This window comes from Trichomycterus rosablanca, chromosome 12 (assembly GCF_030014385.1).
Source record: "Trichomycterus rosablanca isolate fTriRos1 chromosome 12, fTriRos1.hap1, whole genome shotgun sequence".
Taxonomy (NCBI): domain Eukaryota; kingdom Metazoa; phylum Chordata; class Actinopteri; order Siluriformes; family Trichomycteridae; genus Trichomycterus; species Trichomycterus rosablanca.
The window spans coordinates 33872287-33933234 of NC_085999.1; the positions used below are offsets into that span (position 1 = coordinate 33872287).

General features: G+C 39.6%; 2 protein-coding genes across 3 annotated transcripts in view; both read right to left on the reverse strand.

Annotated features, from left to right (window-relative positions):
• Positions 1–1098, reverse strand: part of calcrla (calcitonin receptor-like a) — a 15013-nt gene extending 13915 nt beyond the window's left edge. The window contains exon 1 of the mRNA XM_063005700.1: positions 1033–1098. Coding sequence (XP_062861770.1) covers positions 1033–1098 — 66 coding nt within the window. The remainder of the gene's footprint in view (positions 1–1032) is intronic.
• Positions 1099–31601: 30503 nt separating this feature from the next.
• tfpia (tissue factor pathway inhibitor a) lies at positions 31602–60307 on the reverse strand. 2 transcript variants are annotated; one of them, XM_063005752.1, is made up of 7 exons: positions 59985–60307; positions 43829–44029; positions 34817–34987; positions 34532–34615; positions 33752–33817; positions 32897–33076; positions 31602–32374 (listed from the first exon to the last, which is right to left on the reverse strand). In XM_063005752.1, exons 1-7 carry the CDS (start codon positions 60061–60063, stop codon positions 32307–32309), a joined length of 849 nt encoding a protein of 282 aa, XP_062861822.1. In that variant the 5' UTR covers positions 60064–60307; the 3' UTR covers positions 31602–32306. The 2 variants fall into 2 exon arrangements, with proteins under 2 accessions (XP_062861822.1, XP_062861821.1); XM_063005751.1 differs by having other exon boundaries at positions 34532–34618; positions 59985–60305.
• Between the last annotated feature and the right edge of the window lie 641 nt (positions 60308–60948).

Here is a 60948-nt window from a genome sequence, read left to right on the forward strand (position 1 = left end):
CAAAATAATAAATAATATTAATAATATAAATGTAAATCTACAATGTGTTGTAATTCATGCTAATAAGTCATGTTAATAAACTTGAACCAAACTAATCCACCAAAAACCTGACAAGAGTAAAGCAGTCAAAATGAAAGAATAAAAAAATAAATAAAAGAATTCACTTGTAAAACACTAATAAAATGACATAGCCTTGTGTTAGTCTCATGTAGCTGTTCATTCATTCGGTCATTTTCTGTTGTATCACTGCTTCAACCTGGTCAGGGTCGCGATGGGTCGTATTTATTAGCTGAAAGGTAGGAAGCACCACTGACAGGTTGCCTGTCTATCATAGGACACACACACACTTTGGACAATTTTTAGTATCTCCAGTTGGCTTGAGTGCAGTCTTTGGAGCACCCTGTGTGCTGGTATGAGTGGATCAGACACAGCAATGCTGCTGGAGTTTTTAAACACCTCACTGTCACGGCTGAACTGAGAATAGTCCACCAACCAAAAATATCCAGCCAACAGCGCCTGGTGAGCAGCGTCCTGTGACCACTAATGAAGGTCTAGAAGATGACCAACTTAAACAGCAGCAATAGATGAGCGATCGTCTCTGACTTTACATCTACAAGGTGGACCAACTAGGTAGGAGTGTCTAATAGAGTGGACAGTGAGTAGACACGGCATTTAAAAACTCCACAACACACACTAACACACCACCATCATGTCAGTGTCACTGCAGGGCTGAGAATAATCCACCACCTAAATAATACCTGCTCTGTGGTGGTCCTGTGTTGGTCCTGATCATTAAAGAACAGGGTGAAAGCAGGCTAAAAAAAGCATGTAGAGAAACAGATGGACTACAGTCAGTAATTGTAGAACTACAAAGTGCTTCTATATGGTAAGTGGAGCTGATAAAAAGGACAGTGAGTGTAGACACAAGGAGGTGGTTTTAATGTTATGGCAATTTTATATTACAAAATAAACTAGAACTATTACCGTCACTACGGTTCACATTCTTTGTATGAAGTCATGTGGAACACTTACCTCAGTCATAGTTCCTATCAGCAACAGAGGAACTATCCAGTGGCGGGTGATTCTTATTTCCAGCATCTCCACTCTGCTACTGATCTGTAGAGAAAAGAAATTCAATCAACTGTTAAATAACGTTTGCATACTAGCATGCTAGCACTCTAATCCTGTTTCTGTTCTGAGCAGGAGCTCCAAAGAGGGAATAAAGATCTGGACCTCATATGCACCAGCACTCACTTCAGTATACATCAGTGTAATTATGTAACAGTGCAGCGACCTGCTTCCTGCCATCACACCACATTAACCAGTAAAGACACTGAAACGTCAGGTTCACTTCAAGTTATAGCCAAAAATTTACATACACCTGTAGGGGGCAGGAATGTTATGCAAATGTTGGAAATTCAATGGTTTGAGTAATTGTTTGTTTGTTTGTTTCTCTGCAAATGAATGTCAGAATGTATGTATGTACATTGATAGATTATTTAATAAGCTACAGCTATCGTACAGATGAACTTTACTATCCTCCAGGCCACCCAAGAATCCTCCAGGCCACCCAAGAATCCTCCAGGCCACCCAAGAAGGATGGGCCCTGCTGAGTCTGGTTCCTCTCAAGATTTCTTCCTGTAATTTTCAGGGAGTTTTTCCTTGCCACAGTCGCCCTCGGCTTGCTCAACAGGGGTTTTTGTATCTGTTGGTCCTGGATTTTGTAAAGTTGCTTTGAGACAATGTATATTGTAAAAAGCGCTATATAAATAAAGTTGACTTGACTTGACTTGCGATGACACATGATAAGAACATGGTAGTGTGTGTGTTGTTCTGGTATGAGTGTAGCAGGTGTAGCAGTGTTGTTGGGATTTCTAAACACCACAATGCCAACACTGGGACGAGAATAAAGCGCCACTTATTTAAAAAAAAAAATTTATTTATGCATTTTCTCCCATTTTCTCCCAATTTAGCGTAGTCAATTTGTCTTCCGCTGCTTGAGGATCCCTGATTGCAGTCGGGGTGGGTATATTGCTGCTCACGCCTCCTCCGACCCGTGTGCAGCCTTTGCGGAAACCTTTTTCACCTATGCACTCTGCACAAGTGCCTCTATCTGCCAATCAGGGTCCTTACACAGCATTTGAAGACCCCACCCACATAGTCCGGTCATCCCGCCCTAGCAGAACCATGTCTGCTGCAGGGACTGCCAATTATGCCCGCTAGATGCCGCCCAGCCGACTGGTGGCAATGCAGAGTTTCGAACCGAGGAGTTCAGAATCTCGGTGCTGGTGTGCTAGCGGAATATCCTGCTGCACCACCTGGAAGCTCCACTTATAATAGAATAGAGATGGATAAATACAAATTATGCTTGTAAAAAAATTGTCTTTAACAACCAGTGCCAACAGGGTATGTGTTCTTTATAATACAACACTCCTGCACCTGATACACTCATAGCAGAAATACACACACCACCATGTTTTTATAATGTTAGTATCAGTGCAGTGATGAGAATGCTCCAAAACCTAAATAGCATCTGGTCAGCAGGGGTCCAATTGATAATTGGGGTACAGGAGAGTGACAAAGTAAACTGAGAAATCTACCTCAATAGTTTTCATGTTCTCCAAAATATGATGAAAGGGTGTAAATCTTTGATATGAAACTCAAACTTACACATCTGGATGTTTAATTTTTTTCATGTGGGTGAAATTGTTTTCATGAAACATTTGTGCAATTTTGGCCCTTTTTTACCCAGGAGTATGGAATATAAATAAACGAATGATCATAATTCAATGCACAGAAGTAAATGAGATTAGATATGTAAATGATAATTTAATTATAATTTAATTATTTAATTTGATCATAAACAATACCACAGTTAATAATTTACAATTAACTAAGGGCACCAGAATAACTGATCATGACTGAGATTCATTCTGCAATCCCATTTTACCTGAGACAAAACACCACACACTATTCAGCAATGATCAGAGCAGTGATGTACTTTATTCTCATGATCTGAGAGTGGATTTTAAAATAATAATAAATAAAACACACACACACACACACACACACACATACACACAGCACTGGTGACATTGGTAGTGCAGAAGTTAACATTGTGGACTAGTAATCAGAAGGTTGCTGTTTCAAGCGTCACCAATGCCAGGTTACTACTGTTAGGTCATTAAGCAATCTCGGTATCCCTCAACTGTTTACACAGTATTTGGTCACAATGGCTGCTTCGAATAAAAAAACACCACTAAATGCCAAAAAATGTTAATTTAAATGTACCTGTATATACAAATAAATATACTAACAATAGCGACAAAACTAATAACAAGTGCAGCAACAACACTAACCATGACAAGAATATTCAAACCAAACAGCAATGACAGTAACAACAACAACAGCACTACAATGATGAGAAAACTAAAAAAGCAATAGCAAAAAAACTAATAACACCAACAACACCTCTATAAACAATGAAAGGAACAAAAACAACACAATAATAATAATAACAACAATAGCAGCATCAATAACATCAACAAAACAACAGCAAAACAAAAACAATCAACAATAGAATAACAATAACAACAATGGCAGCAAAACAAAAACATAATAATAATATAAATAATACAAATACAAATAATAATGAGCTGCTTGGGTGACGCAGTGGTCTATAAATAGGAGTTTAAATCTCAGCTGTGCTATCGGCTGGCCGGGCGTCTACACAGACATGATTGGCTGTTTGGGGGGAAGGGGGGGTTGCCCTGTCAAGTGTGTTCCTGCCTTGCACCTGGTGTTTCCGTGAAATCGGACCCGCTGTGACCTTGATCGGGATAAAATTGTTGATAAAAAAAAATACTATTTAATAATAATAATAATAATAATAACAATAACAACAACAAAAAATAATAAAAAGAAATATTTACACTCTTTAATACAGTTTACAATAAAGTACAGGTTCAGCTAACCCATAAACAAATCATACTAGAGTTATGAAACTCAGTTCTGGTTTTAATACTTCAGTTCTACAAACCTGTTATCACGTTTCTAATGGCAAGCTCAGCCACCATTGTCCTTCTGTCAGATCAAACCCTGACTTTATGCAATGCAGGAATGCAGGGTATGAACGAACATGGCATTTCTGGCTTGGTTTCATACAACATCTGATCCTAAACCCAGCATTTGGGACATGTTCCTCTTAGTTAAGTGATTAATACGGGACGATGGACCTCTGTGTGGTCTCTGGACTCTGTGGGAGAACTGTAGCATTGCTCTGAACACCAGGGGGTCTCGTTCTAGGAGAGCTGAAACCAGTACTGAAAATATTATGACATCTTACTAATTAAGACCAGGCAGGACAAGGCAGCTTGATGACTCCACAAAAAACGCTTCCTCATGTACAAGGACTAAACTCCTTCAAAAGCTAAACTGTTGAAATTTGTGGTGTTATGTCTTACTGAACTTCTTAAGGTTGTTGTTAACAGAAGGGAGATGAAGTACCATGACACAAGAGCAGGCAATAATTTTTGATCACATGTTACACACAATGTATAAATAAATTGGGAACAGTCCCAGTTACCATCTGCACTAACCATATGCATAATGTAATTTTGGATTAATAATTTTCTGCTTTAGCTTGTAAATAATATATAAAAAATGAAACTACATTTCAGTGTGTAATCAATACCACATATGGTGAACCAAGTGGATAATGGGTACATTATACTACAATCAGGCATACCATTATGACCACCTCCTTGTTTCTACACTCACTGTCCATTTTATCAGCTCCACTTACCATATAGAAGCACTTTGTAGTTCTACAATTACTGACTGTAGTCCATCTGTTTCTCTGCATACTCTTTTAACCTGCTTTCACCCTGTTCTTCAATGGTCAGGACCACTACAGAGTAGGTATTATTTGGGTGATGGATCATTCTCAGCACAGCAGTGACACTGACATGGTGGTGGTGTGTTAGTGTGGGTTGTGCTGCTATGATTGGATAAGACACAGCAGCGCTGCTGGAGTTTTTAAACACCTCACTGTCACTGCTGGACTGAGAATAACAAACCAAAATATATCCAGCCAACAGCGCCCTGTGGGCAGTGTCCTGTGACCACTGATGAAGGTCTAGAAGGTGACCAACTCAAACAGCAGCAATAGATGAGCGATTGCCTCTGACTTTACATCTACAAGGTGAACCAACTAGGTAGAAGTGTCTAATAAAGTGGACAGTAAGTGGACACCCCAGCAGTGCCGCTGTGTCTTATCCACTCATACCAGCACAACACACACTAACACACCACCACCATGTCAGTGTAACTGCAGTGCTGAGAATCATCCACCATCTAAATAATACCTGCTCTGTGGTGGTCCTGTGTTGGTCCTGACCATTAAAGAAAAGGGTGAAAGCAGGGTAAAAAAAGTATGTAAAGAAATAGATAGACTACAGTCAGTAATTGTAGAACTACAAAGTGCCTCTATATAGTAAGTGGAGCTGATAAAATGGAAAATGAGTGTAGAAACAAGGAGATGGTTTAATGTTATGGCTGATCAGTGTATATATACACACAAAGTAGCATTAGATAGTTCTGTGAATGACAATGTTATTACCTGGATTTATCTGAACACCTGATCTTTAATTTCCTGATACCGTGGAAGATGCATTTTTGAATATGCTAACAAAAGAGTCTGTGTATCCTGCTGTGTAGTAAAAACAACTGGTGTGGGTGAAACAAAGCAGCATGGGTTCTAGAGGTCTTGCTTTACAGGTTTACCATGCAGCCCATGCTTCTGAGAATCTCTCCCACCTCCCAAAACATGTTTCAGTTCATTTTAATTTCTACAACTACTTTATCTTAGTCAGGGTCGCAGTGGGTTTACTTTCCTTGGAATCACTGAGCGCAATGCAGTAACACACCCTGTACAGGACGCCAATCCATCGCAGGGCCTTGGTCATCCCCCCTGACAGAACCAATCATGGTTGCTTGCAGACACCAGACTGGCTGATAGCGCCGCTGGGGATTTAAACCCTGGATCCCAGAGGTGGTAACTTACCTCTGCACCAAAACATTGGTGTACAATGTAAACTGTACAATGTAAGGCTGCTGTAAATTGCCTTCAGATGACAGTAAGTGAATAAGTGTTCTCAGGTAGAGCTGGACCTACTGCAGCCCTGACCAGAATAAAGTGCTCAAAAGAAATAAACAAACAAATAAATGAAGTATTTAAGGACGTTTATTTGCACATATGGGACGGTGTGTTTGTTTCTAGCTGGAGCCCGTCTCATATCTGCTCAGTTATTCCTCAGGGACTCGTTTACGTTGAAGGAGTTTATTAATAATTCACAAAGTTTGAACAGTTTGCCGTTTTTTAAAAAGTAGTCTGTGCTTGTGTAAACACCCCAGTTATTTTTGGTAATTTCTTCTTGTGGTGATACTGGGTCAGCAGAATCTTCCAGTTCTACAGAGCTGCCTGAGGGTCACTCGTTAGTCATCTGAGCAAAAGTCGAACCTGTTCTCAACTACTTTGTATTGTATATAGGATTGTATTGTATATCAGTCATGGTTTATGCTTAGTTAAATGTCTGTATGGGGACAGTAGGGTGGTGCAGTGGGCTAATACCTCGGACTGTAAAATGAGATGTTTTTAAGGTTTTAAGGTTTGTGTTTAGCGATATGGTAATTACACTAGTATAAGAGACTTCTGTGCTGTAGTGTGCTGACAATGTTTTTTTATGCATTTTCTCCCCATTTTCCTCCTGATCTAGCACACTCAATTTTGTCTTTCCGATGCTGAGGGATGGCATCCGAGGAGAGCACGTCGCTGTACACAGCCCTCCTCTTCTCACCCCTGCACTCTGCACAGGCGTTTCTTCCGCCAATCAGGGTCCTTACACAGCGTATGAAGACCCACCCACCCACACATAGTCTGGCCCCCATCCTAAAGATACGGTGGCCAATTAGTATCTGCTGCAGGCACTGCCAATTATGCCGAGTGGTGGTAATGCTGAGTTCGAAATCAGAACCTCGGCACAGGTGTGCTAGCGGAATATCCCCTGCGCCACCTGGGCGCCTCATGTGCTGACAATGTTTGATGTATGTGTTTACGTATTGAGTGCATTTTGTCAAAATGGAAACGTGTGAAAAGCTTCTCTACACACGTGATCATCTCTGTGCTGCGTCAGTTTGTGTACAGTTTAGTTCTTTCTTTATAAACTCAGCAAACTTTAAAGATGCTTGGTTACACTAGTAATCGGTTAGACAAAATGTCCATGATGTCGAAGTCTAAAGCAGCTAAAAACACAATCCGGGAAACTACCAACCTGGGAAAACTACCAAACGACGAGTATTTTGGTCTTTGAAAGGGAGCTATTAAGGAAGGCTGTGCTGTGTATTGCAGAGTTCATTGATTCTATAATTAAATTCATGAGTATTATTTAATGACTGCCGTGAAATGTGACACTTCTGTTTAAAAATCAGTGAAATCTGTGATTTCTGCAAAACGAGGTCCATAAAATAAAGCACATTTTCCCATAAATTTAGGGCCCTACTCATCACTAACGAGATGCAAGAATTGAGTCTGAGTCTCTGAGGTGGCCAGAAAATGGGGACTCTATCTACTACTATCTGGTTGATTCACTGAAATGAGTCCTGCATGATCACAGATTCTTATTTTGTTGTTGCATTTTACAAAATGTTTTTACAACTTTTCTGGAAATGGGGCGTGTACATTCTGAATGATGGATTAGATGTGCTCATGTTGTTTATGTTCATTTTAGTGTTCCACCTGACTGCCATGTGTAAACACTGAAACTCAGTGATGCTTTATATTTTAATGGGACGCTTTAAGCTTGTAGGTTATTGCTTAAACGCTGACTGATGATGGTTGGTTATTGGTTAAAAGAAATTGGCAACATTTGCTTCCTTACTATGAATACATTACCATTAGAAAAATGATGTCCCTTACAATGCATAATAAAATGTAATTACCACATTATTTGGAAGATGATCAGCCCTTTTGTTTGTGTTGAAAACAAAGTTTCCATTTGTTTAATTCTTTCCAGTCACAAGGCCGTTATAAATCAAGGAATAAAACAGATTATAGATAACCGAGCTCTTCCTGTCTTCTGAGGATGTCCATTTCCTCCCTCTCCACCGCAAATGGAAATGTAATGATCTCCCATTCATCAGACTGCACTGTACACTCTGCTTGTTATTTCAAATAAAAATGGACATGATTCTTCTGTCGGTACACTCAAACAATCTAAAAATAAATAAATACTTCATGTCCTGGGTCAGAATCAGCAGCGAAAAAGTTGCTCGGCTAAAAGATGAAAAGTTTCCCACAATTCACATTCAGGAATCGATGCAGCGATTCAACAAATACAAATCTCACTTGAAAAAAGATCAATGGTTAATCATGGAGGTCAAACTTCAGACTGATCTTAGTGTCAATCCTAGCAACAGGATGAGTTTCCCATTGACTGACTTGAGCTCTGTGGCTCAATAGTAACAGAAATCCGGCTCCACACTTGTGGCTTTATTGTATTTCTACCCATGATCAAACATTGGTGATGAGATTAGTGTGACAAATAAGCAATAAAAAAGGCAATCAGAAAGAGCGCAATTATGTTTTACAGCTCTGTAATTTGTGTACATGCTCTTGTAACATCTTTATTCCAAAATCAATCATTTCCATAATGATTAACAAATGATTTTCAGAGCAGCCGTGTAAGCTGGGTTGGGTTTCCTTTCCCAAAAATGTTCAGTCAACTCTCTATATAATGAAAAAGCTTTGATAATAAGCACTTTATGTAATTTTAGTACAACTTGAGGCAACTAAAACAGTAGCAAGGAAGACAAATACAGGATGCCTATATTTTACTAGAAAATAATGTATCATTTTTAAAGTTAAAAGTCACGTCAAACAAAACATCAGCATCAGCAAAGAGGAACTGTGCTCACAATAAAAAGTTCATGGTTAAATATATGACAGTGACTTTATGGAGCACAAAATTTGGACCCCTGGACAAAAAAAAAAAGCAACATGAAGTTGTAAATTATTTTTTACTATATTTATACTATATTGTCTGGACAGATTTATGCTTGAAGAAGATAAAGGAGGTCTTTGACCAACCTGCAATTTCCACACTGGCTGACAGAGAGGGGAGGCACAGGTTGACAGAAAGTAAACTACACTTCAAAGCTATAACAGGGTGGGACACACCTCGCCAATCAAGTGGCAGGTGTAGTCTCTTATCTCCTAAAACAAGAAGGATGCACCCACTGTGCAGGATGTTTAACCAAGGAAGATCAATATTGCTGCTAAAGAGGCACAAACAAAAGGAAATCCACACAATACAGCAGACCAAAGCAGAGGAGCGATAGACGAGTGCATTAGTGCAGTAGGGAATATCACACTCCAGACAATCACCAGAAAAGATGAGACATAATGCTCTATGCTGTCCTCAGCAAATGTGGAAAACTCAGATGCCACTTGCCCACAGTGGACGGTGGTGGCATGCCCCCAGCAAAACAGTCAACTACAGAGAAAAGTAGGAAACAATAAGATGAAAGCTGAGTAATCACAGCACTAGCTACTCAATCCACCAACGGCAGCTGAATTCCTTAAAAAATAGAACAAAGAATGCTGGCATATGAGCCGGTGGAAACAAAATATACTGGTCTCAAAGAGCAGGTGCCATTAAGTCAAGCCAAAAAGCCACCAGAACGGCTTTTAAAAGGATTTCCCAGGTGGAGTGCATTAATGCTAATGAGACGCAGAGACTCTCTGATTAAAGGGATTGCTACAGACAATCATCTGTACGTCCATGCCCCCTTCCAGCCACTAGTGACAGGGTAGATGGGCAAGATTCTGGAATCCAAGATGTCTCCTTAATCACAGGAATTCAGCATCGATAAAGCTCTACAGGTGCAGAATGAAAAGCAAATTTTACCTCTTCCATCCCACAAAAAAACATCCCACCACAAACCATTCAGGACTGTATACTGTACGAGCATTCCAAGCTGGTGAAGGGAGGCCAAGGCTGGTATTAGATACAAAAGTAAAAACATTCAATAGGAAAACTACTGACTATTGGGGCAGTAATACACCAGTTTAAACTGTAATAAATCTACCTGAAATTTACACAGTGAGGAGGCTGTTAAAGAGATAAAAATTGAGTCTTGAAATATACAGACACCACCTGCATGACAACAAACCATTTGTGTAAAACCATCCGTGCCAAAAAGAAAGTATTCATTAATCCAAACACTTTTTTATTATCACTTTCATCACCCGCTTTATCATTTATCAGGGTTGTGGCGAGTGTGGTTTTCTCAAAAACACTCGGCGCAAGCAGGAATACCTTGGAAAAGAGCCAATCCATCACAGGCCTTCAACAATCCCCCCCTCAGACAAAGTCAATTATGTCCATGTAGACGCCCAGCCGGCTAATAGCACCACTGGGATCCAGGTTCAGTGGGCTAGTGTAACAGACCGCTGCGCTGCCAGAACACCCAAGTATATTTTCACCGCCCAGGGCCTGATTAGATACTTCAGTGTAGGACGGCTCTATCTAGTGCATTCTCAGCATGAGATTATTCTTAAAAGACTTTTTATAGCTTTTTTATACATCATCACCAAGGGGGACTGTATATTGTAATGGTGAGACAATGACCCGAAGGTCCAGTCATGATGGACCAACGCAGCATGTGTACAGAATCCATTCATCAGCTCCTGTTGCATTTCCTTATTTTGAAAATGTGCCATGTCTACAGGATGTTTACACTTTGTCCTTTTCCTCTCCTAATGGCTTTTCTCATTTCCATCCCAGTCCTCTGAGATTAGACTCATCATTCGTGACCCGCTGGCATGAGCACTAATGAAGGGAGCGTGTTGATAGCATGTTTCTAGTGATGCTATTAACATCAGGAAGCCACATTGAGATGTTCCACCACGGTGCCACTATGCAGTGTAGATAAGAGCCGGGTGCTGTGCTGAACTAACACACCGCTGTACAAATATTTACTCTACTCCACTCATCTCCACAGTGATGACTGAGGGCTTTGACAAACCTGTCACTGAGCTGCACATCCAAACCAGTTCAGGGGTGTCAGCAGACTTTGATGAAATGTGATGATTTTTAAACGTGGATGGTGCCAGTAAGCCAGGTGGGGACCGGAGGCAATAAAAGCTCATGACTTTGTCTATATTATCTTTTGCTATTACTACTCTGTTTTTTTCATAGTGATTCAAGATTTTTTGTACCCAAATAAAAAAGCTATCTCTTCAATGCTGTCATGCTTAAATACATACACCAATTCTTCTTATTATAAACGTTGTTATTGTTTTTTATTCACAATTGTTAACTGGATCATTAAATAAATTTAATAAATAATATCCTTTCAACTTTGTGACAACAGTTTGCAGAAGGACCTTTTCTGTTCCATCTTAACTATGCCCCTTTGCACAAAGACATATAATACAAAGACAGTAATTTGTTTATATGCTCTTGTAACGTTATTATTTTAAAATCAATCATTTCCATAATGATTAACAAATGATTTTCAGTGCAGCCATGTAAGCTGGGTTGGGTTTGCATGCTTTTCCAAGCTTGTACAGTCATAAACTCTCTATATAATAAAAAGCTTCAATTATTAGCACTTTAAAATGTGTCATTTTAGTGGTTAATTACCTTTGTGGTTAATTGCATCCGTGTTGCTTTAAATTATTCTTGAGATGTGTCTAGAACTCATAGATGTGTCCAATCGTAGTCCACCTGTTGGAATCTGGATTGGATATAGTAAAGAGGCACAGACCTGAGTCTACAGGGGACCACAATCTACACCGCATTGTCAACACAAAAAACCAAGACATGACGTCCAAGGAATTCAATTTCAAATAAAATAAAGTTTAACACAGACTTGAACTCTTATAGAATTGGTTTAAAGTGCTAATTGTCCAAATTAGGCATCCAGACAAGAAACATAACTGAGGTTAAGAACCTCAAAAACCACTCAGCTGTCTGAGTCACTCACGTTTCCTCTCAATTATTAAACTGTTCAAATATTTAAATCCATCACTGCCATGATAAATCATTTATCACTGTGCAGGAGAGCGCTTTTCATTACCTGCACAGGTTAAGCAAACTGTAGCTTATAATGTGAGGCAAAACATTTCATTTTCTTATAATTGAATAATCAGCCTTTCTGTAAGACTCAATAATAATATCCAATTAAGGTTGTGGTGGGGTTGAGTGGTGGTGGTGGTAGTCCATCGCAGGGCAGACACACATACACACACACACATTCACCTATGGGGCAATTCAGTGTCTCCAATTAACCTGACCATGTTTTTTGACTGGGAGGAAACCGGAGCTCCTGGAGTAAACCCACACAGACACGGGGAGAACATGCAAACTCTGCATAGAAAGGACCCTGACCGCCCCGCCTGGGGATCAAACCCAGGACCTTCTTGCTGTGAGGTGATAATGAAATAATCTGTGAATAAAAAATAAAAACAATCACTGTAATTGTTTTCTTCGAATGTGCTTATTGTAGCATTCTTTCAAAATCACATTTTTGGAAGAGTGTGTCCATGGAGTTCCGTTTCCTGTGACCTGTAACTAACAACAGTTGTTGCTTGTGGACTTTTTCAGTCGGTAAAACATTCACAGGTGCAGGATGAACTGAAACCACTTTTTCGACTATTTATACCTCAGGTTATCATGTGTACTGAGCCCTGTATTGTCTTACATGCTGCACTTTAGTGCTAGACTAGCAAAGAACTTTAGCCTCTGCCTGCAGGAAGTATAGTATTTCATGACTATTTTTATGACCGTATAATTGGATAACTGAGGATTTGTAAAGCACGGACAGAAAATCAGTCACAAAAATTTATTTTAGCTGCAAACATGAAAGGATGCAGATTTTGAAGATTTCAACAGGATCATTTTTGACTTATGAGCTACATAAACACATTAATATGCATTAGTATTGAATTATTTCTTCTTTATCGACCAGAATGTGGAAAAACATGTCTATTAAGTACATAATTAAGGTACAGCAGTTATTTTTACATAAGACTGCTCATTCACATTTTTCAAACCGACATTTTAAATTCTAAAATACTGTAATGCTAGTTACCCTTGTAAAACATTGTCATGTTTACCTTATAAATATGAACAAAAATTACCTATAAACTTAACACAATAAATGTGTAGATAACAAACTGCAGCAGTTGTTTTTTGCTTTAAAACAGATATTTTAGCATCATGATCAAACCTGAGGGAAAAAAGGCTAATGCAACCTGCTAACAAGTCACTAAGTCACTAATGTAGCATCGGCATAAAAGCTCACCATAAAAGGACTGTAAATAGCGTCAAATTATAAACAGTGTGTGTTATTTGTGGGGGATTATGTGAAATGTGTGTGTTCTCTGTTACATCAGTGTTTATGTAGGTGGGACTGGTTTTGTCTGGAAGTGAATGAGGTATGTTTACTGTAGCTAGGCTGTTGCATTTAAGGTTAGCTTTAATTCATCCCAGCACAACAATATGCTTTAATAAAGCTTGTCACCACAATCGATTATCCTCTGTTATCTTCACCAACCACAACCAATCATGACTTTACCACATTTGCTCTGCCATCATGGACTTACGCCTACTCAAGAAATGTAATAACCTGTTACTAGATATTTGCACATGACCTCTGTGCAGAGTGAAGCTCATCTTATCCAGCTTATTTTTTATCTGTTATCATCTACGCACTTTGTAATATCTGATCTGCTTTTGAAGATGCTTGTGTAACTAGGTGACCACCCCATATAAAAGAGCTAGATAGAAAAGCCGGTATTAAACAATTAAAAACAATTAGATCAACTCAAGTGCAGAATGCTCAACCAGGAAACAAACACAATAAAGGGATTTAAAAAAAGAAATGCAGGAAATAAACTAAAAATGTAAGAAAGTAATAAAACAAGAGACCAAAGAAATGAACAAACAAACTGCCCAAAGCAGACTTGCGGAATAGCGAAGGTACAGCGCTAAAGATGAGCCCTGTGCTAACCATGCTGGTGAATGGGTAACAGCATAGAAACCCACTCACTCACTCACTCACTCACTTTCTTAACCTATCCCAGCTTTTTCAATGGGCGCAAGGCAGTAACACCCTGGACGGGGCGCCAGTTCATCGCAGGGCATACACACATACACACACACACACACACACACACACATAAACACACATCCACCTTCATTTTTATTACGTGGCATTTTATTATACTGTTTGAGACCGTCTAGTCTGGTTCACATTGCCAGACAGGTTTTATGTAAGTGATGTTTAGATTTAGCAGGTCTGGCAGTAATCATGCCTGTGTGTGGCTAGTAAAACTAAACCCAACTGCCAACTGAATTCGTTAACTGGTTGATTTATTAGCAAAGGGGGCAATTACTTTTCCACACAGGGCCTGATTTCTCCCAATAAATGAATCATCATTAAATATGCATTTTGTGTTTACTCGGGTATTTGTCTAATGTCTAATATTAAAAGTAGTTTGATGATCTGACACATTTAAGAGTGACAAATATGCAAAAGTAAAAATTGGGAAAAGTGCAAATATTTTATCACAGCAGCAAACTGTCATTTTTCACAGCAGCAAAGTGTATCTGACTCTTTATTTAATAAGCATTAGGATTATTAAGCTACAGGCCTTCTAAAAGAAAATGTTTAAACAGAGTTTAAAGTGTTCACATGTGCACCACATGGGGAAGCTGCCTTGATGTACTAATACCAGACATTCAGAATGACCTACGTGACTGAAAATGTCCATAAATATAAAAGCTCTATAAAATTCGTTCCTGATTCAGACCATGTGTGTACATTTAAAAGAAAAACAGTGTGCAGCACTGCAGACCTTCAGGATCCAGAACAATGTGCAACAGTTTAGTACAATCTGTAAAATTCTTAATGGATTCCAAATGGGATTTACAGCATTTCTTTCCCTAATGCCATTTGAGGCATCTAAAAGGGCATCATACAGCAAACAATCAACAAAAATCAATAAAAACCCATGCTAACATCACTGGCAACACTGATTAGTTGGTTCATGGTCTGGTTCACACTAACATAAGTTTAATAGCACTGATGTACGTATGTCTCACTCGAGCCTTCAGTCTTCAGTATGCATTTTAAAGTTTCCTGTCCACATGCAAAACCAGAATCCTCAAACTGGACTATCATGTCATTTTTGCTGTTTCATTCATTTAATTTTAATTTAATATTTTAGTAACTACATATACAACATAAAAACATATGGTTTGTAATAATGCCAAAGTCAGAGGACAAAAAAGGAAGGTAACTGTAACGTCTTCCAGTCTCCACTCTAGCGTTGCAATCCCAGCATTACAGTAATGACATTTCTTAAAACTAGGTGTTTATTTGCTGATAAGTATTATTATTATGTTATTATTAGTATATGGATTGGCATCCTCTTCAGTGCTGCATTGCACCCAATGATTCCGGGGCAAGAGGACTAGCCGCAACCCTGGTATAAAGCAGTATTAAAACTAAATTATTAATATTATTATTATTAGGTGTAAAATACATTAGCTCTCTACTGCCAGGGTTTGAATCTCTGCGGTGCTATCAGTGGACATATACACAGACATAGTTTGGTGTGTCTGAGGGAGGGAAGGTTTGGGCAAAAAGCCTAGTCATTGAGTCCCGGACCAGAACGGACCAGAATGATCCCTTTGGCAACTACTAAATATGGGACCAGACGAAAAATATGATGATGATCATTATTATTTTAATCAAAAACTGTAGAAGAGAAAACAGAATTATGTTCCCGCAAATTCACTGGACTTGACTATACTGATTTTCCTCACAGTAAATCCTCAGACCTCAGGGTTAATGAAAGCACTGGGGCATTTATCACTGTTACATTAATGATAGTAAAGTGGTGTGTTGGGGTAAACATTGGCATCTAGGGACTGACTGACATATGAGCCTCCTGTTTACATCCAATTACTCCAGATCTTACTGCAGAATGAATTCACACCTTTTAACCTGCAGGATTATGCTGCACTATAGATAAACCTGATCTTTAGGTGTCTGCTCACGCAGACTGTCAAGACAGCAGGGATATGTGACGCTCGCTCTTCTGACCTTAAGATGTGCTGGGCAGAATTACAAAGACATTTTTCCCAGCTGTCAAAAATGCAGTTCTCAGAAAAATGAAAGATAGGAAACCCTAAACACAAGCAAGGGACTCAAACAGCCATGAAGTAGTGCAGCCTGCCCACAGCGTGGTTCCACTACATGGGGACCGCTCTGAAAAAGCAGTTCTGTAAAGACCGCTCTAGAAACAGCCTCTGGAGCAGCTTGCTTATCCAGGGCGGTTCCACACCTTCCAACTCTGACACCTTCAAACTGCCGTGACACCAGCTGAGTTCCCGGCGTCCCATGCCAGCAGAAAAACAGAACAGCCTGACATCACGGTTTCACAGAGGAAGCAGGTTGCCAACAGAGAAGTAAGTCTGAAAGGGTAAAAACTGTAATATATATATAAAAAAGAATTGACAAAAGAATTAAAAAGAATTGACAGATGAATCATCTATGCCTCCATGCCCCCTTTGCTTGCCAAAAAGGGCAATGCAGAAGGACATGACTCATTCAGCAGCTGAGCCTTGTTACAACAAGCAACCCTGGTTCCTATATTGTTGAATTGATGCACACAAACCTACCATGCACACTTTGCTGGATGTAGTGGTGTAAAGCACAACAACACTGGACTCCGCAGCAGTTAAAACAAGTTTTCTGGAGTGTTGAATCATGTTTTGTTATCTGGCACTGGATGAACAAATCTGCATTGTCAGTAATATCAAATGTGGTAAAGTAATCTGGGATGATATCCATCCATTTATGAGGTTTGGATGGTTTCCCCTGATGTCCCCTGTGCACAGGAAACCTGACTTAATGGCTAAATAGAAGCAAATCCGAAATCTAGTGGAAAGCTTCCCAAACAGGATGCACTTTGCAGTATTCAACCCAACACCAACCATTAAAAAAACACATTATACAACATCCTCAATCACTACAGGAATCTTTTTTCATGCCCACATTCATCCTGAGTGGTGTAAAAGTGAAAATCGGGGCTGTAGAACAATAGGGCACTGCATGCTGATGTGTTTTTTTTTTTTTTTCCCAACATCGAAGGGTGTGGGAGCCTGGCAGAAAACAAAGGCTTGGCATGTAAATCGCTCATCGAGCGTCTCTTATGTGTGTATCGTCAGCCACCCACACATTCACCCACTTTGTACACAAACTCACATTCACGCCATCACTCTCACACTCACCTCCAACACCATCAGCAGTGCACTCGACAGGTCATGTGACTACGTTTTTGCTTTTGTTAAAATATGATTCAGACACTAGATTAAGATTGTACATACGTCAAACAATCCTGCAAAGAAATACATTATGCAAACTGAACCAGGATTTATTATTAAATTATGTTTTTGGTTGGGAAGATTGCACACAAAAAGTACCAGACATGATAAAGGTAAAGAAGCTTCCTTAAGTTCTCAGAGACAAAATGAAAGACAAATCTACTGCAAACACTTGAAACATCTGGTCAGTACAACTGGTTCAATAATCTATAAGTAGAAAGCTGGCAACCACACATTATCCCTGACAAGATGCTCCACATAAAATTTTACAATGTGCTTTCAGAGGATTGATAAGGAAGTAAACCAGGAGTCACTCAAAAAAAAAAAAAAAAAATTACATTTCTACATTACAGTAATGACATTTCTTAAAAATAGGCGTTTATTTGCTTATAAGTATTATTATAATATTATTGTGGTTTGGCGTCCTGTCCAGTACTGCGTTGTACCCAGTGATTTCGGGGAAGGATGACCCACAGCAACCCTGGTCAGAATTAAACGCCAATAAAATAAAATTATTAGTCAATCTCTTCCCCAGGTAAGTGAAACATGTGAATAGCATTCCACACAATATAGGGGATTGAAACAATGGGATTCATAGGCAATTCACAGGGATTCATCTTCTTCTTTTGCTACAAGGTCCAGTTCTGCCACCTATGTGCCCACTGTAGGTGCTTTTGATCGTGGACAGGAGTTAGGATGGGCACTTAAGCCCCATACACAGGAGGGTTTAATGCACTGTGTTGTGACACATTTATAATAATGATTATGTAAACGAATCTAAAGCGAAAGGAAAAATCCAGCGTCTTTAAAATCTGTATCATTGTCCCTATTTGTCAGTGGAAGATGACTCAGCACAGCGGAACACAGCGGTGAATGACTGTCTTTTTAAGGTCTATCTGGGTGAACAGAGAAATTGCTGACAGCTCACAGCATTCAGGTTCTAAACTGCGGACCCTCTCCTGCTGTCCGGACATGCTTGAGAGACGTTTTCAAACTGGCTTTGTGTTTTATTAACCAGGCCTGGTCTTCACTGAGTGCATGAAAGCGTCTTTGAGTATCTTGAAAAGCGCTATATAAATAAAATGTATTATTATTATTATTATTATGATTGCTTTTCTATACCGACCTCAATTCTGCTTGGATTGAATGTAGTCACTGAATGTGAATCTACTTCATTGCTGTCCAAACTTCAAAACAGCAATTTTAAAAACCCGCCTGCCTTGAGGTCAGCTGTATGACCTCAAAATGTACCTCCAAGCTACACTAAAAATCTAGCAGGGAGTAATTTTGCTACTCTAAATCGTCTCTTACCAGTTGAAGTGGTTACTGAAGATGAATAAATGATGCTCTAGGTGCATTATCATAAGAGGGTTTTTAGTTCCGCTTGAAAAAAAGGCCTCAAAAGCTCCAACGACTGGATTACAGATGTGGCAAACAGGCCTGTTTACAACAAATCTATCAGCGATGTTTCTCCTTAAGAGTAGGAACTCAGCTTTTCTGAGTTAAGCCTAAATGTAACTCAGCTGTTTAACGTTTAATGCCCAATGTCACGCCTGTGCTCTCTCAGCTCTCTGTGCCCCATGAACTGCCAGCTCCCAGCATTCAGAGCAGCTATGAGAACAACCCAGAGTGTCAGATCGCGTTCACATTCAGCCGTTTCTGAACTCCAAAATAGCCACAACACATGAACCCACAGCAAGGGCAGTACATTTCTCAGCGGTGGACACTTGTTTACGGTGTTTACCACATCAATTGCTATGGTGATAGTCTGGGTGGGCAGCACCATGGGCCTCGTCCCAATGCGTTATGCAAATCAGACTTCGCTTTTACATCTCCCTGTGTAGAAAACTAGCAAACATGGCTGAGCAGCAACATAAAAAACATGCATTCAAATACATATGGAGCTTTAAAAGCATACAGTGATTGGAAATATGGCAATATGACAAAAAGTATGTGGACGGGAAGACTTTTAGAAAGGAGCTGTGCTTGATTTCAACACTGTTTATAGCCCAGGGATCTGGGAAGTAAACAAATTAGAAATAAAAAACAAGAAACAAGCAAACCAGCAGCTGGTGCTATTTTATTTTACACATATTGGCATGGATGAATTTGCTGGGTTCATTTTCCTTCATGCGGCAAACCAGCATCCTACACAGTGCACTTGGTCTCCGGATCTTCTCCTTTACAAAAATACTTCACTTCCTACTCACTCTATCATCACAGCCATCTGTCTCACTTAGCTACAAATAACCCTGAATAAATATACCTATACTGGACTGTTTCTCAGAGATACACGCTCACTCAGACTGGTTACATAAACTATATGATGAAAAGTATGTGGACATCTGACCATAGCTTGTTAAACCATGGGCCATCATATGGAGTTGCTTCATGACTTTCTTAGTGGATATACACTGATCAGCCATAACAGTAAAACCACCCCAGTGTTTCTACATTTACTGTCCATTTTATCAGCTCCACTTACCATATAGAAGCACTTTGTAGTTCTACATTTACTGACTGTAGTCCATCTGTTTCTATACATACTTTTTAGCCTGCTTTCACCCTGTTCTTCAATGGTCAGGACCACCACAGGACCACCACAGTGCAGGTATTATTTAGGTGGTGGATCATTCTCAGCACTGCAGTGACAATGACATGGTGGTAGTGTGTTAGTGTGTGTTGTGCTGGTATGAGTGGATCAGACACTCACTGTCCACTCTATTAGACACTCCTACCTAGTTCGTCCACCTTGTAGATGTAAAGTCAAAGACAATTGCTCCTCTATTGCTGCCTTTTGAGTTGGTCACCCTCCAGACCTTCATCAGTGGTCACAGGACGCTGCCTATGGGGAGCTGATGGCTGGATATTTTTGGTTGGTGGACTATTCTCAGTCCAGCAGTGACAATGAGGTGTTTAAAAACTTAATCAGCACTGCTGTGTCTGATCCACTCATGCCAGCACAACACACACTAACACACCACCACCATGTCAGTGTCACTGCAGCGCTGAGAATAATTTACCACCCAAATAATTCCTGCTCTGTGGTGGTCCTGTGAGAGTCCTGACCATTAAAGAACAGCATGAAAGGGGGATAACAAAGCATGCAGAGAAACAGATGGACTACAGTCAGTAATTGTAGAACTACGAAGTGCTTCTATAAAATGGACAGTAAGTGTAGAAACAAGGAGGTGGTTTTAATGTTATGGCTGATCAGTGTATATACGCCCTCTACTTCTCAGAAATGTCAAGCTGTGGAGTGTGTCTGTGGGAATTTTTGCTTATTTATTTAGTCAAAAGAGCGTTTGTGAGGTCAGGCACTGATTTTAGACGTGAAGGTCTGACAATCAAAGTTCGATTTAACCCAAAGGTGTTCAGTGGGATTGAGGTTTGGTTGCTGTACACCCGACTATGAACCTTAACTTTTTGGCAACAGTATGGGGAAGGGCTTTTTTTTTTGTTTCAGCATGACTGTGGCTTGGTGGGTAGCACTCTTGCCTCGCAGCAGAAGGTCCTGGGTTTGACTCCCAGGTGGAGCGGTCTGGGTCCTTTCTGTGTGGAGTTTGCATGTTCTCCCCGTGTCTGTGTGGGTTTCCTCCGGGAGCTCCGGTTTCCTCCCACAGTCCAAAGACGTGCAAGTGAGGTGAACTGGAGATACAGAATTGTCCATATGAATGTTGTGTAACGAAAATGTCTGTTCTGTCATGAATGTAACCAAAGTGTGTAAAACATGACATTGAAATCCTAATAAATAAATAAATAAATGAATAACCAGCATGACACCTCCCCTGCTCCCAAAGTTAAAAGCATGTTATTATTTTAATACCATTAATTTTTAATTAAAGACACCAGCTAGCAGTACAGTGTGGCTGAAACATCTAAAGTCAATATTTCAAGAGATGTCCACATACTTTTGGTCATGTGGTTGTTACGCTGTTAAACTGTAACTATCTTGACTGACTTGTGTCAGCACTAATAACCACACACCACAGCTACAGCGACTCCAGCAGTACAGATGGTAAAGCAGTCGTACTAACACACAGAGCTCCTCCTCGTTCTACTGTCATGTTTGATTTGTGCAGACTGATGCTTTATCAAGGCCATCATCATACCACTGCTCACACACACATACACACACACACACACACACACACACACACACACACACACACACACACACACACACACTTCATTTGAGAGAGTCAGGAGTAAAACTTCCTGTGCTGTAAGTGGGTAAACATTCCCTCTGTAAACAAGTATGAGCACTGAAGCTGAACGTCCACATTTATTCCCCAAACACCAGATCCTCATCACTAACATCACATGGGTGGTGCGGTGATGAAGCTGATAAAGTGGAGCCTGCACAGTTGTTTGGTTAAGTACTGGACCAGTAATCACAAGGTTGCCGGTTCATGCCCCACCACTGCCAAGTTGCCAACGGCAGTTCTGTCAGTAGAAATACCTTGTTAATTAAAAAATAAAAAAGGAGGACGTTATAGATAATAACCATGCAGAAGGTGAACTGGTTACTCTAAGTTAATATCCTTCTTTGGTCTGAAGATAACAGAATGGTTAGAAAAACATCCTGTAAACAGCAGTTCTGTGAGTGGGAATATGTTGTTAATGAAAAATAAATAAGAGGAGGTTATAGATTTGAGATAGTTATAGATAATAAACATGCAGAAGGTGAACTGGGTACTCTAAGTTGACATCGTTCTTTGGTCTGAAGATTTTAACAGAATGATTAGAAAAACATCCAGTAAATGGCAGTTCTGTAAGTAGGAATACCTTGTTAATAAAAAGAAATCAGAGGAGGTTATAGATTTAGGATGTCATTATGTGTGGGTGAGGGAGTAAATAAAGATGTGTAAAGGTGTGTGATGCCCTGCATTAGACTGGCACCATGTCCAGTGTGTGTTTCTCCGGAGGCACTAGACCCATCACGACCCTGAGCAGGATCTCTTCCTGTATTCGTTTTACTCTCTCACGTGCACACTCTGTCTTTCTCACTCCGACTTTCTCTTTCTGACTCTCTATTTCTCTGTCTCTCGCATGCCCTCTCTCAATCACTCTCTTCTACTCTCTCTGACACTTGAGTTCTTCTCCCACTTTCGCTCTCACTCCCTCGCATTCTCTCACTTACCTTTTCTATTTCTCTATTACTCTCACACTTGCCTTTTCTCTTTCTCTATTGCTTTTACTCTTCTACTCTCTCTCACACAGTAACCTTTTTTCTTTCTATATTACTCTTACTCTCTCTCTCTCTTGATCTTTCTCACTCTCATGCTTGATCTTTTACTTTCAACCTCACATACTCTCTTACATGCTTTCTCTCACTCTCTTACTCTCATTTACATTTTCAGCATTTAGCAGACGCCTTTATCCAAAGCAACTTACAATTGAGAGTATACATTGCAAGCAATTGAGGGTTGAGGGCCTTGCTCAAGGGCCCAACAGTGGCAAGCTGGCAGATGTGAGGCTTGAACCAGTGATCTTCTGATTATTAGTCCTGTACCTGAATCGCTGAGCTACCCTGCCAGTCTTCTCTCACTCTCGCATCCTCTCTTTCATGCTTGATCTCTGTTCCTCTCACTTAAGCTTTCTCTCTTACACATGCTTTCTCTCACTGTTACTTATTTTCACTGTCTCTCTTACTCTTACTTTCACACTCGATCATTCTCACTCTCACTCTCTCTTACTTTCACACTCGATCGTTCTCACTCTCTTCCTCTTTCTCTTTGCTCTCGCTCTGTCACTCTCCAGATGTCTGGATGATCACGGTGATGTTGCTGTGGCTCGTTGCAATGCCGTCGCTCTTTCTGTGTTCCACTTACCTTGAAGCTCCGCTGACATCTTCACTCCTCCCTGGCACACACACACTTTCCTTTGTGCCAGGGCCCCCAAACGCCAAGACCAAATAAACAGCTCTCTTTATGCCCTTAAACTAATTACACAAAGTGATTTATTTGCCTCAAGCTCGTGGAACGAATCCCTGTCTCCTCACAGCCAGCTTTACAAACATGCTCAAGAGTGCAAGATTGATTCTTCTGCTTTAACATATTGCAACTTGAAAGACTCTGAACGTCCTCCAGGAAATCAAAGCTCAAGTACAACAGCACATCTCATTCATCTCAAACAATCAATGGTCAAAAGAATGTGGGCACTGACCATCAGCTTGTTGGGCATCCTATTTTAAAACTCCAGCCATTAATTATGAAGCTGACCCAACATGTCTACAATATTTTCTTCTGTGTCTGTGGGAATTTGTGCTCATTCAGTCAAAAGAGCATTAGTGTGATCAGGTACTGATGTTGGATTTAGATTTTACATTTTCGATTTTACTGCGCTTCCACAGTGAACATTTCCCTACTCTAGTTAAAGTAAACAACAGTCCAAGAACACAAATATGCTGAAACCTGTTAGAGTTTTCTCTAGACGTCTCTTCTGAAGTCATTGAGAGACTCAGATGTTCAGACAGACAGAGGAAGTTTGTTCCATTGTTTCAGTTTGGGTGCCAGTACAGAGAAGATCCTTTATGCTTGTCTACCCCGACTTCTGGGTGGAGGATCAAGGCAAGCGAGACTAGTGGCTCGGAGGTTGCGTGGTACAGAGCGGGGTTTTATGAGTTCTCTAAGGTAGATTGGAGCTGGTCCATTTTGGGCTTTGTAGGCGAATATCAGTGTTTTAAACTGAATGCGGGCAGCTACAGGAAGCCAGTAAAGAGAATGCAGCAGTGGGGTGATGTGGGAGTGTTTAGGTTGGGTGAAAACCAGGTAAGCAGCTGCATTTTGAATGAGTTGCAAGGGTTTAATAGTGGACATAGGATGATAAGGCCTGGTTTACAACTGACTGTACAATTCATCCAAAGCTTTCTATTCTTTTCCTTCTGTCTAGGGTTGAGTTAGGGGGTCTTGTGCATGCCAGCTATACCAAGTGCACAGAGCACTCAGTTCATACTACTTAGTAGACTACACACACACATTACCATACTTATCTACTGCATAAAATACACACTTATAATTTAATGTAGACTGAACGTGTCAGTGGGTAGCGCTGTCGCCTCACAGAAAGAAGGTCCTGGGTTTGATCCCCAGGCGGGGCGGTCTGGGTCCTTTCTGTGTGGAGTTTGCATGTTCTCCCCATGTCTGCGTGGGTTTCCTCCAGGAGCTCCGGTTTGCTCCCACAGTCCAAAAACATGCAGTCAGGTTAATTGGAGACACTGAACTGCCCTATAGGTCAATGGGTGTGTGTATGTATGTGTGTGTGTGTCTGCCCTGCGATGGGACTGGCGCCCTGTCCAGAGTGTTACTGTGTGCCTTGCGCCCATTGAAAGACTGGGATAGGCTCCAGCTTAAGACAGTGAGTGAGTGAGTGAACGTGTCAGATTCACTTGGACATTAAACAAATAGCTGACCATTATTTAATATATTCCTGTTCATTGTGGTGCCCTGGTGGATTGTGACATATCCAAACAATAGGCTAGGTTCTGTGTGTACACCCAACCAGCCGGATATACAGTCGCATATTGTATGAGAGAGGGGGTAAAATCTCTCTCTCATACAATATGAACACAAACAGAAGGAAACATTTCCATGATTGCATGTATGTGTGATTGCAAATGAGTGAAGATGGCAGATCTGCAGCATCCTGATGGCGCTTGGATTTGCAATCTTACATTTGCAATCTTACATCATGCAATATGCCTCTTCTTTAAGTACGCACAAACATCCCCGGGCTTATTATTACGTAAATTACACTCAAAAATCCACTCAGGCTGCGGATTTACTTACGTTGCCCAAACAAATGACTTGGTACACTTGGTACACAGATAATAGATAGGTAGATAAATAGATATTTTGGTCATTTATGTGACAGCTATCCCACTACCGCTGAGTTTGAATCTCAGTGGTGCTATCAGACGGCGTAAAAACTGTGCCGAATCAGACATGCAGCCCAGAATGATCCACTACGTCAACCCATAAATATGGGAGCAGCTGAAAGATAATAAATACGGGGCCACATTGCAATTTTTTATGAGGCACATATAACATAATATTGCTTAGATGTTTTAAAGCACCTAAAGTCGCTATTTACTTTATACTACAGTTTCTATATTAGTTTTAGAGGAGGCGTGTGTTAGTCACAGCTCTCCTCGGTCAGAGGTGGAGGTCTGCAGCAGTACAGGAAGCAAAATGCAGTCAGGGAATTAGATATGACTAAATAGGGAGGACGATTGGAGGTAAAATTATATTCAAATGTTTCGGGAATTTCTTTTATTTTCTTTAACCGCTTTACTTTGGTTAGAGTAGCCACAGGTCTGGTTCAACCAGGAATCACTGGCAGGAATACCCTAAACGAGGCATCAAACCACTGCAAGGGTTCAGCCGTCGTCCCCCAGACATACCCAATCATGTCTGTGTAGATCTGTAGTTAAATTTCTTTAATTTCCTTCAGGATCAATAAAGTATTTTTCTATCTAGACTCCTGGCCAGTCGATAGCACCACTGAGATACGAACTGGCTGGTTTAAATGTCTCCCGGTGTAAGTAACAAAGTGAATATGTGAGTATGTGTGGCCTTGCCCTAAACTGGCACCCTGTCCGGGGTGTATTCCTGTCCTGTCCCACTTTCTCAAGTGACGCCAGTTCAAACCACTGACTGGGATGAACCAATTAGCGAAACAACAGAATGAAGGTTTTGATACGGGTGATTAATTTAATAATATTATACATGCAAATGTGCAAATAGCACTGTCGCCTCACAGCAAGAAGGTCCTAGGTTCCATTCTCGTGTGGAGTGGTCTGGATCCTTTCTGTGTGAAGTTTGCATGTTCTCCCCGTGTCTGCGTGGGTTTCCTCCGAGAGCTCCGGTTTTCTCCCACAGTCCAAAACATGCAAGTGAGGTGAATTGGAGATACAAAATTGTCCATGACTGTGTTTTTTTAAAATGACAATTTAGATGCACAGATGATGCAGCACTTGACATTTTTAAACATTTCAACATAAAAGCAGTATTATTATTATTATTATTATTGTTTTGTTATTATTTACTGTCATTGAGATTCTTATTTTTATTCATGTATTTTTAGAGAAATTATTATTTTATTGCAAAGATACATGCACATATATATTTGAAAAAATGTGATGTCATGCATTGACTACATAATAATAATAATAACAATGAATTTAACACGTGTAATTAATTTAATAATGTTATACAGAAAAATGTGCAGATTTATTTTTAATTCTATAAAACGTAATTGACATAAAATAAAAAAAAGTTTAGATGCACTGATGATGCACCACTTGACATTTTTAAACTTTTCAACATAAAAGCAATATTATTACTATTATTATTATTGTTGTTGTTTTTGTTATTATTAATTGACATTGATATTCTTATTTCTTATTTTAATTCGTGTATTTTTAGAGAAATTATTATTTTATTGCAAAAATACATGCACATATATATTTGAAATAATGTGATGCATCATGCATTGACTACATAATAATAATAATAAAAACAATAATAATATAACAGTAATAATAATAAAAATAATATTAATAATATTAATAAATAATAATAATAATAACAATAATAACAGTAATAATAATAATAATAATAATAGTAATAATACTAATAACAATATTTAAAAAAAAAATTAGTAATAATTATAATAGTAATAATAATAATAATAAAAATAATAATAATAATAATAATAATAAAAATAATAATAATAGCAATAATTACAATAGTAATAATAATAATAATAATATAATGATAATAATAATAGTAGTAGTAATAATAATAATAATGGACATTAAACTTATTTAAAAGACTTATCACTAACTCTGCATAGTCACATCTGCATTTGCACCCTGAATAATGTGTGTGACTTTTAAACTGCATAAATGTGACGCAGAAAAACACACTGATCTAATAAACCACATCTGTTTAAAAAGCATGAACATCCAACTGTTACAATATCAGCCCTGCACGTGCCAGTTTAGCTTCTTTAAAATGTCACTGTTCCACAAACCTACCAGCAAACAAACGCACTTCTTATTATCCAGCTTTAAAACCACGCAGCAGAGTTAAATAAAACCCGCATTAGAGTTAAATAAAACCCGCATTAGAGTTAAATAAAACCCGCAGCTTCTTACCGTCAGTGTTAAATTCCAGCGGTAAAAGCTGCAGCGCGCGCGCACAGCCGGAGCGCACTTTCCGCTCCCTGAGTCTGATCTGATCTGCTGCGCGCGACAGCGATTCCACAGCGCGCGGGTTCAGTTATGCTGGGTCAACAGGCACATAATTCTCTCTCACCCAGTGCTGAGTGGAACAGACCACACCCACTTGATCCCGCTTCATGTCAACCAGACTGCTCAGGAAACACGAGCAGAGGGGGTCAGATTTTAACTAACGCTGGTCAAGCCAGGGAGCCACTTTGGGAAGCTGGTTGTGCTCGTTCTTTTGAAAAAGCTGGCCCCGATAGACTGGCATCTCGATAAAGCTGCTAATGCCCAACTTGTAAAGGTCTGTCATACAACAACAAGTGGTTGACCACTTTGTAAAGCTGGTCATGCAGGTTTGCCACTTTTGTCACAGATAAATATGACAGTCGGCCACCTTGGTATAGCTGGCCAAGCCATTTTGACACCTTGGAAACACTGGTACTGTTTGAGAGTGACCTTTTAATGATTATGATGGCCATCTTGGTTTAGTTAGTCTTCCTGTTGGCCCCTTTTGTAAAGCTGGTTATGTTGACAGCCACCTTGGTAAAGATAGTCGTCAAGCTGGTTGGTCACCTAGTAAAGCTGGCCATGCTAGTTGGCAGACTTGTAAAACTGCTCATGATGTCACCCACTTTGGTACGGCGGGTCATGCTGTTGACCACCATGGTAAGACTGGTCATTCTGGTCATGCAGGTTTGCCACTTAGTCACAGATAAATATGATAGTTGGCCACCTTGGAAAAGCCACTCGTGCAGGTTGCTCATCTTGGTAAAGCTGGCCAAGCCATTTTGACACCTTGGAAACACTGGTACTGTTTGACAGTGACCTTTCAGTGATGGCCACCTTGGTTTAGTTAGTCTTCCCGTTGACCACCTTTGTAAAACTGGTTATGCTAACAGCCACCTTGGTAAAGATAGTCATCAAGCTGGTTGGTCACCTAGTAAACTTGGCCAAGCTGATGATGAAACTGCTTTGGTATGGCAAATCATGTTGTTGACCACCATGGTAAGGCTGGTCATGCTGGTTCCCGATTCCCTAAATCTTTTTAACAGTCTATTGCAGACCAACACACACCCATTCAACCTCACCCACCTTTAGGATGGATTACAAATAGCCAGTTCACCTACTGGCATGTTTCTCCATTAAAATTTCATTTATGGCATTTAAAAGAAGCTTATCCAAAGTGAATTACAATGGTTTTGAAATACAATGCATGCAACTGAGGGTTACAGGCCTTGCTCAGGGGCCCAATAGTGGCCACTCAGCACTGGTGGGGGGAGCCTTCACTGCTCTCAGTTTCTAGAAGGTTTGGGGTAGGACAACCTCTGCAGACTCTGGGAAAGTTTTACCAGACCCAAACCCAAAACCTTCTGATTCATTGCCCAAAGCTCCACCCACTAGGCTACCACTGTCCTTATTCTAGTGGCTCATTTCAACATTCATTCTGGTTCAATAAACAAAAATCAAATGAAAAAACTCCTGAGATGTGACCACTTCAAATGTTTTAAACAAACATCGATTTTCCAAAGTGTCTATTAGGTTTGTTTATTTTTTAACACTTGAAAGCAACAGTTCTGAAGTTTTGGAAGGTAGATGATGAAATACCTAAATTATCTGCTATCTTTGGTTCAGAAATGTTATTTTTTGAATCCCAGAGTGGTGTGCAACCCTGTGACCAATTCACCTGCCCATCGTGGAATGTTCCAAAACTGTGTAACTTGAATATTTTACAAAATGTCTCTCGTTTTGCACCGCCCCCACTTTTTTTTTAGTCAGTTTAAAATTTAAATTAGTTTCTATATACAAAATACAGTTGATTAGTAAAAACAAAAAAAAGTTTTATTTTTTAAAAATAAATAAAGGTTTAAGAAAATTACCAAATGACAGAATCTTGTTTTTATCGTATCTTACAAAATGTTCCAACTTTTTAAACTCCAGACATAAAATGTATTTAAAAGAAAAACATTATTTTTTTGTCTTTGTGTTCGTTTTCAATACAATACAAGCTCTGTTGCCTTTTTTTGTCAGAAACTTGTGCTAGCAGGGGTCTGTTTTTACCTTTTGGATATTGAACTTGATTCTTCATACCCATCTAAAGTCAAGAGTGGAGACTGTTATAGCCTGAATCAGATGTCTAACTAGCTGGTAGTTGGGTGTCACTACATTTGACCATGTACTGTAGATTTGGACATGTGCTGTAAGTGTGATGCATTACTGCACAGCCACACTTCAGAACTGTTGCTTTTTAAGTGTTGAAAAATAAACAAACCAAAATGCCACTTTGGAAACCCGATGTTTGTTTTAAACATTAGAAGTGTTCGCATCTCAGGGGAGTTTTTTTTAATTTGTTTTTGTTTATTGAACCAGAATGAATGTTGAAATGAGCCACTAGAATAAGGACAGTGGTAGCCTAGTGGGTGGAGCTTTGGGCAATGAATCAGAAGGTTTTGGGTTTGGGTCTGGTAAATCTTTCCCAGAGTCTGCAGGAGTTGTCCTACCCCAAACCTTCTAGAAACTGAGAGCAGTGGAGGCTCAGCGGTTATGGCACTGGAGTATTTAACACAAGGCCGCTTGTTCAAGCCCCACCAGTGCTGAGTGGCCACTATTGGGCCCCTGAGCAAGGCCTGTAACTCTCAGTTGCTTGCACTGTATTTTTAAACAATTGTATGTTGCTTCTGATAAAAGCTTCTTTTGAATTCCATAAATGAAAGGTTAATGGAGAAACATGCCAGTAGGTGAACTGGCTATTTTTAATCACTACTAAAAGTGAGTGAGACTGAATGATCATACTGATAATATGAATGTAGCAGCGGCACAGCACCAGGCTCCTGAGGACCTCGGTTTAAACCTCTCTGCTGGTAACTGTCAGAAGCTTGGCATGTTCTTTTAATGTCTATTCTTAGAGAACTCTGCAGAAGGTGGATTGACTGATTTAACCATCCTTTTGTGAGTAAAGGGGTGATAGAAGCAAAATACTGATCCAACTGTCCCAGCACAGTGAAGATGTAGGAGCTTCCCCTGACGTCACTGTGTACTCCAGTACTGCTGCCAAGGGTTTCCCCTTCAACACACACCTTCACCATCATGTATCACCCCTACCACCAACACCCCTACCACCAACACCTACCATCCGAGAGGGGTTAAGATCAGTGTTTCACCTCTACTACACTTCATTTAGGTAAAAAATGTAAATATAAAAAAGCCCCTCAGTAATTCCAGCTCAAATCATTATAATCAGTCTACTGTTTTTTTTTTAAGAAAGACAAATACATCAGGATCCTTTTAAATAAAAAAATATCTAACATCCCATTTTAAATGTAAAAAAGTAAATACGGTATATTAAAGAATATAAAATTAAGTTCAACATCTATGTGATGACTGTTAAACAGCGCCATCGGGTGGCTCGTGTCAGTACTGCACACAATCAACCAATGTCTTAAAAATATTTTTTTTGTCTTATTTGCTTCCTAAATAACAAATGTCTAACACAGTATAAATACAGTAGTAACAGTAACATCATTAATTATTATTAATATTATTATTATAGTACTTTATTCAATTATAAGGGCATTTCTATAACATTCTATTACACTTTGTTCCCTTCGTTGTTTATTTCTTTTTACAACCACTTTTCCTAGAAATACTGGGTGTATGACAGGAATACTCCCCAGACAGAGTCCCAATCATTATGAATATTTTAACAACGTTGTTATTTTAATCAAACAAAATAAAAATAAAATGCATTTAATTTTACAGCTTCTAAAGCCTCGAGTCCTCTTTCTAAATCAGTACAGCAGTAATCGATGAATACAATTCACTTTTTAATGCACCCGTAAGTCCGTCCTCGGCCCTTCAGCATAATATATTATAGCTGTATAGCCTTAATTAAAAAATAGACACAACCAGCAGGATCAGGATACAAGTTTGTTACTTTAATAAAAATATATACACATTGTGAATGAGGAAAACTGTAATATATATGAAGCAGCCCAGTGGACTGGCTTTGTTCTTGCTGTTTTAAACTCCAGCACATTTAAAATTCAGTTAAAGTATAAATATAGCAGCCATAAAAAATCTAGAAAATATAACTGATTAAATGACATGGCTGACTGACTACTTCTGAAATACACTATATAGACAGAAGGACCAGACGCCATCAAAAGACATGAAAAAGAGCTTGATTTAAAGAAACTCCAGTGTCCTGCATAGAGTCCTCAGTCCCACTGAACAGCTTTGGAATGAACTGGAATGTCAACTGAGGCTTTTCTGACCAACATCAGTGTCCAGCCATACAAATCCTCTCACTTTGGAATTTCCAACAAGCACATGATGTCCAAATACTTTTGACCATATAGTGTACATATAGTACTTTATTATAAACTGCTGTATTAAATGAGGTCTGATACAGAAGTAATATACAAGCATTAGATTTCAGTTAGCAGAGAAAAAAAAAACATTTTAAAACTACTAATAAACTACTAATAAACGCAAAACACAAAGAATATTACACATAAAAAGAAACACAAATGATTAATTAGTACAGTGACACGTATAACTGATTTAAATATTTAATAAGTAGTGTTTTGATGACCTCAGGACTTTGGTTGGTTGGTGGTTTAGATGGCCCGGAACAAGATGTTGGAGAGCTTGGTCTTTATTCGTATTTGCTTGTCCCTCCTCCCATCTGTAAAACAGAACAAAGGTTACAGTTAAAAAGGGGTAAGAGCCTTGCCTCTCCTTCCTTGGAAAGGCTTTCCACAAGATTTAGGACTGTGTCTGTAGGAATTTGTGGATGAGGACAAAGCTCCATACAGGCCATGCTAATCTCACCCAACCATGGCTTTATGGACAGTCATGCTGGAAGAGGAAAGGGCCTTTCCCAAATTGTTTTGTCCCACAATGTTTTGTCTTGCTTTTATGACTGATGATCCTTCTTTCAATCTCTATTTCTATTTGGTCTGCTGATTGACCCTGACCAGGATAAAGCAGTGGTAAAACATACAGAATGAATGATCAGCTCTGGATATCTACACATTTTGTGCAGAGGATTAATACACACAAAAATTTAATATTAAATCTCAACACTCAGAAGAATACTATAGAAGAATAAAGAAGAATGCCTTTATTTGTCATATATACATATACAGGTTTACAGTACAATTAAATGCTACACAATTGAATCACATTGTTAAATAAACACTGATACCTTTTGTGCAGGTCATCAAGCAGCGCCTCTTTGAGGAAAACCTATTTTTGTTTCCCCCACAGCCACTGTAGAGGAACATACTGCAGCGATTAGTACTGGGGTCGAAGTAAAATCTCTTATGTTCACTGTTGCAGTGACCCTTCTTGACTGGACTCAGACACAAATCTGGAGGGGTGAACTCTGCAAACAAAGAGTAACAGAAATGTGGACACCTGATTAAAAACTGCTGAGAGATGTTGCATAAAACATACAGTGTATGTCAGGTGAAAAATGACAAAACACATTCAGGGTCTCTTCAGTGATCCTAAAAAACTGTCTATACTGTGGCTGTAGAAATTATACTGACTCAGTGCATCTCGGTGTGGTACAGAAACAGTTCTGTCCAGTAATATAAAGCTGACAGAGTGATGTGCTTAACTGAGCTCATTTCCAGAACTGCTTTATCCTCTCTGCATGATATTTACACCAAGCAACTCCACACTAGCTATTAGAATATTAGCCACACTAGTTATTAGTGACTCTGCAGCCTGATGGCCAAAACTAAGAGTCTCAGGAGGAGCTTCTCCTCTCAGGCCATCAGACATCTTAACATGGTTCTTCCCACTACACCAACAGTGGTTGTAATAGTGGAAAGGGTGGCTGAAACAATCTAGCCATTAAAAGGTGCATTTGTGAGTGCTCTCTCAATGCCGATCCCAAGCCCTGATAAAAATAGAAGAGCTGTATCAGGAACGGCATCCAGAGTAAATAAAAAACTCTTCCATTCAGCACATGCATCATCAGAATTAAATATATACAATACATAGAAAGAAGAAAAAAATAAAAATAAATAAAGCATAAAGCTTGTGTGTTTACCTGGGTCTAACTCGGGTCTGAGCTGGATCTGTGGCTCTGTGTATTCATCCGTCTTTATGAGAGTGTCTGAAACAACAAATCAGAGTTAATCCCCGTCAACAGGTGTTCATACTTCATGGACTGTAGTACATGCTGCCATTCAAGATCAGCCACCCCCGGTCAGCAGAGGTCTCAACTGCACCAGTGACCATTAGATTAGTAATAGCCAGTAGGAGAGCCCAAACAACTGGCAACCCAGATAATGATGTTATTGAAGCAATACTACTACTAATAATAATAATAAGTTTAGGTGCTCAATGGTGAAGGGGTCTATTACACTGACCCACCATTTAAACCCCAGTCTTAGCGGTGCTATTGGCCAACCAGACATTTACACAGACATGACTAGCTATGTCTTATGGGGAGTGCGGCCAAAGCCCTGCAACAGACTGATGCCTTGTCCAGGGTATTTCGTCCTACTACTTGTTTCCCAGGGGACCCAGGCCCGCCAAGACCCTTAGAAAAATAAAACAATAATTAAAAAAATTAAAAATAATTGTTAAATTATTAAAATTATTATTCAATAATATAAATTATAAGAATTTGATTAAATATTATTATTATTATTATTATTTTGTATATTTACAAAACTATAACTATAAATATTATGTAAAACTGGGTTGTGCAGCTTTAATACCACAAATGTTTTAAACTCACCCAGTCACTCTCATAAACATTAATTGTTTGCTATGAAGCTATGATCGTTTTATTTATGCATCATTAATTTATGCAGTTATTTACCAGTTTTAATTACAGTCGCTTCTGCAGCTTCTACTATCTTCTTCTCAGGCTTGGGAGGGTCCATTTGTTCCTTAGTGTCATTACCTGCTAAACAGATAGAGAAAAATGGTCCTGTTATTCCTTTATTCCTGTTATTCCAGCTTTTTTATGTGTGTGGCTGAAACTTCTGAGCTCATGTGGACACATCATTCTGGCTGTATTGTGTATAATGCTCATATAGTCACAATAATGCTCACAGGTGGCATGTTTTATTCTGAAGTAACCATATGTTTAAGTAATACGTACGCTGGCATCTGTCCTGGCATTCCTTCAGGGTCGGGAAGTTGTTGGCATTTCCGAAACAGCCACCATAAAAGAAGCGCTTGCACTCATTGAGCTTGCTGTTGAAGAAGTAGCGTGGTACGAGGCCTCGACATGGACCCGGCTCGTCCTCCAGGTGGCATGGACTTTTATTGGCTACAAAAAAAGTCAAAGAGATTAAACATGATTTCTGGTGTAAATAAATATACAAAGAAATGACCATGACAGTTTGTCCAGCTTAGTTAAAACATGTTTATAACTGGACTGGTTTCAGTCTTTTTAAACGATAGTGTTTTTTAATTGGACTTTAATAAACACTTGATTTCTGGAATGTTGCATTTATTAGAGTTAAACCATTTGCAACCGCAGTTCACTTAAGTCACAGCAAATCCATATAATCTGCACAACAATTTGAGTAAAAATGTTAAATTACTCTAAATAATCGCTACATTACACTAGCCCACTGCCACTAGGATCCAGGTTTTAAATCACCAGCATTGCTATCAGATCAAAGGTTGTAGTTGGTTGGTTGGGCGTCTACATACAGACATGATTGGCTATGTTTGAGGGGAGATGGGGGAGCTATACCCTGTGATGGACTGGCGTCATGATGGCGTGATTTCAGGGAAGGCAGACACACTGCCACCATGACCAGAATAAAGCAGTGTGAAACAGGAAAATGAGAAAAAATCAGAATTTCTTTGCATCTGATTTGTTTATATTTAAATTAGGTGAACAATGGCTGGGAATGTAAGAACTTTATTGAGATTCTGATGAGCCGATCAAATCCATTTGCTCAAAATAGTCTAATCCTCTGCTTCGGAATCAAAGAAAGTCTGTAGTACATCCACTGCTTTAGACTGGAACACACTACTGGTCATTGCACACAATGACAGCATGTTAGAAATAGTATGCTTCCAAATTGGGGTAAATGTTTAGGAAAGGCTCTGTTCCAGAATGACTGCACCCCGTGGACCCCAGCAAGGTCAATGAAGACACAGTTTAATACGTTTTGTATGGGAGGATCTCCAGTGGCCTATACAAAGCCCTGACCTTAACCCTATTGAACACCACTGGGCAAAAATGGAAATTCTCTTTCAGCATCAGCACCTGAGCTCCTCTGACAACAGTGAAGCCCCCTGTACACATCTTCACACCAGCCAGTGGCAAGTACACAGGACTACACTACTATCCAGACCATTCAGTCCTATAAGAAACATGAATAAACCCCGAATGTACAGTATTATCTATTCACGCCTGTTTACTGCACATGGCTCAGAGCAATTTCCTCAGAAGACATCAAAGCAAGGCTGAACTGATTAATGTCCTTTGATTTGACCTATAGTACACGTCCACTTGATGAAACGGTTTAATATTCTCTCAGTCCTTCTCTTTGTTATGCAAAATGTATTTATGTAAGCCAGTAATTAAAATATTTCCCTAAAGTGCATATCAATCACAGTGTCAGGTAGGACGAACCTATCCAGGACATGACATATTAGTGCTGTGTCCTTTCTCTTCTGTTCTTTCTGCTACTTTTCGTGTACAGAAATGAGACACAGCCTGATCTAATCAAATCTTCAGTACCATGCAGATTTATAGCTGGTGTTCTGTACAAAGACACATTTTGTTAATGACTTCAGTCTATGATCTGATGAAGCCTCATCCATTTACACAAAAACAAATCTGAATACATTAATTAAAGGTGCTACAAGGTTAAAAGTGTCAATCTGGGACACAGGCTTTGTATGGTAACTCCTTTAGGCTGCTCCCTTTATGGATATCCACAATAAATCATTCATCCATGTATTTGATTTTGCCGTTTTTACACTGGGCGGCACGGTGGCTCGGTGGGTAGCACTGTCGCCTCACAGCAAGAAAGTCCTGGGTTCGATCCCCAGCCGGGGCGGTCCGGGTCCTTTCTGTGCGGAGTTTGCATGTTCTCCCCGTGTCTGCGTGGGTCCTCCGGGAGCTCCGGTTTCCTCCCACAGTCCAAAAACAGGCAGTCAGGTTAATTGGAGACACTGAATTGCCCTATAGGTGAATGGGTGTATGTGTGTCTGCCCTGCAATGGACTGGTGCCCCATCCAGGGTGTTACTGTGTGCCTTGCGCCCATTGAAAAGCTGGGATAGGCTCCAGCACCCCCCGCGACGCTAATTGGATAAGCGGTTAAGAAAATGAGTGAGTGAGAGAGTTTTAACACCAAATGCCCCCCTTCACCAACCCTCCTATTTATATTATATTGACAGTTGCTGTGGAGGAATTCTGTGCATAGAGAAAAGGCATCATGGGAATTGTGCGGAAAAAGTAGGTTTAATTTATGTACTTCACATGCACTCTGTTGAAAAAGCTTTCAGCCTGGTAGCATGTTCCTGGTGGTCTCTGAGGGAATCGACTGCTTTTAGCTTCAGCCAAACACACTCAATATTGCAAGTGAAATGGATTTTGAGATCATCACTTACAAAGTGGGTCAATCCCTGAAGAGAAACCACAAGGAAACCCACACACACACACACACACACACACACACACACACACACTATGGCCTAAAGTATGTGGACACCTGACAATAAGATTGTTGGACATCCCATTCCTAAACCATGGACATTTGTATAGAGATACTGCATTTAAGGCCACAACAATCCCCATTCCTCTGAAAAGGCTTTTTTTTTTAATTTATTTTAAGTGTATATGTGGGAATTTGTGCACATTTATTCAAACGGGCATTTGTAACACACGCACGCACTGATGTCTGACCAGAAAACCTGGCTTGCACTCGGCATATCAATTCTCGACATTCCAACATCTTAAAGATGTTCAGTGGTTTGAGGTCAGGGCTCTATGGAAACCACTGGAGTCCCTCCGCAAACTTGTCACATCATGGATGCAGCTCACTTTTATTGTCATGTCTGATAGCACCGATGAGATTTGAACCCAGATCTCGGCGTCGATGGGCTAGCGTAATAGACTGATGTATCCTCGCTTTCTTTGGAGTGCACTTTGATAGATTTCCAGGTCACATGCTGAATGATGAAGGGGCTAAGGTTTGTGGAGGATGTTTTAATGGACCTTACTCTGGGCACGGGGCACAATAATGGAACAGGAAAGGGCATTCCCCTAACTGTTGCCAAATGTATTTAATTTCATACACCTGTTTGCAATTGGTGTGGCTAAACATCTTAAGTGAGTAATCAGGAGGGATATCCACAAACATCTGGCCATTTAGTGTACCTGTGCATCAGCAGTAAGGATGAGTCCTGGGTTGCCAGATATATTTGGTTTTTATAAATCCCGCCCGTTCACCTTAAAGAGTAGCCCAAACGCAACCCAAATGTCATAAATGATTTATGGTAAAGTCATCTATCAATATGTGTCTATTGCTGTATCGCTTTCCGTATCGTTCCCACTCACCCGTAGTGACTACATAGATTCAGTAAGTAAAAACGCGAATACAACTGATACAATTCAATGTTAATAAAACTAACAAACACACCGTGTTCAGTCCCTAACGGAATGACGTCAACTAGGTCATGTGATGTAGAAAACTGGCTAGTGGAATTGTAAGACTTGGAATAAGTAAGCAAAATTCAGCTATGTAAATGGAACACAGCACCTAGGATGAGACACTGCGCCAACTGTGATGATTTGCAAAATATAAATAAAAAAATTGACAGACAATTTTCATGTACAGTTATAGGCAGCCCACCAGAAACCAGCCCAAGACCCACAACTGCTCAAAATGTCACACAACCAACTTTTAGCAGGAGTATATTGGGTGGTAAAACCGCGGGACTGGCAACACTGGATGAGTCCAGGGTTCCTACACTAGATGGAGACACTTCTCCACCAAACTGTTTCATCTCCTGCTTGTTTAGAGGCAGCGGTAGTTCAGTGGCTAATGCCACAACACAGTCTGGTTCCTGCTAATGCCACAACACAGTCTGGTTCCTGCTAATGCTACAACATAGTCTGGTTCCTGCTAATGCTACAACATAGTCTGGTCCCTGCTAATGCCACAACACAGTCTGGTTCCTGCTAATGCCACAACACAGTCTGGTTCCTGCTAATGCTACAACACAGTCTGGTTCCTCCTAATGCCACAACACAGTCTGGTTCCTGCTAATGCTACAACACAGTCTGGTTCCTGCTAATGCTACAACACAGTCTGGTTCCTGCTAATGCTACAACATAGTCAGGTTCCTGCTAATGCCACAACACAGTCTGGTTCCTGCTAATGCTACAACATAGTCAGGTTCCTGCTAATGCTACAACACAGTCAGGTTCCTGCTAATGCTACAACACAGGCAGGTTCCTGCTAATGCTACAACACAGTCAGGTTCCTGCTAATGCTACAACACAGTCTGGTTCCTGCTAATGCTACAACATAGTCTGGTTCCTGCTAATGCTACAACATAGTCAGGTCCCTGCTAATGCCACAACACAGTCTGGTTCCTGCTAATGCCACAACACAGTCTGGTTCCTGCTAATGCCACAACACAGTCTGGTTCCTGCTAATGCCACAACACAGTCTAGTTCCTGCTAATGCTACAACATAGTCTGGTTCCTGCTAATGCTACAACATAGTCTGGTCCCTGCTAATGCCACAACACAGTCTGGTTCCTGCTAATGCCACAACACAGTCTGGTTCCTGCTAATGCTACAACACAGTCTGGTTCCTCCTAATGCCACAACACAGTCTGGTTCCTGCTAATGCTACAACACAGTCTGGTTCCTGCTAATGCTACAACACAGTCTGGTTCCTGCTAATGCTACAACATAGTCAGGTTCCTGCTAATGCCACAACACAGTCTGGTTCCTGCTAATGCTACAACATAGTCAGGTTCCTGCTAATGCTACAACACAGTCAGGTTCCTGCTAATGCTACAACACAGGCAGGTTCCTGCTAATGCTACAACACAGTCAGGTTCCTGCTAATGCTACAACACAGTCTGGTTCCTGCTAATGCTACAACACAGTCAGGTTCCTGCTAATGCTACAACACAGTCAGGTTCCTGCTAATGCTACAACATAGTCAGGTTCCTGCTAATGCTACAACACAGGCAGGTTCCTGCTAATGCTACAACACAGTCAGGTTCCTGCTAATGCTACAACACAGTCAGGTTCCTGCTAATGCTACAACACAGTCAGGTTCCTGCTAATGCCACAACACAGTCTGGTTCCTGCTAATGCTACAACATAGTCAGGTTCCTGCTAATGCTACAACACAGGCAGGTTCCTGCTAATGCTACAACACAGTCAGGTTCCTGCTAATGCTACAACACAGTCTGGTTCCTGCTAATGCTACAACACAGTCTGGTTCCTGCTAATGCTACAACACAGTCAGGTTCCTGCTAATGCTACAACACAGTCAGGTTGCTGGCATTGTCAAGTGATTATCAGGCTGTGTCCTCATCCTATGTCCTTTATAGTATGTAACTTTACCATTTAAAGTGAATTTATTAGACATACTATTTAACATATAGTGAAATTTGGGATACAACCACTTCATTTGTTATTGGAACTTTACCTTCTACCTTCAGGAATCAGATTGGCTACTTTCAAACCACTTTTTTAGGCCAAAATCTTGTCCATATTCTCCAGTCTTGTGGGACTAGATCAGAGCTCGAACACAACTGTCCCAACTCGTTAGTTAATACCCAAGTTTAGCAGGCATGGTCGAGCAGGGAAATCAACACACTCGGCTGGACTCCGGTCCCTGTTGTGCCTCACAGATGTAGACCGTCTGTTCTTTGGACGACGATATTTTGAGTTATGGAGTGATGTATTGCTGCACAGATCCAGGCCGTGTGTCATTTTCTCTGTTTCTGAGGGCAGTGACTTACACTGGAATTGGATGGCGAGAGACGGCTTGACAATGATTCTAACAATGACCTCTCACAGGGTTTCTACAGTGGGTGATATGATTCACCACACCACACAGCTATAAACCAGCTGATGTGGCACAGTTGTCCTTTTATTGTAACCAGGAAACAGACAAGGAGCCTACATTCACTATTTTTTGTAACAGGATAACATGATAAAGAAACAGGAATGTGACACCACAAATCCAATTCCAAAACGCTAATGAAAACAGAAAGAGGTGATTTGTAGTCTGACCTTTACATTTACATTTTCAGCATTTAGCAGACGCTTTTCTCCAAAGCGACTTACACAATGACCTGAACACAATGAGCAGTAGAGGGTTAAGGGCCTTGCTCAGGGACCCAACAGTGGCAACTTGGTGGTGGCGGGGCTTGAACCGGCAACCTTCTGTTTACTAGTCCAGTAGCTTAACCACTGAGCTATCACTGGCCCTTTAAAGGTGTTTAATCAAAAACAGTGAAGTGAAGACAATGCAGTGACTTGTGTAGCTGGTTGGTTTGTGGACAGAGATTATTTTCTCACATCTCTAGGAAATGTATATATATATATACTTCAGACTATTTAAAAAGGAACTGTAGAATGATGGTTTGTCATGTCTTCTGTGGATTAAGAAACAGCCATATATGACCATAAGCTATGGACTTTTGGGTATCTTCTAGTACAAACACTGGGGGACAAAATTTAAGGGAGCTCTAAATGTCATAGACTTAAGCTCACCAAACCTAAACCCTGCCTGGCATTTATAAGGGGCACACAAAAGGGTAGCTGAGCATTCTGTGACATCAAAAGATACTCTTTGGCCGCTCAGGTGGCACAGCGGTAAAAACACGCGCTGCAACCAGAGCTGGATTTCGAAAGTGCGCGTTTCGACTCCAGCTCTGCCTTCAGCCGGTCGAAGGCTGGGCGGCTATATGAACAACGATTGACCTGTTGTTCAGGTGGGGGGGCGGGATTGGAGACCGGAGGGGGTGGGTCTCCCTCTCTGTCAGAATGCGATTACGATCTCTGCCGGCTGATTAAGAGGCGCCTACACAAGAGATGAGGGAGGGTGCCCTTGGGGTGTGTCTCTCCGCATGCAACGCTAGGTGGCGCCAAACTCATCAATGTGTGGGTGGCAAAGATGCATCTGGCTGCTGCCAGTGTTTCGGAGGGGATGTTGGTTAGCTTCGATGTCCTCTGTCAGGGCAGGGTTCGGCATAGACAGAGAGGAAGCACATGCAAAATTGGACAATTGGATGCGCTAAAGGGGGGGAAAAAGGGGAAAAATAAATATATATAAATATATATAAAAAATTCCCTCTTGGGAATATTGTGAAATCCTGCTGTGATTCATTCATCCACTCGTTCATTGTCTGTTTTACCATCGCTTTATCCTGGTCAGGGTCACGTGAGTGCAATTCACTGGGTGGATAAGTTGGTAGTCCATCACAGGGCAAACACACACATACTAAAAGCAATTTTTGTAGCTCAAATTAACCTCCTGTGAGAGGAAACTGGAGTACCCAGAGGAAACCCACTTGGACACGGGGATAACATGCAAACTCCACACAGAAAGGACCCAGATCGCTCAACCTGGGAATTAAACCCAGGACCTTCCTGCTGAGATGACGAAACAAATAAATCCTAAATTTTATGTATATTATTTTAAAAAAGCAGTCAAATGAGGCAGGACTTTCTTATGCTAGTCCACCACTGCTGGAATCCTGGTTTGAATCTCAAACATAATTGGCTAACTTGCATAAGACAGAGTAATTAATAATAAAACCATATGACTCTGTATATTACCATGCTTTACAGTATGTGAGGACAGAATTGGTACCATTGTTAATGAGGCATAATATTTAGTGCCTATAGTGCCAAGTTCTTCGCCTCTGGTGTCTCTGAGGAGTTTTACTTTTTCCCCTTAAATTTCCATTGATTTTCTTCATGTCCTCTGGTTTCCTTGTAACTCCAGAAATATGCACAAGACAGACTGACTGATCTAAATTGCCCTGAGATGTAAGTTAATTTGTAGGTGTGTGATGCCTTTTAGAGAGAATAATACAGATGTTTTGTACCAGGACAAGAACTTACAATGTTACTAAATGTAACACTATAACAAACAGTGTCTTGCACTGTTGACATGTGACATGATAGTATATAATTTTCCTTACTGTTCCAGACTTAAATAAAACCACAGCTGTAATTACACTCAAACACTGTCCCCCAGCGTCTGCAGTTCATGATCATTACTCATCCTGACTGCACTACGACACTCTACTCTTGTATACGTGCTCACTTTCTGTCCTTGAACCGCATTTGTTTGCAAGTTATAAAATTATAGAAACTGAGTCACTGGCTGAAAGATCCATCATACTGTAATTTAGCATCTAAATGATGAATAGCCAAACGGAAATGACACATCCAGAAGTAGATTATACCATAACACATAAATGATTAAATCTGAGTGTCTTGTATAATTATGTATTTTCATCTGAAGGCAACATGCAGTGGTTCCAAAACTTTTTTAGTTTTGGCGCCCGTAATAAAATGTGCCTGTACACAAAACCCCAAATGAACCCCATTTTTACCACAAACAAGTCAAAGGTTCACATACAGTTCTGAGATTTAAATAAAACTTGTTTGTGAATGAATGACTGGAACACTAGAACATTAGTGAATAAGACTGACTACAGATGGTGACTTCTCTGTGCCCATTTCTATAAGGCTACCCATCACAAAGTACTTGAAACAGTGGTCACTTGCCAATGTGATTGACATAATTCACTTGGTAATTCATTATGGAGTCATTTCTACATTTAAAATGATTTATTTATGTTAGTGCTGGGAACAAGCAACCACAAGGACATTGGATAGTAGAAACCTTGGAGCGAATGACAGTCTTATATAATTTTTTTAATGGCTAAAGTTCCAAGACCACTAAGTATTCATGGCTTTTGCCATTTGAGACACAGCCAAACTTGCTCTCTATCAAGGACTGGCTGGAATTCAGATACATTTTCTAAAACCTGTATTAACTTCTACATTAGTCTGAACAAGTGAGGACCTCTCTTTGCCCTTGCCTGGCACTTTAATTTAACTTCATGTGAAAACTGTAATGTGGAAGCGCTTACCTTTTACCAGACACATATCTTCACACTCCTCCAGCGTCTCGAAATTGTTCTCATTGCCCTGACAGCCTCCATATTCAAAACGCTCACAGCGGCGTGTGTCAGTGTCAAAGTAAAATCTATCGAGCACGGCTTTACAGGGCCCTTCATCCTTTTTAAGGGCGCATGAGTGGTGGAAAATCTTAAGCGGAGGTTGCTCTCCATCTGCAGAGACCAAAAAAAAGCAAAACAAAAACAATACAATGTTAGAACTGCAGTGTGGCAGGGCTAATAAAAATGAATAGTGGGTCCGTGTTCATCTCTAACCCTCGACTCTGCATAAAAAGTGTAAAAGCACCATGTTTTGGAGGCTTTAAGTGCATCACTTGGCACTTTCAGTATATTGAAAAGATACCTTTAATCAAACCATTAATATTTTTTATATTACCAACTATCCATTTAACAGGAATACACTCCACACACGCAGGCCTGTATGTGCGTTCAGCACTTTTCATTTTAAAAAAGAAGTGCACCTGTTAAAGAAAGAACAGTATATCTGGATGTATGCATCTTCTGATGCTTGCTAACACTATCTATCTAATCTAACTTGTGTTTAGATTGTGATTACATAATACATGACCAGACTTTGTCCTCATTCTTATCTGATGTGTTTAACTATTCTTGTTTTATTGGAGTTATTTTTTTTTTTTTGTAAATAGTGGTACACCTTGGTCTTAAATGTCTTGAGAAATGTTGTGTACAATTTTAATATAATACAATATAAATAATATAAATTATTATTACATTATTATTACAAAACACAGTAACTATTTTTAATAGCCATTACTAAAAACCTGAAATATAATAACAGATAAACAATTAACAAACATATAATAAATATTACTTTTTATTTTTATGAATTTTTAGCATTTAGGTACCATTTATAGTGTGGGTACCATAAACCAACAAATCAATTGTAACACCAGTCCTGATTCCTTTTAAATAAGCACTTGGGTAATCCCCCAACTTTTTTATTAGATTATGTTCCAGAGCACTCGGGAATTAAAGGTTTGAATCTCCAGCAGTGCTATCAGCCAGTCGGGCATCTACATCCAGACATGATTGGTTGTGTCTGAGGAGAGTTGGGAAGGTGGGGTGGTGATGGCTGAGACACCACAATGGATTGGTGTTCTGTCCTGGGTGTGTAACTTCACTGTGCCCAGTTATTATGGGAAACCAGACCCACTGTGACCCTGACCTGAATAAAGAACTGGTAAACATTGTTTTTTATTTTACCAGAAGAAATGGCTTAAATTTCTCAACAGCAATATACAAGAATAAGAAGCTGTAGAAAGCTAGTTACAATCATTGCGTCTAAAGGTGGTACAACCAGTAAATAAGTGAACAGGGTGGTTTAACAGGGGTGATATGCTAGTTGGATAACTTTGAATGAAAAATCTGCTTTACAAAATATTGCTTTGATGAAAAATCATATTGTGTTTGGTGTGATAAATATGCTATAACAGAGGCACTGACTCCAAATCCTGCCTGCAAGTTCTGGAATCCCATACTGTACTCCACCCAACCACCCAAACTCACAAACTTACAGAGCACAACATTGACATAAATTACTGCTGGATCCCCGGTCACTGCGGGATAACAGAAAAGTTAAAAAACTAGATCAGCTAGCAAGAAGAAAAACAAGTGAACAGACAACAGACCTCAAGCTCCCACCCTCGGATATCTTCGTTCTAATAACAGCATACATACAAAACCAGTGGCAATCAGAATGGAACTCAATAACCAACAATAAACTGTATTAAATTAGTCCTAATATAAATACCTTTTTGGAAAAACATACAGAACAAACATTATATACAAGACGTCATTTACAAAAGGGGAGAGGAGGCCCCCATATGCAACTACAATTACTGTAAAACACATTTTCACAGAATGTGTTAAATACACTGATCAGCCATAACATTAAAACCATCTCCCTGTATCTACACTCACTGTCTATTTTATCAGCTCCACTTACCATATAGCAGCACTTTGTAGTTCTACAATTACTGACTGTAGTCCATCTGTTTCTCTACATGCTTTTTTAGCCTGCTTTTACCCTGTTCTTTAATGGTCAGGACCCCAGAGAGCCACTACAGAGCAGGTATTATTTAGGTGGTGGATGATTCTCTGCACTGCAGTGACACTGACATGGTGTGGTGTGTTAGTGTGTGTTGTGCTGGTATGAGTGGATCAGACACAGCACCACTGCTGGAGTTTTTAAATACCGTGTCCACTCACTGTCCACTCTATTAGACACTCCTACCTAGTTGGTCCACCTTGTAGATGTAAACTCAGAGATGTTTGCTCATCTATTGCTGCTGCTTGAGTTGGGCATCTTCTAGACTTCCATCAGTTGTCACAGGACGCTGCCCACGTGGCGCTGTTGGCTGGATATTTTTGGTTGGTGGACTATTCTCAGTCCAGCAGTGACAGTGAGGTGAAAACTCCATCAGCGCTGCTGTGTCTGATCCACTCATACCAGCACAACACACACTAACACACCACCACCATGTCAGTGTCACTGCAGTGCTGAGAATCATCCACCACCCAAATAATGCCTGCTGTGTAGTGGTCCTGGGAGAGTCCTGACCATTGAAGAACAGCATGAAAGGGGGCTAACAAAGAATGCAGAGAAACAGTCGACTACACTCAGTAATTGTAGAACTACAAAGTGCTTCTATATGGTAAGTGGAGCTGATAAAATGGACAGTGAGTGTAGAAAAAAGGAGGTGGTTTTAATGTTATGGCTGATCGGTGTACAACAAAGAAAGAGAGAGACTAAGAATGACTGACTCAATAAGCAATATCTTCACCAGAAACAATGCAAACATGATAATAAACTTTCTTACAAATACAAACTTAAGGACTTGCTTATAAACCCAATAAGTCACTGAACTAATAAAGTTTTCATATGAAAAACCGGTCCTGCCTTGAAAATAACTCACCAGAGTAAACAAGGCGTTATAAAAACCAAACAATCAAAAAAGAACAGTGGCAGTTATTTTTTTTATATTCAGCAGTGAATATAGAAACAGAAATAGACAAGCTTGGGGATCCCTGTGATGAAAAGTGTGTGTAAACATGTGGGAATGTAAATAAGGGAATGCAAAGAAAGGAACAGTGATTTTTGGAAGAGGTGGTGAGTCAAAAACACAAAGTTCATGTGGCAAAACATCTTACTGGTCCACTTTAAGTAAATATTAAATTATCATAAGGCACAACGCCAACGACCGACTGGTTGCCAGTCGGCAATAACGTCTGTCAATCTTTTTTCCCAGAGTTTTTGCAATATGCTACCTGCTGTCTACAAGGTTTGGAGAGAAAGAGCAGATGGTGTGGGAGTCATCTAATAGATTCCAACAGGCAGGTCCTCCAGTTAACCTTCAGAGTGAATAAGGTGCAGTAGTGATGCTGTGCTTTCTGAACACTGTGTACTGTGTCTTTATCACACCTACAGTCAAGTTTAAAAGTACATGTACATCTGTATAAGATATTCACTCTGTAGGGCCAAAAGTGTGTGGACACTTCTCATAAATACTAAGATGACCTGTTTCAGCCAAACTAATTCCTAACAGTAATATAAAAATAACATCACATGAATATGAGTTCAGCTATGTGCCAACAGTTTGGGAAATGTTGTTTGATGTTTCAGCATGACTGAGCCACTGTGCAAAAGCAAGATCAATAAAGTCATGGTTTAATAAACTGGCATTGAGGAACTATACTGCACCTGCCCAAGCTCCTGACGTCAACTCAACGGAACACACTTGGGGTGAATTGGAACGTTTATGTAAGCCAGGCCTGCTCGTTCAACACAGTGCCTGACCCAGACCACTCGTGTGTGCCACCCATGCTTCATGCCGTGGCAACAAACTGTTAAATTGTGCAATAAAAAGAACATAAAACTGCAATATGAAAGTTTAAATTATCCCACCAGTGTAAACAAATGCCTATACACCACCACCAGTGTAAACAAATGACTATACAACACCACCAGTGTAAACAAATGTTGATACTACGTCATCAGAGTAAAGAAATTTCTATACACCACCACCAGTGTAAACAAATGCCTATACAACACCACCTGAGTAAATAAATTACTGTACACCACCACCAGTGTAAACAAATGTTGATACTACATCATCAGAGTAAACAAATTTCTATACACCACCACCAGTGTAAACAAATGCCTATACAACACCACCTGAGTAAATAAATTACTGTACACCACCACCAGTGTAAACAAATGTTGATACTACGTCATCAGAGTAAACAAATTTCTATACACCACCACCAGTGTAAACAAATGACTATACAACACCACCAGTGTAAACAAATGTTGATACTACATCATCAGAGTAAACAAATTTCTATACACCACCACCATTGTAAACAAATGCCTATACAATACCACCTGAGTAAATAAATTACTGTACACCACCACCAGTGTAAACAAATGTTGATACTACATCATCAGAGTAAACAAATTTCTATACACCACCACCATTGTAAACAAATGCCTATACAACACCACCTGAGTAAATAAATTACTGTACACCACCACCAGTGTAAACAAATGTTGATACTACATCATCAGAGTAAACAAATGCCTTTACACCACCACCAGTGTAAACAAATGACTGTACACCACCACCAGTGTAAACAACTGTCTATAAAACACCACCAGTGTAAACAAATGCCTATACAATACCACCAGTGTAAACAAATGCCTATACAATACCACCAGTGTAAACAAATGACTATACACCACCACCAGTGTAAACAAATGCCTATACACCACCACCAGTGTAAACAAATGCCTATACACCACCACCAGTGTAAACAAATGACTATACACCACCACCAGTGTAAACAAATGCCTATACACCACCACCAGTGTAAACAAATGCCTATACACCACCACCAGTGTAAACAAATGACTATACACCACCACCAGTGTAAACAAATGCCTATACCACTGGTTATGTTATGTTATGTTGGGTTAGGTTAGACTGTGTGCAACATTTTCAATTTGGGTGTGATTGCACAGCTAGCTGGTGGAGCATGTTAGTCACTGCATCACAGGATCCTAGGTTCAATCCTTGCCATTGTTTGCTGGTGGTGCCAGACCCACTGCATCCCTGACCAGGATTAAGCAGTTAAATAAATAAATGAAACGAATGTGTATATTAGTAAATGAATAAATGCCATCAGCAGTTCATCGTTTGCCAAACATATTAAAATTCGGCATTACTGACTTAGAGCCTATGTTGGTTAAGTTAGCACATAGCTAGCAGTACAACAGCTAATATGCTGGCTAACTACATGCTAATAAAACATTTTGCATGGGTTCTCATTCTTCAATCATTAACAAAAATATGATTAATTTGACTTTGTCATGTAACTGCAAGCATCCATCAGGGTTGAGTTACACTATGGACAATGTGGACACCTGACCCTAAGCTTGTTGGATGTCACATTCTAAAACCATGAGCATTTTTATGAAGGTCTTTTCTCTTGTTTAGAAGTTCTTCTGATGGCAGATGTGTGTAATAGTGATAGTGTCTGAATAGAAATCAAATTATAAAATGAACGTATAAAATGAATCCTGCTTGAATTCTTTCTTAAGTCCCTTTATCAGTTCTTCCTCCATGTATCTGGAATGCTGAGTGCCAGCATGAATCCCACTTTCTCTTTTCCTTCTTATAATGACGGCCATTGCAGGTCAGAAAGAGTCAACACTACAAAGTTTGCTCTGCTGAAAGTAAATGTGTTCTCAGCAAAGACTGACCATCAGATTTATTTACAATTCTCAACACCAGCACATATGACATCAGAAAGGGTCGACAATAGTGAGGAGTTAACCCTTAGATTCAGTTTGGGTCAAAACCACCTGTGTTAAGTGTAATGATCTATAGTTACAAAATACAATTATGAATATTGTAAATATTAATCACTAACTGACTAAGTAAATACAAAAAGTAATTAAAATTGGAATGCACAACTAAATAGCTGGTGGATGGAATTGACGACTTCAGTCTTTACTGGGACATGGCCGGACACACAGATCTAGCAGTTTGCATATTGCAAAGCTGAAGCTTAAGGGTTTTTTAATGGTGGTAGAGCAGGTAGTGTGGTTGCTGCACAGCTCCAGGGTCCCTCTTCAGCTGTCCGATGAAAATTCTGCCGAAGTTGGATTGGCTACTCTAAATTTCCCCTAGGTATAAAAAAAGACGATGAATGAGTTTTAAGCCCCTGTAACGGTCTGTTGCCTGACCTGGATTTATTCACCTTTAAACACCCAGTGTTTCCGATTCCAGGCTTTAAACCCACCTTCAAGGTGAAGAAGATGCTAAAAACAAATGACTAAATGAATGATGTCTCTGTTTCCCAGCCAAAGATTTATAGTCAAATAGTGATGTTGTGCTTCCTCGCGGCTTAATTTTGATAATGGTGCACAATAAGCCAGGCTGGACTAGGGCCAGGTTCATAATTGTGCTTAATCCTATCAGCCTGGGCTTTCTGCCAGTGAGAACCAACAATGAACTTAAAGCAGCTTGGTTTCTCAAGTTAAATAAAAGAAACACAAACAGTTTTCCTATTTATATTTGATGTATTTGTGGTTTAAAAATGATTATTTGCCCTGCTTTGCTTGGTTTTTACTCCACCCTATATGTAAGTGGGTAGGAATGTAATAAACATCTGAGCCTGTATTGTGTTGTTGTATGTCTTCAATTCGTCAGTTATTAGCAACGAAAGCAACAGCTAAATGGAACCGACTCAACAATCATAACAGAGAAGCAATGCGTGCTAGAAAAGAAATGACTAATGATTATGGATCTAGGTGTGTGGTTTGTTTGCTTATACCTGATTAGCAAATCAGAGTATGTGTTACTCATACAGTAAATACATACACTAGTTTTAGTAATGAAAGATAAAAAAATTCTTAACCCAGTAATAAAACACCTAACAAGCTTATCACCAGGTGACCACATACTTTTGGACTTTCTGTGGGTGTGGATATATAGATGCTCACATGGCACAGTGGTAAATTAGAGTAGCCCACTACCGCTGGGGTTTGAATCCCCTGTAGTGCTATTGGTTAGCTGGATGTCTACATACAGACATGATTGGCTATGTCAGGCAGGATAAGAGGGGGTGGCTGATGATTGGCTTCCTGTCTGGGGTTACTGCATTGCATGAACTGATTACATTTTCATGTTTTACCATCACTCTATATACAGTAAATTCAGAAAGTTTTTGTGTTGTGGATTTGATTTTAAATGGATATAACTGAGGTATAGACTATTTATTAGGAGAACTTAAGTTCATATACAGACATAAAACATAAATTCGTCATTTGCCAAAAACACCTAGATGACCCCCATGATTTCTGAGATAATATTCTGTGGACTGATGTGACGAAAGAGGAACTTGGGTCTGTTACATATGGTGTAAAGCTAACACCATATTCCACCATACAAGCATTATACTAACAGTCAAACATGGTGATGGTAATATGATTATCCAGGGCTGTTTTCCTCTGCAGGACCTGAACGACTTAATGACATAACTGATAGAACCATGATTTCTGCTCTCTATCAGAAAATCCTGTAAGAGATTGTCCATCAGTCAGTTTGTGACCTAAAGCTCAAGCACAGTTGGTTTATGCAGCAGGACAATGATCTGAAGCACACAAAGTCAAAGTCCTGACCTGAAACACACTGAGATGCTGTGACAAACAGGCAGATCATGCTGAATAAAAAACCTTCAATGAGCTGGATTAAATAAGAGTGAGCCAAAAGTCCTCCACAACAAAGTAAAAGACTCATGACAAGTTATCGCAAACGTTTGATTGCAGTTGTTACTGCCATGAGTGGCGCCAACAGGTATTGGGTTTAGGGGGCAACTTCTTTTTTCACATGGGTGATGTAAGTTTTAAATAAATAAATGATCGTTTAAAAGCTGCATTTTCTGCATCGTACATGAAATTTAGTTGGAAGATCTGAAACATTTAAATATGACAAACAAGCAAAAATCTAGAGCAAAATTTGCATGAAGCCAAACTGGGATACATTTATTTATTAGGGTTTTAATGTCATGTTTTACACACTTTGGTTACATTCATGACAGAAACGGTAGTTACTCATTACACAAGATTCATCAGTTCAAGTTTGAATGTCACACACAGTCATGAATTTTGTATCTCAAATTCACCTCACTTGCACGTCCTTGGACTGTGGGTGGAAACCGGAGCATCCGGAGGAAACCCATGCAGACACGGGAAACATGCAAACTCCACACAGAAAGGACCCGGACCGCCCCACCTGTGGATCGAACCCAGGACCTTCTTGCTGTGAGGCGACAGTGCTTTTTTAATTTTTAAGTTTATTTTTTAATGAAAAAAGTAAATAACCTTTGCAGCTACATTTCTTCTAATAATAAAACTGCATTTTCTGCAAGTTAATGCAGTTACTTTTGTAACTGTGAAACGCGTAGGTTTGGACCCCTTGCTAAGCGAGTACTTAAGATTTGTTTGTTTAATTTCAGAAGATCATGTATATTTTATAGGGGGTAACAGGGTGGATCAATACATGCAGCACTAACAGCAAGCTTTTATAGATTTGAGGTAGTTTATTTGTTGTGAATCTTACTGAGGTTCGATAAGTCTGACTCCTGGTTTATCTATGGCAAATCAGTGTCTCACATCGACTCTCACACTGTCTGAGAAAAATCCCCTTATTCCCCACCCTGTCTGATTACCACTACTGCTGAAAATCCCTGATCGGCCTGAAAGCTTGTTTTTCTGAAGCAAGTCAACCACGATGACAAAAACAGCAGTAACAGCTCGAGTAAATCTTTCATAGTCATTAAAAAATGAGACTCAAAATGCGACTGCACAGTTATGTGAGCTCTGCATCCAAGGGTTCAACGTACCACATAATCCCATCACACATCAATTAATGGAGCTACCACACACAGGTAAATTCATAAGTGGCTAAAAAATTAAAAAGTGGCCATATGGCATGTCTTGATTGAACCAGTTAATCGTAAGTCCTGCAGTGCTGACTAGAGAAAATAACCTCATAACAGCTATTTACAGCGATGAGAGAAGGACGTGAGCCAAAGGGCAAAATCAGTCCATGTCCATCTGTTTCTGTAATGTTATTGTTGTAGCGAACAGTACATTACAAGCGCTAACTAATCATAGTAAATAAAGATGCAGTCTGTATATTAAAGTTCTTTATGTAAATATTCATAATAGTCATAATTATAAATGAGAGAAAAAGCAGGATATCAACCCTAATACTGGGACACGATGCAAAATATCCACATCATTACACACAGATCCATGTGTGCAGTGTTTAACACGGTCAGAATTAATACAGACACCAAACAGCTTACGGTTTACATAATATCAGTTAAAATAAAGCACTCAGCCATTCAGGCACTGAACTAGAAATCAAACCCCACCACTGCCAAGTTGCCAAGTTTGGCTTCCTAAACAAGGATCTTAACCCTCAATTGCACTGTAATTGACTTCAGCTTTAAGTCATTTTGAATAAAGCATCTGCTAAATGCTGAATGTTTATAGTGTAGTAGTAACTCAGTGGTTAAGGTACTGGTTTGGTGATCAGAAAGGGCCCCTGAGCAAGGCCTCAATACTTAATCTCAATACTGAAGGTACAGATCTCCAGACACTCAGGAAAACAATGGCAGTTGGCAACTTGGATCTGGTGGGGCTAGAACCCATTTATTTTATTATAATTGTATTACTCTGAATACCTGCTAGGCTTCCCAAGGGTTCTTCTTTATAAAATTCAGCAAGATTTATCCTGCCACTGTTTCCCTTAAGGTGCTTATTAAAGGTTTTAAACGATGTTCATTGTAAAAAGTGCTGAACGAATAAATTTGACTTGAAATTTTATTTAATGTTGGAATAAATCAAATAAACAATGGAACATTACGGCTCACACAGATGCACATGCAGACTTTACTAATTTGATTTTAATTGTAAACATCAGGCCAAACCAGCATTTTAAAATCGACCTGTGTTACCGTGAACCTGCACAACCAATCAGAACCCAATCACACCCAATTTTTGTGCTCAGTTGTCATAGCTCTAACTGAAATTCTACCTTAACATGCTGTTTAAAGTAATAAACACACCCTCAACCCTAAATAGAACGATAAGGTGATGACAAACCTCACACACTCATTTACCAAACACAGAATTTAACCTTTACTCTCATATGCAGGGTGACATATCAACAGCTTTCAGTACAACGGTAGCTGAATGACTCACAGAATTGGCTGAGCCCGGCTTTACAAGCTGTCGAGTGTTGAAATCCGATCTTGATCATGTCCGTGCCAAGCCCATGAGCAAACAAAGAAATAGTACCAACGCCTGCCCTAACCTGACCCAATATTTTAAGTCAAGGATTGGGATGAAATTACTGATGCAAATCTGATCTTCAAAACACTGCATGATGGATCTTGCTAGGTTTTAAATTTCAGCTCGTGTTCAACAGACCTGCATTTCAAGCTCACACCAAGCATTCATTTTGACTTTATCAGGCCTGTTAGGACAAGTACTGCACCCAGAAATGAGAACATGGTAAAGAATGAGTGAATGCTAATAGGTAATGTTAGAAAGCATGAGATCATGCTTTCTGGTCTCATAAAGGTTTTTTTGCTGTTAGCTAGTGGTGCAACAATCATTATTTTTTTTATGGCTTTTTTATGGCTGATTAACTTACTCGGGACTTTTTACTTTGGGTTGGGTTGTGATGAGTTTTTAAAAAGAAAAAAGCCCCACACTGAACAAACTAGATTTCATTATTTGACAGAAATAAAATTAGTTGTTCTTTTTTCTTTGGTGCAATATTTTATTTTTATTGACTATATTTTGATTTTAATTCATTTTATTATTGTTATTATTATTATTGATTTTTTTCACCAATTTATTGTCCAATTTTGAATTTATCCAAGTTCCTTATGCACTCTGTCGACCCCTGCCAACACCCCTGCTGACAGAGGAGAGCCACTGACACATGTGAAGCCACCAGTAGTTTCTTAACACCAGCCAATTCTGGATTCCTACTTCTGCTTCTTTTCATGTATTCCTTCTAGGGCTGGGCGGTATATCGCAAATATCGATATATTCAATATTACCTTTTACACAATACTGAAAATAACCATATTCGATATATAGAGTATAAACAGAGAACGAGTATATATCAAAGACAGCATGCTCTCTTTTGCACATGAGTGACAAAAACAAGTCAGGGAATGACTCTTCAAACGAATGATTCATTGGAATCAAATCAGGGAGCTGTGCTCTTGTCTGTGGTAAAGATTCATTCGTTTTGCTCACTCTTTTTCATTACAGGGCCGTGTGTAAACAACTCAATGGATCAGTGCTCATGTGTTTCAGAGATTCAGTCATGATTCAGGTCTTGAAAAACAGCTGTATAAACCAATCAGAGCTTCCAAATTCAGATTTTGGATGGAATTTTAGTTGTTTCTCTAATCCCAAGCAATATATGATAATTTTTTTTAATTTCTCTAATGTGTGTCATTCAGGTGAGCTGGCAATGAAAAACTCGCTTTTTATTAGTTGTATAGTAAGTGACAGCTTAGTTAACAAATTACCAGTTTCAGCTTTTTACAGTGAAAACCAGGAGAATAAATTATCAGTTGGATATGAATTTATATATTCTGGAAGTACTCTGATAACAAGAACGAAAACATTTACAAAAGTGGATTATATCCCTAATGGAACAACACACAGTATAGATTTGGTCTCACTTTGAAGAAGAGAAGCTCAGGTAAGCAGCGGATATGATTTTACGCTGCTGTGTGGTTGATCTGGGTCGCGGTGCTGCTGTTTACTGTGCGCTTTCATTTTGCAAGGATAACAAGGCATTATCAAATATTGAACTTTTTCGGGATTTTTTTTTATGATCATTTATTTGAAGTAAAATGGCAGTGGCCTGGTTAAGTTTACATTATATCGTATTGTATATTGCTACTTTTCAAAAGCATATCGAGATATGGGTTTTTTAGTCATATCGCCCAGCCCTAATTCCTCCACAGCTTCTGTCATCTCAATTAGACTGTAGGAGTCTCTGTTGGAGATGCTGATTCCTTATCCGACCAGGCCAGTGGCACCCCCGTGACTTAAACCTGCATCTCTGCAGCGGTGGGCTAGTACATTACACTGGTCCGCCAGGCACATTTTTAACGAAATACTACTTTACAGCTAATTTAAATAAAATGGTTAACCTTTCAAATCATATACTCTTTTTACATATTTATTTAAAATAACCAACAAAGATAAAGAATGAATAGTGATCAGAAGGTTGCTGGTTCAAGCCCCACTACTGCCAGGTTGCTGCTGTTGGGTCCTTGAGCAAGGCCCTTAACCCTCAATTGCTCAGACTGTATACTGTAACTGTAATGTAAGTCGCTTTGAATAAGGCGTCTGCTAAATGCCACAAATATAAATGTAAATGTGATGCAGAAATCGTTTTTTGCTTAGAATCAAATGAATTATTTTAGCATCATAAACAGTGGAGACACATTGGTACAATGGTTGCAGTCAGTTGAAAGGCTGGATTTGATTGTGTAGATGATTGAATGGCGTCTACGGTGTTGTACTATTTACAGGGGCCACAGCAGAAATGTTAAGTCATGGATAGATTGCTAATTTGCTATTCCCTCTATACAATCACAGACCAACAAAAAGAAAATAAAAACCAACCTGGCCAATTAAAATCTTCCATCCCTATTGTTAACCATGCTAGCTGTTAAACAAACCAAGGTCAGCTGGTACACATATTTACTGATGTAGCAATATTTATTCATTCTTTAGTTTCTTATTTATCATGATCAGGGTCACAATGGGTTTAAAGCTGTCTGAAAAAAGCTTGCCTGGTTTCTGTTTGAGTTAAAAAAAAGCATTTGTACGAACAGGCACTGATGTTGGATGAGGAGGTCTGTGGTTGCAATCCACAATCAGGCCAGTGGTGTTTCTCCACAACAAACTTATCAAACCACGTCCAAGATATTGCTTTGTGCGGTGAAACAGGAAACAAACTGTCGTTCCCAAACTGTTCCCACATTCTTGGAAGCAAATCATTTACTGACATAATTGATTTCACACTCCTGTTTGCGATGGATGTGGTCTTTTTCGATCTGGCCTTCCACTGAAGCCTTATAAGGAACATTTCAGCTTAGTTCATTTATTGGACAGGACTTTTTTACTAAGTAATTCTACAGCTTGTGAGTTTCTAATAAACCTCCTGTTTTAACCGTCCCAGAGCTCAGGAAGCACAGCGTGCTATCAGCCTCCACATGCCTTCCTTTAATGATTCACATGAACGTGGACCAGTTAAAGGCAACATATTAACACAAACCATAACAGTGAGTCTGGATCCTGTCTGCAGGGTACAATAACAATAAATGTATCAGTGTCTGTTTCAGGTTCTAATCCCAGTATTACAGGAGGGTTTACGACAGGTCTCTTCAATCAGTGTCTCTTCAAAAGTTCTCTTCAAAAGTTATACATTTATAACTAAATTACCACTTTACACTATATACACAATTAACCCATTCCAAAGAATCTAGGCAGTAATATAAAATCTCACTAATCCTGCAGCTCTTACAGGCTACAATCCTTTGGAAAGGCCTTCCACAAAGTTCTGGAGTGTGTATGTTGGAATTTGAGACGATGTTAAAAGGCAAAGATGTTGGACATAAAGGCCAAGCTCTGAATCAATTCTTTATTTAATCATAAAAGTGTTGATGGTATTGTGACCAGGGCTCTGTGCAGGCCGATGTAGTTCCTCTACACCACACCTGTCAAACCACGTCTTTATAACCAGTCATGCTGGAACAGGAAAAAACATTCTCTAAAATTTAGCTTGGAGTTTGTTAAACAGCATGTGAAGATCTCTGGCAAGATTAGGGAAAAAGATTATCTGGTCTGATAAGACACAAACTGAACATTTTGGGACAAAACAGCACGTACTAATACAGACATTGCACATCATCTGACGTACCATTCCTATAATGAAATATGGTGGTGGTAGCATCATGCTAATGGGGCCTTCTCAGTGGCAGGGACAGGGAGACTGGCAGGGATTGAGAAAAGGATGAATGCAGCCAAAACAGAAACACCGGGAAAATAGAGGAACACTTATTTTTTGCCAAAAAAGGAAAAACTAAAATTTTAAATAAAATATTCTACCAATGATCATTATCACAGGCCCTTAGAAGTGTCCTAACTACCCCATATGGCACACTTGCAGTAATATTGAAATGTATGGTGCATCATGAAGAGAAGGATTAGACAACAGCCATCATGGACTGCTGAGCAACTGAAGTCTCATATCAAGCAACAATGTACAACAATTTTACTTGCAAAACTGCAACAATTCATTTTATCAGTTCCTAAAGCATTAAGAAGTCTCATTATTAGTAGCAGAGATGGAAAACAGAGGTAAATATGCCTCTGTCCCGACTTTTTTAAGTGTGTTGAAGGCATCAACTTACTTTTCTTTACTTTACTTTTTTGTGACTAGATTATTGAAACAACTTACACAAACGTAAGCCCTTAAAGTTTATTGTGGGTAGTATAAAAGTATAAATGCAAGAAAATACATCTAGCAACTTACATATTAATTCAATAATTTCCCTCAGGATAAATGAAGTATCTATCTATCAATCTAATTTGTGGAAAGTTCCATAACATCACTGAACCTTTAACAATAACTTCACATTGTGACTTCTCCGTGCCCATGTAAAAAAAAATGGTTTGACTGCACCCACTAAAAAGAAAACAAATAGTGGTCTTTTACAAAAGTCTGGATCAACCTCAAACTATTGCTTTATGTTAAAAGGTCGTTTGTTGTCATAGTCAGAATGAACAACGACTAGAAAAACGCTTTTTTGATGTGTCTGGAACATAGTTGTTCCAGACTATAGTCAGGCAAGATTTACATTGACTCAGGCCTATAGGCTGCTGTGTAAATACTCTACTGTAGTTCAGGTTTTTCCCACCACATAAACCAGACGAGTGTACTGCACGGCCCGCTTCCCAAGCACAGTACAGAACCATTAGCATAACTCAACAAAAAAAATCAGTCAAGCTTCCTAAAACAAACAGCTACCCTGAAAAGGGTAGACTATCAAACTATTTACCTAATGTCCATCTGTCCACCAGTCACAGACCAGTGAGTGTGGCCCCAGTATCCAGCGATGTTTTCTCACTACTTTCTCAGAAGCCTTATCAACATGTCTCAGTCAAGCTTTGGGACTAGTGGCCATTGCTTTTTTGTTGTTGGTGTTGTTGTTGTTTTTACACAGTCTCCTTTAAGCTCAGGGTGCTGTAACACTTTGTTTTGATTGACTATGGGAGCTTGTTTCTTGACCATCTGAGCAAATATCTTTTAAGCATAAAATGACAGTTTGAGTTTCCTGTCCAATCTTGGCAAGATATCACTGTTCCATGTATTTTTGACACTTTTTATATGGGCACAGAGAATCACTAAAATAGAAATTAGAAGACAATGCCAGGAAGTTTAATTTAGAAAACCAAAAACCAACAAAAAGCATATTAAAGCTTTTACATTTACGGCATTTAGCAGACACTTTTATCCAAAGCGACTTACAGTACTGTGACAGCATATTGTCTAAGCAATTGAGGGTCCAGGGCCTTGCTCAAGGGCCCAACAGTGACAACCTGGCAGTGGTGGGGCTTGAACCAGTGACCTTTTAATTACTAGTCCAGTACCTTTAACCACTAAGCTACAACTGCTCTAAAGTGGATTAAGAAATGTATCTTTACTTTTTTATTCATTTTTAATATGATTTATTTATGTATTTGTTTATTGTTTTGAAAAGAAGTGAGTATAATGATCATTTAGGTTAAAGAACAGCTGCAAATCCTTAAACTACCGTCATAAAGACGTTCTTTACGAGTGTATGTAAACTTTTGACTTCACTGTAAGTACTATAAAGAATTAAAAATGACTGGTTGAGAAAGGTGCAACTTTTAAAGCACAATAAAAAGTTGATCCAACAGACTCTCAGTGATGAACATCTTACTTACCTTTAATGAAAACCGAGTGGCAAAATCCACCGTGAACAATGAGAAGTATAAAGTTCGCACATGTGAGGACTGAAGCCATTATTCCTGAGATCAGAGCAGCTCTGATGACACCACTACTGAACCACTACTGATCCACTACTCATCTACTACTGATCCACTACTCATCTACTACTGAACTCCCTGCAGCAACACGCCTGCTTAAGAGCGCGCGCTCACACACTCCCTGCACCGGACAGGCCCGCGCTCAGACACCCACGCGCGTCACAATACTGCCCCGCGCTTTCAAATAAAAACTCATCCCGAAGTTGTTTGTTACATCAGACTGTAATGGTGTGTTTACTTACAACATGTTTTAAATATCCATCTACATTTGTAGTAAAAAATAAATAAATAAAACAACGGATAAACTGGGCAATGCGCGCTCTTGCGTTGATATGCGCGTGGTAGTGAGTGTTGCTAGGTGACGCGTTATATAAATGCTAGTGGCTACGTTTTATATAGCTTACACATAGGGCTGGGCGGTGTGACCAAAAATGTGAATCACGGTATTTTTTAAGATTCTGACGGTTTGACGGTCACTGTATCACTGTATTTTTTGGTATGACTGGGACTTTTTTTATATGTCTGTGGCTTATTCTACTGTCATTAATACATAGAATATAAAAAGTTCTAATTTCCCCATCTATATAATGAAGGTTTTGAGTACTAGAAGTTTTGCTTGGCCCCACAAAATGACACAATACAGTATATGATGGAATCAGTACACATGAAACAGGTGCAATAAATACATTTTTTATGATTTATTTAATATTTAAGTATTGTACAATTACCCTTAGCTCTCCCTTTAACAAATAAAACAACGTTTGAAAAGTGGTCGACTTTAAATATCTCTGATTTCAGTTTGCTTATAACGTTGGTTTAGCGACTGACCTGAAGTATTTTCACCCCGTAAGACAAACCTGGA

Bases quoted from the DNA above. Each gene is read 5' to 3' on its own strand.
- tfpia (XM_063005751.1), bottom strand. From the start codon at position 60,063: ATGGCTTCAGTCCTCACATGTGCGAACTTTATACTTCTCATTGTTCAC. The intron at 33,818-34,531 runs GTAAATAACTGC...TTGTTGTTTCAG, and splicing joins AGCGACTGTAATTAAAACTG to ACACTCTCATAAAGACGGAT. The intron at 33,077-33,751 runs GTAAACACACAA...CTTTGTTTGCAG, and splicing joins CAGACCCGAGTTAGACCCAG to AGTTCACCCCTCCAGATTTG.